This window comes from Megascapheus bottae, chromosome 28 (assembly GCF_031878675.1).
Source record: "Megascapheus bottae isolate mThoBot1 chromosome 28, mThoBot2.hap1, whole genome shotgun sequence".
Classification (NCBI taxonomy): domain Eukaryota; kingdom Metazoa; phylum Chordata; class Mammalia; order Rodentia; family Geomyidae; genus Megascapheus; species Megascapheus bottae.
The window spans coordinates 13,313,208-13,384,203 of NC_143536.1; the positions used below are offsets into that span (position 1 = coordinate 13,313,208).

The following is a 70,996-nucleotide window of genomic DNA, read 5'->3' on the forward strand; positions in this document are numbered from 1 at the left end:
CAGCTCTAATTCTGGCTTTTTGCTGGTTAATTGGAGGTAAAAGTCCCACAGACTTTTCTTCCAAGACTGTCTTTGAGCTGAAATCCCTCAGATATCAGCCTCCTGAGTAGCTAGGATTACAGGTGTGAGCCACCAGCACCTAGCTTCTGTGACATTTTTATTCTCAGGAGAAGAACAGTAAGATCTCTCTGTGTCAGGCCAATTTCAGGGTGTCAGCAATGGTGTTTCTCTTTCTCTAATCTGGTTCTCAAATCCATGTTTGTGTGGTTGGAAATAACCTCCATGATACTTCTGTCCACAGCTGACTGATTAGATGTAGAACACCTATGAATTTGTTTTATCTACTAGAAGCAGTTCCTACTCAAACGCATTCCCTAATAGCCCCTGGGTTAGTGGTAGGTCCTTATAAAATGTTTACTGAGTGAATTATACAGTGAAAGACTAAGGATTGCCTGGGTATAATTCTAGGGGTATATGATTTGATATATTTTGTACCAAGAGTAAATACATAAACCATAAGCAAAATGCTACTTCACTTTGAGCCAAGACACAATTTGGAAATCACATATCACATTTTATTCTCCTATCTCTTTAGTCTTCTTGTTTTTATTTTTCTAGGTGATACTATGTTTGAACTCAGGGCCTCAGGCTTGAGCCATACCCCTAGCCCTTTTGGCTTTAGATATTTTTCAGAAAGCTTCTCTCACTTTTCGGTGGGGCAGGGGCTAGCCTTAGACTGTTCCAGGCTTTGCTCTGGAACTAGAAAAGTTCCTCAACTTTTTATGACCTGTAAAGCTATTTTGTGTGTTAACCTAATGCTTTTTCATGAGATTTTTGTGCATGTGTGTGTGTGTGTATGTGTGTGTGTGTGTGTGTGTGTGTGTGAGAGAGAGAGAGAGAGAGAGAGAGAGAGAGAGAGAGAGAGAGAGAGAATGTATGTACCAGTATTGAGACTCAAAGCCTATGCTATTCCTTAGTTTTTTTCACTCAAAGCTGGTACTCCACCACTTGAGCTATACCTCCACTTCCGGCTATGTGCTGGCTAACTGGAGGTATGAATCTCATGGATTTTCCTTCTCTGGGCTGGCTTCAAACCATGATCATCAGATCTCAGCCTCCTGAATAGTTAGGATTTCAGTCATGAGCCACTGGACCCTGGCTCTTATGACATTTAAGTGATGCACTTTCAGGAATGTGTCACTGAGCCACACTCTTAGTTTGACAGAAGAAATGTATGTTTTCTGAGTATCTCATTGGGAGGCACATAATCTCTCCCTGACCGGTTGACCTTGACTTTGTGATTCATTTGTTCTACTGGGATACAAATGAGCTATCATTCCATCAGTTTCCCTTTGTAACTGATGAGTAATTTGTAGAAGATATTTCGTTGTAAATATCTTGGTTCTCACCTCTTTTTTTTTGGGTGTGTTGTAGGGAGCTGGGGACTTGAATCCAGGACATTGTAGTTGTGAGGCAAGTGCTTTGCCACTAAGCTTCATCCCAGCGCAACATCCTACCCCTTTAGTTGACCATTCATTTGTGATTTTTTTTCTCATTCTATCATGTTTATTCATTGGTATTCTAGTGAAAGGAAGAGTCTGCCTTCTTCCTATTGTTCATCTATGTCACATAGACTGAATGAAGGTGTTTCCTCTCCCTTTTCCTTCCTTCTCCGCCCCATCTCTCTTTCTCTCTTTTCTTCTTTCCTTCCTGATGGCCATGAGGTGATGTGTTCTGTTTCACCATGTTTTCCCTGCCAAAGTGGGCTAACATTCAGAATCCAGAACCAAGAAGCAGAACCAACAAGTGAGAATGCTTCTGGCTAGTCTGTCATTGAGAAGTTGCAGGAAGAAAGTCGACTGTTGAAACAGGAGGTGATTCGCATGGAAAACCTCCATGCTAAGTGGCAGTACTACAATGCCAGCTGAGACAAGTACATGGTGGTGTGTGTGTGGGGGGGGGGTTCTCATGTGTTACTAAGGGGACTGCAGGTCTCTTATGAGCCTGAGCTGGTGAGGTAGAAAATCTCCAGGCACAACACACAGAGGAGGAAAGGAAACAATTGAGCAAAAGAGAAGCAAGAACTGGCAGCTATGACAATGGCTAGAGACACTGCCCTGTAGCGGGTATACATAGTGAGGTAACAGATTCTTGCTTGCCAAGATGACCTCATGTCAGAAAAGATTACATTAGTAATAATCTCAAAGGGTTCAGGAACTGGAGGAAAAACATACCTCTTTCCTGTGCTGGAGTCATTGAGGGAGGAAACCTGCCAAGTACTTACAGAGGTATTGGAGGTTGTAGGACTTGGTGGCTGGAGGCTTGAACCTCAGAAACCTGCAGAATAATGGGTACCCCAGTACAGCCCAGAGAGATTAGGGTGACCATCAGTGGTTTTATTGTCAGTGTGTACTTCAGTGACTAGCAAAATGGATTTCCTCAGGAGTGTGCCAGTGAGCTGGCTGCCATACCCTTTGTCATCTCTGCCCAGAGTACCCATTATGGGGAACACTGTCCCCAACCTAGTGGGTTAAGCTCTACTGGAATCTAGGGTCCCCAGAATGCAGTAGGAGTTCTCTGATGCAATTCACTCTGGTCCTCTTTTGGTCATGGATAAGACCGGGTAAGAGGGAACTGCTGGTGAAACTGAGGGCATTCTGCTGCTTCTCAGGAAGAAATAACTGCCCATGGGAGCCACATGGCCATGTCCCAGTATGTTCTACACAATGATGGGTCCTCTCTCTATGCTCCACCTGCACATCAGCATCTCAGCTACACAGCACACCAGGGGCCTGCCCAACCTACAGCAGGGTCATGTGTCTGCATTGAACACCATTGTACTGTAATAACCTTTATCGTGTAACCGGAAGTTAAAGCACTTTCCAAAAAAATGGTAATGAGCTCCATGCTTTGTGCTTGCCAGTTGGGGGCTCTACCATATGAGCCACACTTCTAGTTCAGGCTTTTTGCTGGTTAATTGGAGATAAGAATCTCTGAGATCTGTCTACTTGGGCTGACTTCAAACTGCCATTGTAGCTTCCTGAGTAGCTAGGGTTGCAGGAGTGAGCCGCCAGCACCCAGATCATTTAATTATCTTTTACAGGAAGTTGATCTGAAGTAGCAGCCCATCCTCCAGGGTGGGCATTTGGGATTAGTTGGTGATTTTGTGTGTGTGTGTGTGTGTGTGTGTGTGTGTGTGTGTGTGTGCATACACAGGTCCTAGGGCTTGAATTCAGGGCCTGGCTAGCACTTGAACCACAGTGCTACTTCCAGCTTTTGGGGGGTTAACTGGAAAACTAATGTTACAGACTTTCCTGCTGGGACCAGCTTCCAATCTTGATCTTCAAATCTCATTCTTCTGAGTAGTTAGGATACAGGTGTGAGACACAAGCACCTGGTTCCCATCCTTCTTCTTAGCATCCTGATGCAGAAAGATGTTCAGTTTATCCAGTATATCCCAAACCAGCCTTTTCTTTCACGATCTGAAATATAGCTACTGGGTCTAAGCAATGTCATCTTGTCTCCACAGCCATCTGAATGTCTCAACAGAGACATTTCACCCAATTCTGAAACCCTAGGGCGTGAACTAGGTCATTCTCTGAATTGCAGATGTGTCATGTAGGGTAGCTCCAGGGAAGTCTTGTTCCGGGGAATTTTTGGCTTAAGCTCCCTGCCCCCATTTGTTCCCTTTAGCTTTGCTTTGCTTATGTATGACACTTGTGTGAGGTTTGTTCCCCTTACGAATCAACTGGGTTTGTTTTTTTTGTTGTTTTTTTTTTTTTTTAGCCTTTATAAGCTTTATGCTAACAACATTCGGGGCTGCAGGTTCTTTGGGACATGAATCCGCCTGCAGTCGCCAGCTTTAAAATGAAGACTCCCCATTCGACCTCTTAAAATGTGGGCTTCTCTGTTTGGCGATCCAATTCCTTTTTGGGTGTGTGTGTGGGGGGGGATCATAGGGCTTGAACTCTGGGCCTGGGCGCTGTCCCTGAGCTCTTCAGCTCAAGACTACCATCCTTCCCTTGAGCCAAGCCCACTTGCCGATTTCTAGAGTCTCAGGTCCTTCTGGGCCCCGGCAGGCTTTGAACCTTGATCCTCAGATCTGAGTAGCCAGGATGACAGGCGTGAGCCAAAGCGCCGGGCTTCCAATTCGCTCGAAGCAAATGGTTCATCCCAGGCCCATTTGCTACCAGTCCCTGGGTAGCTGTGCTTCCGGTCCGCAGGCGGAACGTTAGAACTCCATTCCTCAGCCGGGCCCACAGGGTGCAGGACCAACCTCTTCCGGTTATGGCCGGAAGTCCCGCCGATCGGGGGCGTGGCCGCGTCAGGTGATCGGAGTCTGCGTAGGAGGGGTCGGAGGTACAATCTTCCTGACTGACGCGGCGGCCTGCCTGTAGTCGGCGGACCGTCGGAGCGGCACGGGCGGTCTTGGCAGGTCTGTGAGGGGCCGGGGTTGCGGCCGGTGGCTGTAAGAGGCCTGGCGGGACAGTGTGTGTGGTGGGGGTGAGGGGGCGGCAGACCCTGTTCCACCTTCCCGGGGTTAACGGGCCGTCACACCTGAGTTCCGGCGGCTGGGAAACCCTACCCAGCCCAAGTCTGGAAGAAAGGTCGGGCTGACGTTGTGTATTTCGGGACCGCGTCGAGATGGGAGAAACTGAGGCCTTGAGAAAGAGAAGGGAGGAGGTTCTGCGAGCTCCCTTTCTAGGTATAGCGTTCACTCCCCGGGGCGGGGTCCGCCTTTTTCAGGGTCGTGCTGGAAACGCCTTGGGGTCCTGTGTGGGGAGACAGAGGGGCGGGAGGGTGGGAAGCCGATGCTGAGGTGACCTGGGTTCCACTTCGGTCCCTCCCTCCCGGTAGCTAAATCCTGCGCCCTGGACCAAATCGCTTACCAGTGCCGAGGCTGGATTCTCCTTATATAAAGTGGGGCTACGTGTCTCACAATACGTACTGGTTCTCAAACCTGTCGAGAACCTGTGGCTTCGAAATTGCCTAGGACGCCGGCTTCGGTCCTGGACGACGACGACTACTTCTTTTTCTTACAATCTGACCACTTGCCGAGAGTCTGGGTTTGGAACCTAGGAAACGTTCTGTATAAGCCCTTTGCGATCGGGACCTGTCTCTGCTGCTTTTCAAAGCCTACTTTTCTTACGGTGACAGCTAGACAGCCTTTCTTCACGTGGAGGTAGTTCAGGAACTTGGAAGGAATTGGAGTGTTTCGTTTAGGAAAGACACTGGACGGGAAATAACTGTCTTTAAAAACTGGTTGGTGTTGTGGGGGGGGGAGAGAATGTGATAGCCCCAAAGTCTTCCACTTTTGTCTTTAAGAATACAAGAGGCAGAGCTAGAACTCATCATTTGAGTTACAGGAAGACAGGGTTGTACTTAATGTAAGAAGTTTTTAATGGAAGAACTATCATAGGTGACTAGTAGTGAGCGGCCTCACTGCCTCCTGTGGAGGAAAGCCTCCGATTCTTGTAGTTATGTTGAATCTGCACATTGGTGCTCAATCTGCCCTCAAAGTAAATGTGACATTTCTTTGTCCTGCTTTCTTTTTCTTGACATCTCCATCCCCCTAGCCTACATCTTCCTGTAAGTAAGGTCAGCTCTTGATCTTATGTAATATCTCTTCCTGGTTGTCCTGTGTGCCATCTTTCTCTTCAAGGACTTTGGAATGACCCAACATCTGATAGACGTGTCTGAAATGTTCATTGTATGAATAACTAGACAGGAACCATTTCACTAGTTAGTAGCTTGTTTTCCAAGAAAAACTTGGAAATGCCTCGGAAGACTTTGTGTACCAGAAAAAGCTGGTGAATTCTTTCACAAACAGAATGGAGGGCCCTTTGAAGTTGTTCCATCCAGTCTTCTCCTTGGAACGGAAATCCCTCTTCAATCCTTTCAGGAGCAGGTTGCATGTAACTGAGAGGTTTTTTGCAGTTCATAACCTAGCCTTCTTTCTACCTAGCACCTAAAAGCAAAAAAAAAAAAAAAAAAAAATTCCAGTCTTGGGTCTTGAGCTCAGGGCCTGGATACTGTCCCTGATATTTTTTTGCTCAAAGCTAGTGCTCTACCACTTGAGCCACAGCACCACTTCGCTTCTGGCTTTTTCTGTATGTGTGGTACTGAGGAATCAAACCCAGGGCTTTGTGCATGCTAGTCAAGCACTCTACCACTCCCAGCCCAAGAGCACTCATTTTATGAACTTGATCTGTATTTTAACTTGCAGATGATGCTTATAGAATTTTTTCTAGGTTTTGTTTGTTTGGTAACAGTCCTGGTGCTTGAATTCAGAGCCTAGGCACTGTGCCTGATCTTTTTTGTGCAAGGATAGCACTTTACCACTTGAGCCACAGCCCAACTTCCAGCTTTTTGTGGTTAACTGGAGATAAGAGTAGTCTCCTGGACTTTTTCTGATTGGGCTGGCTTCAAACTGTGATCTTCATAGTTCACCCTCCTGAGTAGCTAGGATTACAGGCACCAGCCACCGGTGCCCAACTTCTAGTTTTCCAATCAAATGTTAAATTTCCTTGTTTTGTATTTTATGAAACTCCTAGTAAATTGTTTTTCAGTATCTGTTAGAATGCTTCAGAATGCTTGTGTTGTCTTGTGGAACATTGATTCTATATTATGACCCAGTTCAGCTGACTTCCCTAAACAAAAGGTTGAGATCAAGCCAAAATTTCTTGCCTGTGTTTTGCAATTAGTTTGTTTGTGTTTCTCAAGATTAAAAAAAAAAGTTGTGAATATTTAGTTTCACATGTTATGCTGAACAAAATGCTCTTAATTTGTTGGAGTCTAAAACTTGTCAATCTAAGAGTTTCTTTTTAAAGAAATAACTTGAATTGGTGTTTAATATGTATGTTCTTCAGGCCATTGGCCTGAAAAGAGACCTGTGACAAAAGGATCTGATGGTAAAAAATGAGTTTGGAAACAGCTACATACTGTTATTCTTTCCTGGAGCACCTAAGTCTGTAATACCACATTAAAGGCATTGAGAGGTCCTGAAATAAGTCTTACTTACCTAATAGATATGAAGTGCTCTCTTGCTATTGTTTTTCTCATGCCAATCCCTATTAACTGAAAATACTGTCTTTTTCATGTGCTTAATTGGCATTTAGATATCTTATCTGGAGAAGTAAGATCTTTTCAGATCCTTTGTAATTAGGCTGTCTGTCCTCATGTACAGTTTTGAACAGAAATGTTCAGAGAGCTTGCAAATTCCCCTGAAGTCCCTGGAAGTGAGAATAAACTGAATGGCAGGATGGGGTAATACCAGCAACTTTCTGACTGCATGTTGTTGGATTTGGACATGCTGAAGCACAGAGTAAGTTGTCCATTTGAGACCGCTGACCACGCAAGGTTTGGCGCTGTCCCAACCACTGCTGACCATGCAGAGCTGGGGAGCCTGGCCAAGCCAGGCTAGTACCTAGAAACAAGAGCAGCAGCCCAGATGTGATGGAGTCCTTTGGTTGGGGAGCTCTTCTGGCGTTTAGGGGCAGACAGCAGAGGAGCTAGGACTGGTGACCATTTTGGGTAGCTGTTCATAGCTACAGGACTAGTGGTGTACCAGGCTGTCTCTTTTTTACCTTCTCCCCTCTCTCCTTCCTTTTGTTTGTTTTTTCATTGAGAGATATTGTATACACACAAGGCCCTGCACATCATGCTATTCAAGTACTCTAACTTGAGCTAAGCCTTCAGTCACTTGGGTCTCTTGTTTTTTTTATTTTTTGCCCATAGCTTTTGGCTGTATCCATCTCATCTTGAACATGTACTTGCAAACAACTCAGTTCCCAGTAATTTAAATTCTAAAAGTAATATATGCCTATTTTAGATAGTTTGGAATATAGAAAAGCCTCCATCTCCCCAGTCATTCCTCAGTCCATCATCTAAAGCGAGCCTTTGTTGCCAGGCACAGCTGGCTCACATCTGTAAGCCTCCATCTCTCCAGTCATTCCTCAGTCCATCATCTAAAGCGAGCCTTTGTTGCCAGGCACAGCTGGCTCACATCTGTAATTCTAGCTACTCAGGAGGCTGAGAGATGAGGATTGAGGTTTGAAACCAGAGCAGGTTGACAAATCCTTGAGATTCTTATCCCAAATAACTTGCACATAGTCAGAAGTGGAAGTTTGGCTCACATGGTAGGGTGCTAGATGTAAGCAAGAGGAAGAGGCCCAGAAGTTCAAGCCTCAATGCCAGCACACATGTACACAAAAAGCCTTTGTTCCAGTTGCTCTATTACTCAGTGGTTGCTTACCACTGGGTAATTTTTTTTTATTGTCGGGGTAATGTACAGAGGGGTTGCAGTTACATTTGTCAGGTAGTAGGAGCATTACTTCTCACATATTGCTATCCCTTCTACCACTAGGTAATTTTTTAATGGTTGAAATCCTGTACACAGTTCTGTCTTGCCTTTTCCTGTCAAGGCATTGAACCATTCCTTTAGCCCTTTCTACTTCATTTTTTTAGATAGGGTCTCTTGCTTTTTGCCTGGATCACTAGTCCTCCAACCTACATTTGTATCTCGTGGATTATAGATACATACCACCACATCTGACTTACTCTTGTTGAAATTGGCCTTCAACCACAATTCTTTCTCTACTTCCCGAGTAGGTGTGATTACAGTTGTGAAGAACCTTATTAATTTTTAAAAATTTTTTTAGAGTTCAGATAGGGTTTCACCCAGTATGTTCCCCAGGCTAGCCTTGTACTTCTGGGCTCAATCAATGCTCCTAAACCAGCTCCCAGAAGGTTCATTCTCCTGAGAAGCTGGAAGGCATGCATGTGCAGCTGCCATCACCAGGATGCCTCTTAACATTTTGTTGTGGATGTCTCCATGTTCTTGCCAATTTATCCCTAAAAATTGATTTTCTTCTAAACCATTTCCATATTCAGTAAGCCAATAAGCTTTATTGGCTTCTAATATATAATGTGTATAACAGCCACTAAGCATGTTCTCTAGAGTGAAGTAAAAGGTAATTTTTATGTTTTAAAATAACAGATTAAAAAAGAAAGCTCTTTATTTTGATGCAATATATACAAAAATTGCCCTTTTACTCATTTTTAAAATATACAATTCAATGACATTAGGACAGAAACAATGTTCAGTAATGGTCATCACTATTTCCAAAATATTTTCGTAACCCCAAATTGAACTCTGAACTTGTTTGAGCAATAACATTCCATCCATCTTTCCCTCCCCTATACCTCTGGTAACCTTCAGTCCCTTCTCTTTCTGAATCTGCCTTTCTAGATATTTCCTACAATGCAATAGGTGACTTTTCGTAGAACTATAAGCAGTTTCCCTCAATTTTTTGTGTTAAAGGACAAAACATAAAATCCCTCTTTTTTGGTGCCAATATTGGGGCTTGAACACAGGTCCTGAGCACTTTTCCTGAGCTCTCTTGCTCAAGACTTCAAGACTACCACTCTACCACTTGAACCACAGCTCCACTTCTGGCTTTCTTGTGCATAATTGGAAGTAAAAGTCTCATGGACTTTTTTCCGTGGGCTGGCTTTGAGCCATGATCCTCAGACCTTAGCCTCCTGAGTAGCTGTGATTACAGGCATGAGGTGCCAGTGCCAGATTCATAAAATCTATTTTTTAAGTGTACAGTTCATTGGTGTTAAGTACTTTCATCTGTTGTGTAACTATCACCACATCTATCTCCAGAACTTGTTGCATTTTGCCACAACTTAAACTTTTCAAAAAGTACTGACTTAAATTATGTGGTATTTCCAGGTGCAAAGAACATCTACTGAGGAAGATTTCGTCTTTGTAGTTTCCAAACCTTTACTAGATTGATCCATATTGAGTGGCTCAGTTTAAAATACTCTTGAGTATCAGATTCGGCAACTTGTACTCATATAGATGCCTAGCCCTGTGCTGAGTAAGGCACCTGGAAGCTGGGACTGGGCATGAGGAAACATGAACAGAGTGCTGGAGGGTGGCTTATTAAGTATGTTGGCTGGGATTGGAAAGCTTTGCCTCTGACTGTGCCTGTGCAAGTGACCTAACTACTCTGGGCCTTAATTTCTCATCTCAAGGGATGCAAATAAAAATACAGTATTTTTGCTGCAAGGAAGGCTGGAGAGACTAAATGAGAAAACAAGAACAAAAAACTGAGGGGCCTGGGAGTTTGGCCTAGTGGTAGAGTGCTTGCCTAGCATGCATGAAGACCTGGATTTGATTCCTCAGTACCACATACATAGAAAAAGCCAGAAGTGGTACTGTGGCTTAAGTGGTAGAGGAAAGCCCAAGGGCAGTGCTCAGGCCCTGAGTTTGTGCCCCAGGATGGACAAAAAAAAAAAAAAAAAAAAAAATCAAAAACAAAAACTTAATAGACTGTTAGCTGATGTTGTTGATAGTATTAAGAACTAAAACAGGGGAAGTCTGACCAGAGTGGATCAAACTCTTCCATTCTAGATTTCCTCTCAACAAATAAGTATACACAGTTAGGATGTCTGGTCTAATCTTTCTTCCAGAAAGGATGCACATTCAAAGAAGTAATTTGTGAATTCCGCAGGGACCTTACTGTGGAGGGGAGAAGGGGCTGATGTTTCTTGAGCACATTACTCTGAACCAGGCATGGTGCTAGCCCCTCACTGCATTCTGTCTTTACTACAGCTATCTTGTGAGGAAGGTAATGGCCCTATTTTCATAGATAAGTAAAACAAAGGCTGAGAGAGGAAATAACTTTTCTGAAGTCATGGAATAAGTGGCAGGACTGCGATTTGAACTCAGAGCTACCTGAGTTGTACCATGCTAGTCATTATACCATACAAGTCTTGTGGTTTGGAGGTGGGGTTTTTTTGTTTGTTTGTTTGTTTGTTTTGGGCAGTACTGGAGTTTGAACTTGTTCTGGTGCTTGCTAGGCAGAGACTCTACCACTTGATCCCTCTTTTACTTTAGTTATTTTTCACATAGGGTCTCACATTTTTGTGCAGAGATGGAGCCTCAGACTAAAAGTTTTCTATCTATAGTCTTTGACAGGAGGACACCCAACTAATTGATTAAGATGGGGTCTTGCTGACCCAGCTGGACTCAAACCATGATCCTTCTAGTTGTTAAGGTTACAGGTATGAGCCACTGTACTATACCTGAATGTTATTCTTTTTTTTTTTTTTTTCCCATGTCTCCCCATTCACAATACAGACCGGGCACAGGGCCGGGGCTGAGGTGTATATGGGGTAGGTTTATTCTGCCTCCTCTTTCTATACAGTCAGTGTAAGAACACAGCCTGTGGTAAGCACCCGGAGGCCCTGCATGCTATTCTTAAAGACAAAAGTTCATGAAAAAGTTAGAGAGCAAGAGTCAAAAATACAAAGCAAGGAAAAGATAACCTCTATAATAATTGATGTTGGGAAGACTTGAGTATCCATATACAGAAAACTAAAACTAAAAGCGAATCCCAGTTTGGCACCATGCACTAGAATCAACTCAAAAGTGAATCAAAGATCTCAACATCAGACCTGAAACTTTGAAATTACTGCAAGAGGGAGTAGGAGAAACACTAGAACTCACAGATTTAGGCAGAAACTTTTTGAAAAGTTTCAAATGGGATTACATTAAAATTTAAAGTTTCTGCACAGCTAAGGACACAGCAGTAAACTAGAAAGACAGCCAACAGACAACAACAAGATATTTACCAGATATATATCTGACAAAAGCCTAATATATAAAATATACAAGGAGCTCAAGAAATCAACACCCAGGAGGAAAACAAGATGATTGGGAGGGGGTGAGGGGAAGGAAATGGGGACAAAAAACGTAAGAAGGGGTATCAGTGTGTGAGAAGTAATGCACCTACTATCAGGCAAATGTAACTGTAACCCCCTCTATACATTACCTCGATAATAAAAACTTTTAAATAATTAAAAGAAATCAACACCCAAAAAAACAGTCACTAAATGAGCAAAGGAGCTAAGGAGAGAGATTTCTCAGAAGAAAAGATAAGAATGGCAAACACAAAGGAAATGCTCGTGATCCCTGGCCATAAAGGAAATGCAAATCAAAACAACTCTGAGATTCCACCTCACCCCAGTTAGGTTGACCAGCATCGTGAATTTGAATGTGGGGGAAAAAAACCCTATTGTACTGTTGATGGGAATGTAAACTAGTATAACCACTCTGGACAGTAGTCTGGAGGTTCCTCAAAAACTAAACATAGATCTTCCATACCACTCCTGGACATCACAAAACATCACAAGTCAGGAAACCAGAGAAAAAGACCAGACTACCCCCAACCCACTATCCCCCATGAAAGAAGCCAATCATCTCTTGGTCATACATTTGAAGGTCAGAGCTCTAAGGGCTAACCTAAGGACTTGAACAGTGTCCAGACAATTTTAAAAAATTGGAGGGGGTAGGGTGGGGTGAGCTCAGAATGTGGCTAGTGGTAGAGTGCTTGCCTAGCATGCAGGAAGCCTTGGGTTTGATTTCTTGGTACCATATACATAGTAAAAGCCAGTCCTGGGGCTTGAACTCAAGCCCTGGCAACTGTCCCTGAGATTTTTTTCCCCATCAAGGCTAGTGCTCTACCACTTTGAATCACAGCTTACTTTTAGCTTTTTTCACACTTAATTGAGGATGAGAATCTCACAGACTTTCGTGCCCATGTTGGGTTCAAATTGTGATCTTCAGATCTCAGCATCATGAGTAGCTAGGATTACAGGTGTAAGCCACCGGCTAATAGCTCTGACTCTCAGATTTATTTTTATTTTTATTGCCAGTTGTGGGGCTTGAACTCTGTGGCCTGGGCATTTTCCCTGAGCTCTTCAGCTCAAGGCTACCACCCTTCCCCTTGAGCCACAGTGCCACTTCTGGTTTCCTGGTGGTTAATTGGGATAAGAGTCTCAACAGACTTTAGTGCCAGGCTGGTTTTGAACTATGATCCTCAGACCTCAGCCTCCTGAGTAGCTAGGATTACAGGCATGAGCCACCAGGCCTGGCTGTGACTCTCGGATTTTAAAGTTGGTTTCTGTGTGTCCCAAGTTCCAATTGGCCTACTCATTTCTTCTCACCCCAGCCTCCAGTGAGTGATGTAGACGTTCATAGAATGTGGGCTCATCACTGCCTACATGTGGTCCGGAGGCACTCTAGACCAGCTCAGATAGGCTCAGGTTGACATAAGAACAAATATGTGCCCACCAGGACAAGAATTTTGTTGGGATTATGTCAGCTAGTTAGCATCCAGATTTTTAATCTCTATTTGTTTTTGGTTTGTTTTTTTTTTCAATCTAGGAGCTTGAACTCTACGCACTGTCCCTATGCTTTTGTACTCAGGCTGGCACTCTACCACTTGAGCCACAGCTCATATGGTTTAATTGGAGATAAGTCTCACAGACTTTACTGCCTGGGCTGGCTTTAAAACACCAGCCTCTGATCTTAGTTTCCTAAGTAGCTAGGATTACAGGTGTGAGCCACTGGTGCCTGGCTCAAATTTGTAATCTGGGTAATGAAGAATAGCACTTCTGGGCACTTCTGTGCATTCTGGTCCAGGAATTCTTTTAAAAACAAACAGAATTCCTGAATTCCTACAGTGTTCTAGAACCTAGGAACGGAACCCCAGAATTCTTCAAAGAGATCTCTTCATGAGGACAAGTTCCTCTGTGGCTCCTTGCAAGGATATTCAGCTCTGTGTTTTCTAGCTTGTCCAGTTCCTGAGAGATTTACCAAAAGTAATGACAGTAAGGATACTGGCTTGGTCACTTTTAGGCTCTGCACTCCTAACCAAAAATCAAGTATTGCAATTCTGCCTTAGTTTCAGCACCATGTTTGTCAGTCTAGACATCTCAAATTGAGAAGTGTTTTTCAGAACTAGATGTGTACTCGTTTCTTAAATGATCAGCAGTATCCCAGATGGGCCAGATGCTGACTGATCTGAGACCTCAGCAAACTTGTTCCCTGCTCCAGTTTGTCTCATTTCTTTGCAGCCACTGGGGGTTGTGGCTGAGGGTTGTGTATTCTGAAGGGCAGGGCTGAAGTTTGCAGTGCCTCTCAGACTTTGTTATATTGGTATTACTCTTTAACTTGTGGTACTGTTTCATACTACAGCTGGGTTTTTGAAACTACATTCATTTTGCTGTATACTCATTTGCTGTGTACTCATTTAAAAGAGCATAAGTTACAGCACTGCACAATGAATTTGAGGGAAAATGAAGCCTAGCTATTCAATTTAGTAAAGCTGCATATTAATGGGGTAATCTGTAAAAGTATAAAGTGCGCTGATGTTGTGTTGGGAAGTCTGTTTGGCACTGTGTGGCAATCTGGCCTTAGGTAAGTCCTCTAATCTCACTGACCTGATGGCCTTATTTGTAAAATGGAGTATCAGAAGCCATGAATGGGCTTTGAAAACTAGAACATAGATCAGGTCAAAGTGCAAAACGGCCATGCACAGTGGCACATGCCTATAGTACCAGCATTCGGGAAACTGAGGTAGGAGGGATCACTTGAGCCCAGAAGTTGGACAACATAGTGACACCTTGTCTCAAAAAAAAAAGACAGGGGGCTGGGAGTTTGGCCTAGTGGTAGAGTGCTTGCCTAGCATGCATGAAGACCCGAGTTTGATTCTTCAGTACCACATACATAGAAAAAGCCGGAAGTGGTGCTGTGGCTGAAGTGGTAGAGCTCTAGCCTTGAGAAAATCCAAGGACAGTGCTCAGGCCCTGAGCTCAAGCCCCAAGACTGGCAAAAAAAAAAAAAAAAAAGACAGGTACACACAATTCACCATAGTGAAGTTGCTATATAGTCAAGTCAAAGTCTTTCAGGACAGGATGGCAGCCTAGATATATTCAGGGCCTGTTTCCCTTTTGCTCTATCCATTTTTTTTGCCAGTCCTGGGGCTTGAACTCAGGGCCTAAGCACTGTCCTTTGGGCTTTCTCAAGGCTAGAGCTCTACCGCTTGAGCCATAGCACCACTTCTAGCTTTTTTCTATGTATGTGCTACCGAGGAATCAAACCCGGATCTTCATGGATGCTAAGCAAGCACTCTACCACTATGCCAAACTCTTGGCCCCTCTATACAATTCTTAAGCCGACTAGCACCCTTTATTCTCTAGCCACTAGCCTAGTCCATTGGGCCTATAAAGGCTATAGCCACATTCTTTTGTTCTGTAGGCACTCAGTAGTAGTAGGTGCTCTCACATTCCCTGGGGAAGCTACTCATCTCTTCCATGCCATCCTGGTGTAGCAAGGTCCTGCTCAGGATCAGGGAGGAGGTAAGAAGAGTCCGTGTGTGTGTGTGTGTGTGTGTGTGTGTGTGTGTGTGTGTGTGTGTAACTCACAGTCATTGGCTATGTGCAGAGAGGTTGTGAGTGGTTGGTTTAGCCAGAACCCAGAAACGCATGCCTGCACCCACCCCCACAGCAGATGTTGCAGTGCCTACTTCTGAGGCCTTCCAGCCTGGGGAAGGAACCATAGGGTCAGGTCAATCTTGATTTGAGACCTATAAACCAATCCCAGTATCCTGCTGCAAATGCCAAGCCAACCTGTTACTATCTCCTGGCTGTTCTTGCCCACCACATCCTATCAACCTCATTTTTCCATTATTCCTGGGTATGGGAGTACGGGAGGTACAGAATCTCGCAGGCTGTCCGGGTAGGGTGGTGGACCATTCTATGTGGTGACAGCCCCTTTCCACTTTGGTATGTCATCCTGGTTCTCAGTATCCCTAATAGGGCTCACCTTTAGAGGAGCCAAGAAATTTAAGCCGTAGCCAGTCAATAGCAGAGAGGACCTGAACTCAGAAAACTGGAACAATGGCAAAGGGTTTTGTTGGGTTTTGTTTTGTTTTTGTTTTTTGTCAGTTGTGGGGCTTGAACTCTGGGCCTGGGTGCTGTCCCTGAAATCTTCAGCTTAAGGCTAGCACTGCCACTGAACCACAGCACCATTTCTGGTTTTCTGGTGGTTAATCAGAAATAAGAGTCTCACAGACTTTTGTGCCCAGGCTGGCTTTGAGCCTCAGTCCTCAGATCTTAGCCTCCTGAGTAGCTAGAATTACAGGTGTGAGCCAGTGGTGCCTGGCTGGAAAGTTTTTTGTTGTTGTTTTTTAAACTATATGATTACTGTTTGATTTAAAAAGTATTTATGAAAGTATCAGCTTCGTAAACTTAAACAACTTAGAAACCATGTCATTAAGATACTTTCATAAACATACATGCAGATATATGTATTTATAAAATATTTATAGCTGGGCTGTGGTGGCTCACACTTGTAATCCTATCTACTCAGGAGGCTGAGATCTGAGGTTCTCAGTTTGAAGCCAGCCCAGGCAGAAAAGTCTGTGAGACTCTTATCTCCAATTAATGACACACACACCTAGTAACATGGTCCAGGTGTAGAGTGGTAGAGTGCCTAGAGTGCCTAGACAATGCCCGGGCCCTGAGTTCAAGCCCTAGGACTGGCAAAAATAAAAATTAAAAAAGTAACTTGTTTGTTATGAAACATTAAAGCAGTATAAGAATATAAAAATTTAGAGCTCCCTGGTCCTCACAATATCAAAAATAACTATTATCAATCGTTTGTTTATGAATTCTAGACATTAGTGTGCGTGCGCGCGCACATACACACACAACACACATATACACTTTATGTGCTTTGTATTTACCCAAATAAGTTAACAAACTTCTTGCAACTTGACCTTTTAAAAGAATACATTTTATCCTGGAAAACATACAGGAACATAGACTAGTGCATAAATAGTGGATGCAACTATCCAGCTCCAACAGCCAACTTCCTTGTTCTTTTTTTATTTTTTGTCAGTCCTGGGGCTTGAACTCAGGGCCTGAGCACTGTCCTTGGGCTTTCTCAAGGCTAGAGCTCTACCACTTGAGCCACAGCAGTACTTCCAGCTTTTTCTGTATATGTGGTACTGAGGAGTCAACAAACCCGGGCCTCCATACATGCTAGGTAAGCACTCTACCGCTAAGCCCTTCCTTATTCTTATGTTTTGTCTTTGCACTTTCATTTTTCCTCTCCAGAATATTTAAAAGCAAATCTCAAATGTGGACTACACCTTCATACTTCTATATATGTCTTGAACAGAGATTTTTTTTAAGTTAAATAATACCATATTTATACTCAACAGAATTAACAAGAACTCTGTCAAGGGGAAAAGTAGAAAACAACCAGAACAGCATTGGTTTGAAACACTTAAGATGGATAGGGAGGTAACTGCTAATTAGATCTATCACTTCTATCACTGAATCTTTGAACAAGGCTGGACCTACTGCCAGATGGAGGTTGACCTTTCAGATATTGACTTCTACTGACAGTTTTTTGTTTTTGTTTTTTGCCAGTCCTGGGCTTCAGCTCAGGGCCTGAGCACTGTCCTTGGACTTTCTCAAGGATAGAGCTCTACCACTTGAGCCTCAGCACCACTTCTGGCTTTTTTCTATGTATGTGGTACCGAGGAATCGAACCCGGGTCTTCATGCATGCTAGGCAAGCATTTTAACCACTAGGCCAAACTCCCGGCCCCCTACTGACAGTTTTGTACACAGGGCTCTTTTCACGAAATTAGCCAGAGATGTTATAAGACAGCTAAATCTCTGCCAGCGCCAGTCACAATTCCTGACTAATGGTAATGATATAAGTTTCAATCCCTGTGCAGTTTAAAGCTATAAATTCAGTGCCAATTGTAAAACCTTGGGGGTACTTTTTCAAGACTACTTGAATCTGTCTTTTCCTAGATTATAATCCTAATTAGCCTTAAATAAATGTACTTTTCTCTATTGTCAATGAGATCAGTTGCCAGTTCCTTAAATATCAGCAATATAGAAGCTAAACCCAGTTTTTGTCACTTGTTTTATTCAGTTCCTAGCCGATTTGTCTGCATCTGCATCTAGTAAAATCTCCATACTATAATAATTGGTATGCCTCATTATTTCAATCTGTAACTTTGAGTTTCACCCATGTTATTTTCTTTTTGGTGAACACTAATTCATTTTTGTGGCTTATTTAAAAGTCTTATGTGGGGCCTGGAGTTTGACCTAGTGATAAGAGTGCTTGCCTAGTATGCACAAAGTGCTCAAGCCCTGACTGGCCAAAAAAAAAAAAGTTTTATGTGTGTGGCAGCTGGCAGGTAGAGAGAAAAGAGCTCTATAGGCATCCGAGAATGCTCAGTCTTTCTACATGCATGTCAGTGCTGAATTCACATTTGCTTTTACTATAGCCAAGCACAATTGTTTGCTTGGAAAAAAGAAACAGACCTGGAGAAAACAAAGGTGCTTTTGCCAGTATTCTTCTATTGCCTTTGACAGGCTTTGAGATTTCTAAGGGGAATCATTATAAATGGGATCAGATAATTCATTTATGGTGTGTGCAAATAGAATTTAAAGATACAACCAACACTGAAAGCAAGTTTTTTTTTCCTCAGGGCCAGCATTTGAAGGACAAAGAGTAAAATATTCTTTCTTTTTTCTTTTTTTAGGGGGGTGGTCTTGGGGCTTGAACTCTGCCTGGGAGCTGTCCCTGAGCTCATCAGCTCTAGGCTACTGCCCTACTCTTGAGCCAAGCCCCACTTCCCCTTTTCTAGTGGTTAATTGAAGGTAAGAGTCTCAGATTCTTTTGTGCGGGGGAATGGCTTTGAACCTTGATCCTCAGATCTCAGCCTCCTGAGTAGCTAGGATTACAGATATGAGCTATCGTCCCTAGCTAGTAAAACATTCTTCAAGAGCAAATCATCAAGAAAGATTTTCTTTGTACTCTTTAATGTCCTTGCAGAAAATATTAGGTGTATTGGTTAAGTTTATATTTCATAGATACATGGATATAACCTTCAGTTTATGGTCGGGGAAATCCATCAAGAGTGTAATCGAAGCTCTGGCTAAAATTCTATATTATCTGAGTGACTATACAAAGGTCCACCTTACTTCTGGCAGCAGAAGATATAGGGTATTTCTATATCTTATATAGAGTGATAGACAAACTACAAATTACCAAATATAGTCTCATAATTCTAAAAATGAGCTGTGCGATGTCTTATTGGCACTCTACCACAGAGTGAGCTTAATTAGCAATATCAATTAAAATTTTTTAGTTTCTTAAATTTTAAGTCAGGAAAGTAATGTTCAACAAATACAATCATAACAACTTCATCTTAACATAATTATCTTTGTGATTCTTTTAAGGAAACTAACAGATTTAAGTTGTAGGTAATAAAATAGAATTAATAATTAAACATTAATTATACATGATCATTTTATGTATGTAGCAACCTTAATTGGCAGAATGTCGACTAGTTCCTTGCATTTTTTTTCTTTACTTAGTCTAGTTCAATTATTAAAGTTGCTACTTTGTAAGCCTAGTTCAAAAGGACAAATAGTGCATATTTTCTCCTATTTACATGATTCTATAAATGGACACAAGTGTAAAATACACATGAACATAATGTGGAGAGAATCCCAGAACATACACAATGACAAAAGAAGAGGGTGAATATGATGAAGTACTTTAATAAATATTATAGTGAAACCCTCTGAACACTTTAAAGAAAAATTGTAGGAGAGAGATTTGACCAAATTACACTATGTAATTTAGTATGTGTGTTTATAGACACATAACGAAGAAACTTTTGTGTAATTAACATATGTTCATAAAAATAAAATTTGTATTTTGTGTCAAAAAAAAGTCTCAGCTGGGCATGGTGGCTCATACCTGTAATCCTAGCTACTCAGGAGGCTGAGATCTGAGGATCAGGGTTCAAAGCCAGCCCAGGCATTAAAGGACCTGAGACTTTTATCTCCAATTAATCTCTAGAATATGGGAAGTGGGGCTTGGCTCAAGGGTTGGGCAATAGCCTTGAGCTGAAGAGCTCAGAGACAGCACCCAGGCTAATTTCAAGCCCCATGACCCGCCCCACACACAAAGTTCCTTTGGCCAGGAGTGTAGCCTAGAGTGCTTGCCTAAGATGCACAAAGCCCTGGATTCGATTCCTCAGTACCACATACACAGAAAAAGCCAGAAATGGTGCTGTGGCTCAAGTGCCAGATCACTAGCCTCAAGCAAAAAAGTATCTAAGGACAGTGCCCAGACCCTGAGTCCAAGTCCCATAATTGGCAAAAAAAAAAAAAAGGGGGGGGGGCAGGTGTTTGTCCTAGTGGTAGAATGCTTGCCTAGCATGCACAAAGACCCGGGTTCAATTCCTAGGTACCACATACATAGAAAAAGCCAGAAGTGGTGCTGTGGCTCAAGTGGTAGAGCTCTAGCCTTGAGAAAGTCCAAGGACAGTGCTCAGGTCCTGAGTTCAGTCCCTAGGACTGGCAAAAAATAGTCTTGTGTTTTAGCCAGGCATGGTAGTGTGTGCCTAATAAACCCAGCACTCAGAAGGCAGAGCCAAGGGAATTGTGAGTTGCAGGGACCCCTGGCTCCAGAGCAGATCTGTCTCCATAATGAATAAGTCTGTTTTCCAGCAGAGATGCTTCATTGGTAATGCTGTGTACATTGTATTGCATCACTATAGGATCTGTTGTTAAGATTGATAGATGGCATCTTTCCTCATCTGTTTACCTGGTTGGGGAGTGTTTTGTTTGGGTTTTGTTTGAGATATACAAGACTATGTGTATGCCAGGCCAGCCTCAAACTTTATATCCTCCTGCTTCAGCCTCCAGAATGTTGATTTGGCAGGTATGTGTCCTGTACTTGGCAAGTTTCTTCGTTTTTCTTTTAAAGGATAGGAAAGTTTATTAGGAAAAGAATACACTTTCAATAGACTGAAAGTAGGTCATCTTTAGAATGAAAATAACCTAGTTCTAGATCTGAAAAGTTGGGGACAGGGAAGCACTTAAGCTAGAAATACAGCTCAGAGGTAGAGTGCTTACCATCCTGTATGAGGCCCTGGGTTTGATCATCAGGGGATCCACAAAGGGGAAGAAAGAAAGAAAAAAACTTCATTCAAATACTTAGGTATATAATGACTAGAAAAGCAGACTCTGTCGTTAGAGGACAAGAGCAGATATATATGGAGGAAAAAGTTTGGTCAGAGAGAAGGTGGTGGAGCTGAGTGAGAGCGGCAATCCACTCATGATGCCAGAAGCCAGCCCTTCTGGGACTGCACACAAAATGATGTAACTAAGTGAAAAAGTGATAGAGAGCGGCCTCCTCTCTCTGCTCAAATCACTAAGCTGCTGTTGTAGTGAGAGACACTCCTAGCATCAAGCTCCAAAGCTGCCCTGTGAAAATTCAGTAGAAGACCTCTTGGACTGAGGAAAACTGGTCCTCATCTCTTTGTACTTGGGAAGCTGAAATCAGAGTGATCTACAGGTGTTCTGGTGGTGAGTCCTCGATTTGTGAAGGAGCTGTCTGCTTTGGGGGCAGTGAGTGAGATCACCTGGAACAGTACAATCTAAGCTAGAACATAAGGGGCACCTAGGAAACTATGTTGTTCGGGGCCTCGTTTTGCGGATAAGAAGAATGGGCAGGGAAGGGGAAGTTAATTCCTCCCAGCAATCTGGAGGCTGGGCAAGGACAGCATCCAAGCCTTCTGTTCTCTGTGGTAGCCAGACATAGTAGCCATTTCCTTCCTTTGCAGTCTCTGAGGTGATGAGGATGACTGTCAGAGTTCTGACAGGTACTTAATGTATTTCTAGGTATCCCTCTATTGACCTCATCCTCCTGGTTCTTCCCTGGCTGGATTCAACAGTGCTGTGTTTCGCTGCCATTTGGTGGCTAGCTTGCTCTGTGGTGGTAAAGTGGGTGTTGTTGTTTGTTGTTTTCAGTTTTGGTGCCAGCCCTGGGACTTGAACTCAGGTCGCTGTCTCTGAGTTTTTTGCTCAAGGCTAGTGCTCTTCCACTTGAGCCAGAACTCCATTTCTAGTTTTATTGGCAACTAATTAGAGATAGCTTTAAGCCATTATCCTCAGCTCTCAGCCTCCTGAATAACTAGGATTACATACAGGCAGGAGCCAATAGTGTATTGCCATAGTCAAATGGGTGAAATACAAATGAGGCCTGGTCTGAGTTCCCTGTGAGTCAGCTAGCCAATATAACTCAGGCTGCACTGCCAGGAGAGATTGGATCTAACCAGGATTGCCAGACCATAGCATGAGTGCACAGATGACTTCAGATAGTATGACAACAAACAACTCTTCCTTCATTCCATATGTATTTTTATCTTTCACTTATAGTGAATAATACTGATTTTCCCTTTAGAGCAAAAACATAAGCTTCGTCTTTAAATGTGTTGAGGATAAGATGTTGACATATTTAGGCAAAATGGCAGAAGGAGGCATGTGAAAGATTTCAGTGAGGAAAGCCATCATCTGATTCCACCTAGCTTCCTTTCACAGTTCCAGGAATTGCTTTATATTCTGCCATTTACCAGTCACCGTCTTGAGCAGATAGATTTCCTTTCTAACTAACACAGAGGCTGTCCAAAGTGAGAGGACAGCCTGAAAGTTTATCTTAGTTGAGCATATATTTTATTTTGGGGTTCGTTATTACCCAAGAATATGAAGACAAGACGTCTTCCATTGGAACCTTCTGGAGACTGCTCATGGGTACTATTCCTATAGCTGTTGTTCTTGCAGCTCCCTGGGAAGTCTGTTCAAGGGTTCAGAAGCTTCTGGAACTGGGAGAAGATGCGGGTATTGGCATAGAATCTAGGGGAAGTATGCTGCAGAAATGAGCGATTGAGGGCTTTCTGCCTTTCAGGATTTTTCTGGAAGAATCTTCACTGAGCGCTTCACTGACAGCCAAGGATGGCAAGCAAGGGGCCCTCGGCCTCTGCATCCCCTGAGAACTCGAGTGCAGGGGGACCCAGTGGGAGCAGCAATGGCACTGGTGAAAGTGGAGGACAGGACAGCACCTTCGAGTGCAACATATGCCTGGACACTGCCAAGGACGCTGTCATCAGCCTGTGTGGCCACCTCTTCTGGTCAGTATTCCTGCAGCTATCCTGGAAGACACATGGGCAGCTTTGTGTCTACCTTGTTTCAAGGCCAGAGATCTGGGTTCCCATCCCCGTAACACTGAACAAGTCCTGTCTCTAACCTGAGCCTCTTCCGTCTCTCCAGTAAGAGTCTTAACTATTAGTGAGCATTTACTACCTCCCCCTTGCTGTGTTGAGTCTAGAGGCAGTGTAGCCTAATGATTATGAGACTGGACTATGGAGTCAGACTGTCCCTGCCACTTCCCTACTGGATGACTTTAGACAGGGTGCTTACATAATACACTGTCCCACTTGTAGGGTTGCTTCCTATATGTAATACCCCAAAACATATAAAAAGCTTGAAAGGGCACATGGCATACAGCAGATACTGTGTGTTAGCTACAACCACAATTGTCACTATAGTTTATGAATATGTGTATATATCAAATGAAGTGGCAGGGACTGCGTCCTCACCAACTCCATGGTTACAGCCAGCCCTGGCTGGCTCTTGAGAACCTATGTAGAAGTTAAGTTTGTTTCTTTTCTATTGAGATTTTGAACTGAATCTTGAAGAGTAGGGAATCTTTAAAATAGAAGAGAGGGAGTAGCAGGTAAGGTGAAGGGTAGGTTTGTCTGAGGACTAGTCTTGGGCACTCTTGGGCTCACCTGAGCCCTGAGGTTACTATATGCCCCTTCACTGCATCCTGAATGAGAGGTGGGTGTGTAAAGACACAAGAATACTTGTGGAGGGTTGGCCCAGGTTATTAAACCCTAACTTAACTAAAAGGACATAGAGGTAATTTTCATTTTAAGAAGAAAATGATCCAGAGTTGATAACAATGTGAAGATAAATTTATTAGTATATTAAGAGAATAGGGCAGAGATTTTTGTTCCTGGGGAGCTTTCCCCCTAATAGTTGCTGTTATATGAAGAAATTACTGTGATCAACCCTATCCTAGAGCCTGGGGCTTCTTCAGGGCATCATAAAGCTAGGTCTTGAAATGAGTGACAAGGTTAAGAATTAGAAGACTAGGTACCATTGGAAAGAACACAGATTGTAAAATGAAACACATACTTCCAGTCTGAGTGATGTCTTTTAGCAATTCTGTTTTCTCATCTATGGAGTAGAAATCATTGTACTTCCTGGTAACCATTCAGTGACATTAGCAGATGAAAATCTTTCTAGTCATCACCTAGCATACTAGTTGCCTAATAAATCAGAAGAATCCCCACCATTGTTCAGTTCCTGAACTTTCCTCTGAGAGTCATTCATCTCTACTTCTCCCCCCTCAGCCTTTAAGGAAAACTGCCAGTGGAGGTCTGTCATAACATGGGGTACCTCCCACTGCCTTCCAGTGACATTCTGGGTCCATGTGGGAGTCAGATATGAGGTATCTGTTGTATCTAGAAAGATTGTATATCTGGGCTATGAAGCTAACCTGGCTAAGAAATTTGGAAAGGAACTATCCCTGAGTTCAAGATTTCCACAGTAAGAGTAGACTGATGGTGTGTGAAAGAAAACAAAACACTTCTGCATTATCTATTGTCCTGGTAGATAGAAACAGTAAATACTTGTTGAATGAATGAACGTAAAGAAGTACTAAAAAAGTATATACAACTCTGGAGTTGTATACTTTAAGTTCTGTGTCACTTTCTTGTATGCACTGCTAGGTTTTTGAAAGAGCAGTTAACTGGAATTGCAGAGACTTGGTTTTTCACCCAGTGCAAGCAGATGATTGTTTCTGAGCCTGAGTTTCATTCTTCAAAAATTAAAAACATTGAGCAACAACAAAACAGGATAATAAAAGAAAACATGTGGCAGAAGCTCAGTACGCTGAAAGTAGTCCTTTCTGCCAAGAAGTCCCCTGTCCTTGCCCCCTTCCTTTCCATTACTTAAAGAACAGAACTGAGCTTTCGAGCTGTTCCTGCTAGGATTGCTCCCAAGGTTGAGGACAGCCTGAACATTTTGTGAAACTGGGTCTGCCTACCTGGGAGTCCACACATCTCTTTGAACTCAAGGAACCCATCTGCTTCAGGCATATGACAGGCTGAGTGTGTGTGCATGCATGTGTCTACTGCATGACAAAGCTCCTGTGAATCCTCATGCCAAGAGTACTTAACTTTTATATTGGATTCTCAAAGGCTACTTATTGATAAGTGGAGTGTGAGTGGTTTGGCCCTGGGAATCTGCGCATGTAGCAGGATGCCAGGAGTGAAAACAAGACTTATAGCTGAACTATCTTGTTTTTCTTGTGATTTTAGCTCAGTAGTTCTGCAGCTCCTCATTGGAACCACAATATTCCAATTTTCCCATTCTAATGCCCCTCCCCCTACTTATTCCTCAAGTGTTCCTGCTAATAAAAACATTTTTTTTTCCTTTCTCTTCCTTGATCTCTCCTTGCCCGGGGGACTCACAGTTGGCCATGTTTACATCAGGTAAGATGCATTTCATTTTACTCTGTCTTTCATCAGCTGTAGTTGCACAAGACAGCCCTAGTCTCAAGAGACTTCGGTCAGAAGCTGCAATCTCCCTGTACCTGGACTCATTTGTGTACTAATTCTTTTTAAAGACCTGCTCAGTGACAGGCACTTGATGTAATAAGAGGGTCACTCTGGTACCTGAGTTGGTCCTGACTCTGCTACTGGTAGACATCTTGGCTTTCTTCAACCACTACTCTCTCTGTCATAATTCCTTATTTGTAAATTGGTCTGGATTTGTTAATATGTTAACTCCTACATATTTGTAAGATTCTGTAACTATAGACAGCATCTCCTCTCATATCAGTGTTCTCCCCACATATTCAGAAAGATCTTCAACGTGTTAAGAAGAAAGGAACTTTTTTTTTGTATCAATAGACTTTATATAAGCAAAAAAACACTCCACTTTCCCAGTTTTGGCTTATTATGAAAACCAGTTGGCAGGATCCAGACTAGCATTCACAGCTGGGTATGAATAATCACTGCCAGCAGCCAGGGTTGTTGGCAGTAGAGTGCTATCCTTATAGCAATGTAGGGAAAGGACAAGTTATAGAATTGCAGGAGCCTCAGAGTATGGATGGGGGAGAGAAGGGGAGCTATGAATGAGCATTCTGACCTGGAGTGAGAAAGGAGCCAAATGTTTTCCATGAGGTCAAGAAGGATACTTAATATTTTGAAGCCACTATCAGATAAAGAAGGCCACTGCTCTGTATCCCCAAAGTCTTAGGTCCACCTTTATATAAACCTTGAATCTTTGGATACAGTTTATGTTCTAAAATAAATATTGAGGGTCTGAGGGTACAGCTTAGTGGTACCAGTATTTAGAATGTGCAAGACCCTGGGTTTGATTGCTTACACCAAAAATAAATCAAAATTGAGAAAATACACATGTGAAATTATCCATTGTTTATGAAGGCATTATATAAAGGTATAGCATAGTTTTAATCATCTTGTGTTTGTTTTTAAGGAAGTTAAGTAAATTTGGTTGGTTGGTTGGTTTTATTTATAGCCCTAGGGATTGAACTCAGAGTGTTGTGCTTGCTAGACAGGTGCTGTACCCTTTGAGCCACTCTGCCAGGCCCTTTGGCATTCATGTTGTGTGTTTGTGTATATGTACATGCACATTCATTCATATGAATGCATGCATACATGTATGTACCAGTACCATAGCTTAAACTGAAGACTTCAGTTCTTGCTCAGCTGTACTCTACCACTTGATCGAGGCCTCTCGTCTGGTTTTTTTGCTGGTTGGTTTAGAGATAGAGTCTCACAGGCTTTTCTGCTCAGGCTGGCTTTGAACCATATTTTTCCAACTTTTAGCCTCCTGAGTAGTTAGGATTATAGGTGTGAGCCACCTGTAATGCTGCAATACCCCACTGCATCTGTTTTCAGGTTAGATCTCCCTTTATGCCTATATTTGCCTAGACTTCAATCCTCCTTTTACTTCCCCTGAGATAACAGCACATGGTACTACAGCCAGCTATTGGTTGAGGTGGGCTCTTAAGAATTTTTATGCCTAATGGGTGCGGGCGCAGGCAGGGGCATGGTAGCTCACACCTGTAATCCTAGCTATTCAGGACACTAAGATCTGAGGATCAAGGTTCAAAGCCAGCCCAGGCACAAAAGGACCTGAGACTCTTATCGTTCCAAATAAACTCTAGAAAAAGGGAAGTGGGACTTGGCTCAAGGGTAGGGCAGTAGCCTTGAGCTGAAGAGCTCAGGGACAATGCCCAGGCCTAGTTCAATCCCCATCACGTGCGCGCTCACCACACACACACACACACACACACACACACACACCACAAGAATTTTTATGCCTGTGGCTGGGAGTTTGACCTAGTGGTAGAGTGCTTGCCTAGCATATACAAAGACCCGGGTTCAATTCCTCAGTACCATATATATAGAGGAAAAAAAAAAAAAGCTGGACGTGGTGCTATAGCTCAAGTGGTAGTGCTCTAGCCTTTCTCAAAGACAGTGCTCAGGCCCTGAGCTCAAGCCCAGGACTGGGAAATTTAAAAAAAAAAAAAAAAAAAGAATTTTTATGCCTGTGATCCCGCAATCTTTTATCTTCCAAGTAGCTAATGACAGGCTTAAAACACTGTACCTAGTTTAATCAAAATGTTTCCAATATAACTACAAAACCCTACGCAGAATTCTTTCTGGTGGTTTGGGGGTGGGGAGGGGAGGGGAGGGGGTAGAGAAGAGTTTAGTTTAAAAAAAAAATCAAAACAAATGGGACCGGGAGTGTAGCTTAGTGGTAGAGTTCTTGCCTAGCATGTATGAAGCCCCAGTTTCGATTCCTTGGTACCACATACACAGAAACAGCCAAAGTGGTGCTGTGGCTCAAGTGCTAGAGTGGTAGCCATGAGCTCATGAGTGCTAGAGTGGTAGCCTTGAGCCATGGGCTCAAGGACAGTGCCCAGGCCCTGAGTTCAAGCCCTCGGATTAGGGGGGAGAAAATTAAAGAGAGCTCCTGCAAAACAATCAGACTTAGTTAATGTGAATAATGTCCTTTACCACATAGTAAATAATCATAAAATTATCAGCTTTTGTTTAGGTCCTGATAGGGGAACTACACTATTGTTGAGGACATGTTGTTAAAAGAGAAAAATCACAGAAAGAAAAACTTGATTTACATAAGGATAATACAATTGCTCCTTTGGGGAAAAAATTTCCAAGTTTGTTAAACTCCTACTGGCAGTCTGATCTGAGGTTTGAAAGCCCCAGGCTTGTAGCTCCATCTTGCTATGTGGTTAGTAGCCCCTTGAGAGAAAGCATTAAGGAGCTTGTTTAATTATGTGTTACCTAAAGACAGTTTTGATTTCACCACTAGTAAATATTTATTGAGTGCTAGAGGCAAGAGTCAGTTTCCTGCTCGTGAATTCTTAGGCATCTTTTCCTATTCCCCTACTTGTTGCCTCTGACTGAGGATTCTGGGGTAGCCATGGGCCTTCCTTGAATTTTTCTTTCTTGTTTTCAGTGGTTGGAGACCAGACCTAACAGGCAAGTCTGTCCAGTTTGCAAAGCTGGCATCAGCCGAGACAAAGTCATTCCTCTCTATGGCAGGGGTAGCACTGGGCAGCAGGACCCCAGGTAAGATCCTGAAGCACATTGCACACTCACTTCTGCTCTTGCTTGGTACTTAATGATTGCCCACTCACTTTGGAGACAGTGTGATCCCAATGACAGCTAGCCAGGAAGGATGATGGGGGGTAGGAGGGATGGGAAAGGAGCCAAGTTGCTTCTTGTTGGACTGTCATAATAGTACCTACTATACAAGATGATCTACTAGCAGGCAGGCAGTGTGCTGGGCTGCAGAATGCTCAAGACCACGTCACCATTGCATGTGCCAAGTGCTGTGAGAGAGGACTGGTGTATTAGCAGAGTCTCCAGGGAGTGGGCTCACCAATAGTGATGTAGAAAATGTGGCGTGATAGGGAGCCAAAACTCTGGATGGCTCTTTGGGGTGTGGGATTTTAGAATTGGAGTTGTAGGTGAGCCTGGCCTCCTCCAAGCAAAAGTACTAAGGTCCTTAATGCTCTGGTACCCCCCAACCTCTCCAGAAGCATCTTTTCCCTTCTCCCACCCGACTCCAGCATGCCCTATACACCACCTGTACTGAACTTGTTTTTAAGGGCTTGCCCTTTCCTGTTTGCCAGCCTTTGTTCTATGCTCTGCCTTCCGCAATCATGCTCAGACAACCACTGCATCCCCACCCTTCCTTCTCTAACTTCTGCCTGTCTTTTATGGGAGCCCTAAAGTCACAGCTTTGATAGTCTTTTCTTGCTCTCACCCAGGTTCCCCCCTGATTATGCTAAACCTTTCCAACTACTGGCTGATGGGTAACAAGCTCTCAGCTGAGCATTAATGAAATGTGTGATGGGAGTGCTTGAGGTACTGGCCCAGAAGTAATGGGAAGTAAGGCTGAGGTAGATGAGAGACACCCTAAATCTCCATCATTTCAGCTAACTACCTTCTGCTTCCCTTGGAACTTCGGATTTCCTGGTGTCTGTGAGCAGGGAAGGAAGATGGGAAGGCAACTCCATCTCTCAGTCTGGGTCCGGATCTCAGTTGCAGGAATTAGGCTATGATATAGAGCTGATGAATATCTTGTAATAAGATCCCCCCACCCCAGTTCCTTTATATGATGTTGGGAAAAACAATTGCATATAAAACGACGAATTCGTTTTGGGTTTAATTTTGGTTTAATTAATAAGTATATGTATGACAAGAAAGCGCTTCACCCCTCCCAGGCAGCAGCTCCAAACATTCTGTGGTAGACTTATTTCATACCATTTCCTTTCAGGGAGAAGACCCCACCTCGTCCCCAAGGCCAAAGGCCAGAGCCAGAGAATAGAGGGGTAAGCAACATTCTAGAAGCTTCTAGAAATAAGCCTTCTAGAAGTTTCCCTTTTAACACATGACCATAAGGAAATATATAAAATATAAAAAGAAAAAAATTAGAAGAAATTACTTACAGCCATACCATCCAGAGATAACCACAGGAAACATTCTGACATTCCTTCCTCCCCCGACCCCATCTCTTCTCTCTCTTTTCTCATTCTCTTACCAAGAGTAATATTTAGCTCATGACTTAAGCCTTTATTTTTGTGTGTGTGTGTGTTGGTCCTGAGGCTTGAACTGGGCACTGTCTGAGTTTTTTGTTTTTTTTTTTCCTCAAGACCAGTGTTCTATCACTTGAGTCACAGCTCTACTTCCATTTTTTTATGAGTCTCACAGTCTTTCCTGCTAAGCCTAGCTTTGAACCATGATTATCAGACTTCTGCCTTCTGATTAGTCAGGAGTACAGGCATGAGCCACCAATGCCTGGCTTCCTGTGTTTGTGTATATGTGCCAGTACTGGGACTTGAACTCAAGGCCTGAGTACTGTCCCTTAGCCTTTCTGCTCAAGCCACAGCTCCACTTTAGCTTTTTGGTGGCTAACTGGGGATAAGAGTCTCACAGACTTTACCATCTAGATTGGCTTTGAATACTGATCTTTACTCAGACTTCAGCTTCCCAAGTAACTAGGATTATAAGCATGAGCTACAGATGCCTGGCATATATATATTTTTTCCAATCCTGGGGCTTGAACTCAGGGCTTGAGCACTAAGCACTGTCCTTGGACACTTTTTGCTCAAGGCTAGCACTCTGCCACTTAAGCTACAGCACCACTTCTGGCTTTTTCTTTGTATATGGTTCTGGGAAATTGAACCCAGTATTTGTGCATGCTAGGAAAGCATGCTACCACTAGGCCATGCTCCTGGCCCCCTATTTCTATAATTTTTAAAAAATAATATGTGGCTCCTATTTTGTAACTTTTTTTTTTTTTTTTTGTCCATCTTGGGGCTTGAACTCTGGACCTGGGCATTATCCTTGAGCTCTTCAACTCAAGGCTAGCGCTGTACCACTTGAGCCACTTCTGGTTTTCTGGTGCTTATTTGGAAATAAGAATCTCACAGACTTTCCTGACCTGGCTGGCTTTGAACCACAATCCTCAGATCTCAGTCTCCTGAGTAGCTAGAATTACAGGCATGAGCCAGGGGTGCCCAGCCCTGTTTTGTAACTTTTAAGATTTTTCTTCTATTCTACAAATAGGAAGTCCCTTCTGCGTGCTACTCATTATTTCAGACAGAGGTGATTTATCAGCGATACTCTCTGCCCTGATAGAGGTCAGGGCACTTACAGTAAAGACATTCAGCAATACAGCTTAAGATGTTACTGCAGATATATTGCCAAACATATTTTATTTAATGGTTAGTGTTCAGCTGTGTGGACGTAACATAATTTATGTAACTAAGCCATCAAAGGATATTTAGCAGCTGATTTGTCCCCCGACCTTTGGTGGTATGGTGGTTTGGGCCTCTCATTTGCTAAGCAAGCTCTTTACCGTAGAGCCATACCTTCAGCCTTTTTTCTTAATTGAACAAAGACACTTCTTTCCTTAGAATAAGATTTTAGAGTCAAGGGTTTGGATACAAATTGAGAGTCTTTTTGTCTGTTTGAATGATTATTATATGAGCAGATCTATATTTTAAGAGCTTTATGTGTATGATCTCATTTAAGACATACCATTCAAAAGAGGAAACTGAGGTGCAGATAAAATGAAACACCTTATGCAAGGCCAAAGATCTGGGTGATAAGGGAATCCCTGCTCTTGATTACCAGATAGAAGCCATTAAACCCTCTCAGGCTGTGGTTACATTGGCAATTAACAGAAACCAGAAGCTCAAAGAAGCCAGAGGTTCTGGCCTTGATCCCCACACCATAGTTCCAGCATTCATATCTGTAGCTGTTTGTAATATCTTTTGCATATTCTGCCTCAGGAAAATAAACGCAGTAAGTAAGGACTTTATAGGATCATATAGATACTGCTAGAAGGGATGCATGGTCAGTCCTCAGGACTGCGCAAATGCAGCTGTAGTTCCTGATGAAATAATTGCACCTTCCATAGTAAGGTAGCCTTAGTCCCAGGAGCCCTGAGACTCAGCCATACTGGGTCTGAACAGGAGGCATTTCTGCACCAAGGAGATGGAAACCAGTTGGTATTCTTCCCAATAGGTTTGTTCTCTTAGTAAATCACGTTAGGTTTTCTAGGTAGTGCTGCTCAGCAAGAAACGTTAAGGTCACTTAGTATGGGACCAGTATGCCTGAGAAAGATCTATAAATGTCAGTTTTACAATTTGTCCTATTTTTTCAAAATCTCGCCAATAGTACTGGGCAGGAGAAAAAAAACTTAGAAAGACATGTACAGTGATTGAAGAGCAGAGTTGTTTGTTTGTGTCTTTTTCTTCATTAAGTGACCTAGTTTTGGGTATAAATTCTACCCTTTAATCAAATTCTTTCATTTCTCCAAACATGAGTATGGCATCAATAAAGTGCACATGATGCTAATATAAGAATTAAACATGGGTCAGGCATGGTTATATACACCTATAAACCGAGCTTGGGAGACTGAGGCAGGCAGATGGTGAATTTGAGGTCAGTCTGGGTTACATGGTGAAACACAGTCTTAAAAAAAAGAAAGGAGGGTTGGAAATGTGGCTTAGTGGTAGAGTGCTAGCCTTTAGCAAAAGTTCAGGGACAGTGTCCAGGCCCTGAGTTCAAGCCCCAGGATCTGCTATAAAAAAGGAAGGAATGAAGGAAGGCTGGGCACAGTGGCTCACACCTGTAATCCTAGCTACTCAAGAGGCTGAGATCTCAGGATTAAGGTTCAAAGCCAGACCGGGCACAAAAAGATCTGAGACTGTTTATCTCCAGTTAACCTCTAGAAAATGGGAAGTGGGGCTTGGCTCAAGGATAGAGCGGTAGCCTCGAGCTGAAGGACTCTGGGACAATGCCCAGGCCCAGGGGTAGGCCAGTAGCCTTGAGCTAAAGAGGTCAGGGACAGCACCTAGGCTGAGGTTAAGCCTCATGACCCACAAAAAAAAAAAAAAAGAAGGAAAGAAGGAGGGAGAAAGAGGAGGATGATGATGATGATGATGATGATGATGATGATGATGATGATGATGCCAGGTGCTAATGGCTTATGCCTATAATCCTAGCTACTCAGGAGACTGAGATCTGAGGATTGCAATTCAAGGCCAGCCCAGGCAGTAAAGCTCATGTGAGACTCTTATCTCCAATAAACTACTCAGGAAAAAAAAAAAGCCAGAAAGGACTGGGAGCATGGCCTAGTGGTAGAGTGCATACCTAGCATGCACAAAGCTTGGGGTTCAATTCCTCAGTACGTACATACATAGAAAAAGCCGGGAATGGTGCTGTGACTCATGTGGTAAGGTGCTAGCCTTGAGAAGGCCCAAGGACGGTGCCCAGGCCCTGAATTCAAGCCCTAGGACTGGAGGGAAAAAAAAAGGAAGGAAGGAAAAGGAAAAAGCCAGAAGACCACTTTACCACTTTGAGTCACAGCCCCACTTCTAGTTTTCTGCTAGTTAATTGGAGATAAGTGTGTCATGGACTTTCCTGCCTGGGCTAGCTGTGAACTAAGATCCTCATAGCTCAGCCTCCTGAGTATCTAGGATTACAAGTATAAGCCACCAGTGCCTGGCCTTCAAATAAAAATTTAAAGACAATACTTACCCATATACCCATGTTTGTCACAATAATGCTGAAACAATTTGTCTGGTATAACTTCTACTATTGGGCCAGGAGTTTGGCCTAGTGGTAGAGTGCTTGCCTAGGATGCACAAAGACTGGGATTCAATTCTTCAGTACCACATACATGGAAAAAGCTGGAATGGTGCTGTGGCTCAAGTGGTAGAGTTCTAGCTTTGAGAAAGCCCAAGGACAGTGCTCAGGCTCTGAGTTTAAGCCCCAGGACTGGCAAAGGAAAAAAAAAAATAAAAGACTTCTACTATTAGCCACTGACAGTTCTTTTGATATTTTTTTGTAATTGGAGATGATCCCTAGTTGTGTGTTATAAAGCATGCCTACAAAATAACCACAAGCCCTAGGAATCCTAACTACTTTCCTCAACAGAGCTTTTGATCAGGACTTGTCCTTTCAGGCTCTTTTCTAGCTCCTTAGCTTAAAGTTAAGCTAGAAGGGCAGAGGGGCCACCTTCATAACTCTGCATTGGGATCTAGATGGGTGGAAACAGGTGGCAGAGGCATGGGTGCCACATGTATTATGATGTGTGAGATGTCTCTTCTTCAACAGGTGTGGGAGAAACGTGTTTAATTTTCTTCTCTGAACTGCATTTCTTCCACACAGGGGTTTCAAGGATTTGGCTTTGGAGATGGTGGCTTCCAGATGTCTTTTGGAATTGGGGCGTTTCCTTTTGGGATATTTGCCACAGCATTTAACATAAATGATGGGCGGCCTCCTCCAGGTAAGCCTTACTTCCTTGGGAAACCAAGAAGACACTTTAGTTAGTAATTCTCCTTGAAATCTCCTTGGAATTTGGTAATATCCAAGTAACAGGTGATTCTTACTCCAGCCTTTTCAAAATGCCTTGAATTCCTTCCAGACTACTGGTCTTCATGCCAAAGATATTGAGCTCTTCTCAAGTGTCATGTGTCCATAGAATGCTCTCCATTCCAAACTCAGGCAATCAGCACAGCTTCCCTGTGAATATGGGTGCGTGTAGCTGTGTCTCACAGGTCAGAGTTCAGAAATACTTTATCAAGATATCAGTATATCCCACGTCCACAAAGTGAAAAAATATCACTGATACTAGTCCTCTATATGTACTCCCCACTTTGTCCATCTGGGGGCCATGAGGGACAGGGTGACCCACTAGAGTCACAGCTTCCCTCAGGACACAGCACGTGGCTCACCTCAAGCCTCAGCCCTTTGGAACTGTGCTTATGTCTGCCCTCACTGCTGTTTCTCTCTCCAGACACCTGCCCATCCCATCTGCATTCAGAGTAGACCAGGGCCATGTGGTGAACACCCTGGATTTTTATATGCTGATTCCCCTGTAACATCTTTGTTATGGAGGCCACACCTTGGAATACAGTGTTGGGGGACAGAAGTAACCAGTGTATGGATCTGATCAGGAATTTATAGCCTTGAGATGAAATTCTACTCAAGTTATCTGCCTTATTGTGGTCCTTGGCACATAGTAGGTGACCAATAAGTCTTTATTGACTGCCTGCCTGCATACGTTTATCATAGCACTCAACTAGGCCGTGTAATACAGCACCAGGAGATAACAAAAGCATGCTCATGCCTTAGGACATGGAACATTCTCCTCTGTTCGTGTGTTGTTTTCTCAAGAGACCCCAAAGGGCTCTGGAGGAAGGTCAGATCCCAGGAGAGCCAGCCAGAGCCCTCCTGGTAATTTGCTTCCTTCTAATGTAATCCAAGGCTTAGCCTGGATTCCCAATGAGTTCCCTAGCCAGGCTGGACTCTGACTCTCCTTTTCCTCTACCACAGTCACATTTTCCTCATCATGTTCAGTACAATTCACCCAGCCTGAATGATGATTCCCTTGCCCTTTTTCCTCCAAAGTTGGGACAGACATCTCAGAATGGAAGCTTTTCTCAGAATAAAGAGGAGTGGAGACATAGGTCCTTACTCCAGTTCTATATCAGTGTTGCTGTGGAGGTCTGAGTTTTAGTTCTGTCCAGGAAAAGGAAGGCATAGGGTGTGCCTGGGCATGTGTGGAATGGCAGGAGGACACCGCTGCACGTCTGCCACTGTCCAGGAGCCTCCCATCTGAGCAGGACACGCTCTGTGCTGCAGCCACTGCTTGCCCAAAATGGGAAGAATAATAACTACCAAGTCACCTGCAGAGCAACGCAGAGATGATGCCACAGACAGTAGCTTTTGTTTACTCCTCGTACCTCTAGGACTTTCCTACTAGTTAACTAGCAGGTTTAGTTGCATTTGCAGGCCAACCTCTTTTGATTTAATGGGAGACCTTGTCCTCATTATTCTATTGCTTCACATATTTTTCCTTTGCCTCCTTTCATTTGAGAGTTGGAAGTGGTTTTCATGTACAGGAGTTTGTTGTAAGGAAACAGATTGCAGCTCTCTACTTGTAGCCTTCTGATAGCCTTTCTTCTCCCTCCTGTCTCTCTAGCTGTCCCTGGGACACCCCAGTATGTGGATGAGCAGTTCCTGTCACGCCTCTTCCTGTTCGTGGCCCTGGTAATCATGTTCTGGCTCCTGATTGCCTAATGCTGGACTCCTGTCTACATCCATGGCAGGGCATCTGGACTGGTGATGTGCCACACCTTCTCCTGGCTAATCTTGACCCTGAACTCTGCGGGGTCAGTAACCCTTCAAGGAGTCTTGCTTCTCTTAGACACATGGAACTCAAGATCAGTTGGCAAGGATTCCCCACTGCGTGTCTCCATGCATTAACACCCTTTTGTCACCTCAGGCCTTGGACTTGAGTCCCTCTCATGGGTGGCACCATGAAATACTGTTCTAGCCTATTCAGCAGGGCCTGACTCTTGACAGGGAAGAGATGGGAGGAAAGAAACTGTGAGGGTTTCTCTCACTGGAGTTTTATATTACAAAAACAAAGGGATGAACCAAATGGTATTTATGGAAACTTTTTTCATCTCTTTAAATATCCCTTGGAAAGTGACCTCCCCTCCCCAAGCCGGCCAGGCCAGCTTGTGCAGAGAAGATCTGCCTCCAGATCCCCAGTGCTGCTCCCTTTCCTCAGCCCAGACACAGAAACTGCTCATCCAGGAAGATGATAATTCAGCGACAGAAGCTGAGGTCACTTCACCAATCCATCAGAGATGCAAAGATGTGTTACTAGCTGTGGACCTTGCTCAGTGTCTGTGGCTCCAGAAAACAGCTTAAAAGACCTCTTGGTTTCTTTGCACAGCTTGTCCCTTAGGAGCCATGTTTCACTTGCAGGTGTCCCTCTAATCACCTGTCCCCTCTCTTCCAGAGGGTAAACAGCCAGATTATGCCAAAGCTGAGACTGACAGCTGTGCATTAGGGAAGACCTTGAGGTCCAGCCTTCGGTGGGGTTCAGGGCTCTAGCGCAGGAGCCACCAAACACATAGCAGAGGGTCTGAGTACATCCTGTCTCAGAACGTGCCCAGAGAAAGCTGGAGGCTTTGTCAGGTTCACCCTGATGATAGAGAGGACCGCCAGTGTCAGAAACCAAGTTGTTCTTTATAAAGATGCAGGGAGGGGCCCGGAGTTTGGCCTAGTGGTAGGGTGCTTGCCTAGCATGCACGAAGACCCAGGTTCGATTCCTCGGTATCACATACATAGAAAAAAAGCCAGAAGTGGTTCTGTGGCTCAAGTGGTAGAGCCTTGAAAAAGCCCAAGGAAAGTACTCAGGCCCTGAGTTCAAGCCCAGGACTGGCCAAAAAATAAATAAAAAAGAGACGGGGAGTAGGAAGACCACCAGCCTGTGACCCTGCTTTGGGTAGGGCTTGATAGAGTGTCCTAAAGCCAGGGAAGCGCCTGTGACTCTCAGCAGCAGCCCTCAATGCTCTGTAAGGACACATGGCAGAGCAGGGCTCTTCAGGACATGGATACAATGTGGTTTTCCTTCCTATGGAATCCAGATGAAAAGATTCTACCTAAACCCTTTATTTTTTTTTTTTCACAAGCTTTTTCCTCTGAGTCTATGGTTGTAAATCAAACAGGTAGAACAATTCACTGGCCAGACTTATCAGAGAAATCCCAGCTTCCTTGATACGTCGCTGGTGATGGGAGAAGAACTTCTTGCTCATTTCTCTAGCCCACACCACCCCTAGATTGCCCCTGCAGTGCCCCACAAATGGGAGAAAGCCTTCCCTCATGATTTTTAATTTTTTGGTTCACCCCCAACCCCCAAATTTGACTCAAGACCTTAATGACCCAAGAGGCTGCCATCCCCTCTGCACGGCCATGTCCCCCTCCAATGCGCCTGCCAATGTTCAGTGTTGAAACAGACAAAATACAAAGTATTGAGTAGGTGATTCATTCATGAGTCCACTTAGTAGGAAAAAGCTTTATAGTGTGCCTGCTGGATTGTAAACATTCTTGGGCACTGCCTGTTACTACCTGGAAGTCACCAAAGTTTCAGGGGCCCCTGAATGTCTCCGCTGTAGATCCCTCTGCAGTGACCCCAACCAGTAGAGGGAGAACTTCAGCCAGTTGAGCTCAACAGACATGGATGTGTAGAAAAGACTTGTGGGTAGGAGGACAGATGGTTTGAATTATGAAGAAATAGAGTGAGCCCAGGAGCACTCCACCAGCAAAGGCATTCAGAAACACACTGGGAGCAAAGTTAGGTTGGCTATGTGCCCTTTGATTGTAAACCTCGTAGGTCCCCACTCTTGGCCTTGTGCTAGGAGCCGGGTCAGCTGGGAGTGCTGGCTCAGCCCTAACAGGCACCCCCCTCACCCCCACAGTTTCATCACCCAGCCCTCTGCCAAAGCAGCTTTCTTCTTTCCTTCTATGTGTATTGTCTATGTTCTCACCCACCCTCTCTGTGGACAAGGACCAAGTCCCGACCACAATCAGAAAATGCAATATGTATAGCAGCACACTTGACCAGTCACTGATTTTTCACGGTTGTGAAAGTGATTTGATTTAGAATTAAACAGTTTTACACTACTTTGAATTTGGACTCCTGTCTGTGTCATGGCGGGAGGTGGGAATGGATGTGGAGTGGGTACATCAGTCTGACTCTGGAAAGCAGCTGTGTCAGCCTTGGAAATGTTTATGGTAACTGAGGATGAAAGTCTCCAAACAGCCGTGGATAATTAGAGATGAAGTGTTGAGGCCTGGCTTCCTATGCAGTCCTGCCCAAGGAGCAGCCTGTGCAACAGGCAGCCCAGGTCCCAACAAACTCATGAAATTCCTAGGCTTGCCAGCAACAAGCTTCTGTCTGCCATGGCCTTTAGGGAATCAGAATTCCTCAGTGTCAGACTTCCTATGTTGAGTGACAGATGGACCCTCAGCCAGTTCCCCTCTCCTTAAACAGAGGCTGTGCCCTCACCAAGGTCCTTCAGAAGCCATGTAGCACGAGATGGAAAATCTTGAGGTTATACAATTACAAGTCTGCCTCAGCCACAGGCTCCAATACACCAGAGCCACAGATCTCCCAGCTAAAAGGAGCTCAATTCTTCCTTGTAGACTTTGACCTAACAGCTCACAAATTGAACATTGCCAAATGCAGCGGGGAGTGCCAAGGTGAGGGAACTTAAGATACGAGCCCAATAACAAATGAGCAGAATTTCTGTTTGCAGTGGAAAACAAAACAGTAGAAAAAAAATACACATAACCAGCATACTATTTACATACTGTAAAAATTAAGTTATTCTCTAATCTCATATCCAGTCATTGTTCAAATTTCCCCAGTGATCTCATGATTCATTTACATAGTTTTGGTTTGGGTTTTTTTCGACCAGGTGCAGTAGTACACACTTGTATTCTCAGCTTCTTGGAAGACTGGAGAGGAAGTTCAAGATTTGTCTGGGCAACACCACAAAGCCTTGTCCAAAAAGAGGCAAAAAAAAAAAAAGCCAGGCACTGGTGGCTCACACCTGTAATCCACACTGTTCAGGAAGCTGAGATCTCAGGATAGCAGTTCAAAGCCAGTCCAGGCAGGAAAATGTGAGACTATCATCAATGAACCATCATTAACCAAAATGGTCATGCGACTTGAACTCTGGGCCTGTTCACTGTCCCTGAACTCCAGCTCAAGGCTAGTAGTACTGTATCACTTTGTGCCACAGTACCAACCCACAGTTTTCTGGTGGTTAATTTGAGATGAAAGCGTGGACTTTCATGCTCCAGCTGACTTTGAACTGTGATCCTCACTAGCTAGGTGTACAGATGGAGCACTAGCTTTCTAAGTAAAAAAAAAGCTCAAGGACAATTCCCAATGCCTGAGTTCAAGCCTCACAACCACCAACAAAAATTTTTAAATACTTGAAATTGAGATCCAGATTAGTTGTTAATAAGTTTTTATGGTTTGTCTTTAAGTTTTTTGTTTAGTTGATTGGTTTGGTTGTTTTTCTTGTGATAGAGTCAAGTTATATAACCCAGGCCTCCAATTTGAGATTTTCCTGCCTGTCTTCCAAGTCCTTGGACGTCTTTACTTAAGTTTATCTGTGTGTATGTGTGTCTGTTCTAATGGTCCTGGGGCTTGAACTCAGGGCCTGGGTGCTTTTCCCTGAGCTGCTTCCGCCCAAGGCTAGCACTCTACTACTTAAAACACACTTCCACTTCTGGCTCCTTGGTGGTTAACTGGAGGCACAGAATCTCACAGACTTCCCTACCCAGGCTGGCTTCTAACCATGACCCTCTGATCTCAGCCTCCTGAACAGCTAGGATTACAAGTGTGAGCCACCAGCATCCAGCTCATCTCATAGTTCATCTTTTCAAGAGCACATCAGCTCCATGCTAATGGCTCACCCTTGTAATTCTAGCTACACAGCTAAGATTTGAGGGTTCAAAGCTAGCCCAGGCTGAAAAGATCCCTGTGCGACTCTTATCTCCAATAAACTACTCAAAAAAGCTGCAAGTTGGTGCCAGGAGTATGGCCTAGTGGTAGAGTGCTTGCCCAGCATGTATGAAGCCCCAGGTTCAATTCCTAGGTACCACATACATGGAAAAAGCCAAAAGTGGTGCTCCCATTCAAGTGATAGCATTCTAGCCTTGAGAAAGCTCAAAGGATGGGCCGGGAGTTTGGCCTAGTGGTTAAAGTGCTTGCCTAGCACTTTAGCATGAAGACCCGGGTTTCTATTCCTCGGTACCACATACACATAAAAAAGCCAGAAGTGGTAGAGCCTCAAGTGGTAGAGCTCTAGCCTTGAGAAAGTCCAAGGACAGTGCTCAGACCCTGACCTCAAGCCCAGGACTGGCAAAAAAAAAAAAAAAAAAGAAAGCTCAAAGGATGGTGCAGATTATTTATCTAGTTTTATTTCCCACTGTCCCAGTATTGCTGTCTATATATCATCATATTATTTTATAAATTCTTATATTATTTTATAAATTCTTCTATTTTATAAACTTTTATCTTCCATTTACAGTAAACAGAAGATAATGTTAGATCCGGAGGCTTAACCTGATTCAACCTTGGGGGTGGGGGAGTAGTATTGTGTCTTAAGTAATAACATGTACTTGTTCCATCCTACCAGGAAGTAGATAATTTCTTACGGTTCCGCTTTATGATGTTATTACCTGTAAATGATGTTTGTCTATACCACATATCTGTCCAATAGAACTTTGTAGTGATACAGATAATTCTGTATTGGCACTGTTGAACATATTAACCCCTCGCCACATGTAATGATCCAGCACATGGACTGTGACTAGTGAACCAAAGAGTTGACCATTTCCCATCTGTTTCCATAGTTCCATTTCATCTTTTTTTTTCTTTTTGTCAGTTGAGGGGCTTGAACTCAGGGCCTGGGCACTGTCTTTGAGCTCTTTTTGCTCAAGGCTAGCACTCTACCACTTTGAGCTACAGTGCTACTTCCAATTTTTTGAGTGGTTAATTGGAGATAAAGAATCTTACCAGAACTTTTCTGCCCTGGCTGGCTTTGAACTGCAATCCTCAGATCTCAGCCTCCTCAGTAGCCAGGATTACAGACATGAGCTGCTGGCTTCTGGCTTCATCTTTATTCTTTTTTCCATATTAAATGACCACATGAAATTGTCATAGCAGACAGTATAGATTTAGATTAAATTCATAGGGAGATTGTAAAATGATGTCATTGAAAAAATATTTCTAGAGTTTTGTGACAAAGGTGTGTTTGTGGCCAAAATGGGATAGTAACATTACAGAGGTTATAGGAAGCTAACAGGGGACCAGGTGGCTGTAGAAATGGTGGGAGGACGCGAGGACAGAATGTGCTTAGGAAAAAGCAAAGACCTAGGGTGGAATAGTAGGAAACCAGACTGCAGGATAAAACTTACTCCTTTTTTTTCTTTTTGGCTGATCCTGGACGTTGAACTCAGGGCCTGGGCACTGGGCCTTGGGCTTTCTCAAGGCTAGAGCTCTACCATTTGAGCCACAGCACCACTTCCATCTTTTTCTATGTGTGTGGTACCGAGGAAAATAGAACCTGGTTTTTGAGCATGAGAGGCAAGCACTCTACCACTAGGCCAAACTCCTAGACCAAAACAGCACTCTACCACCTGAGTCACAGCAGCGCTTTCAGCTTTTTCTGTGTGTGTGGCACTGAGGAATAGAAGCCCCAGCTTCATGCCTAATGCATGCTAGGTAAGCACTCTACTACTCAGCCTCACTGCAGGCTCCTGAAGGTTATTTTTTTTTTAGCCAAGAACTAACAGAACTATTTTTGGAAGATTAATTCAATCCATCTTAAGAGAGATGACTTTGGAGGGGAGAGACCAGCAAGCAGAGATTGGCTCAATATGAAAACAAAATGGCTCTGATAGCATCAGGCTAGGGATAAGTAGAAAAATACCCCTGAGGTGCTTTTTCCTTTTTTCTTCTTCTGATTAGCCTGCTTTGTTTTAAAACAGTCTCTTGCTCTGTCGGTACAGCCTGGCCCCCAAAGTTCAGAACTCAAGCAGTCCTACTGCTTCAGACTCCTAAATAGCTGGGACTACAGGCATACACCACCAAGCACTGCTTGAGTTAGTTCAAGGCCCAGGTCTTCAGAATGCTAGACTCAGAGACTTCTTTGTGAATCAGACTTGAGATTCTGACCTTGGCCATGGATCAAGCTATAGTCAGCTAAATAAAATAGACAAGTGCCTTGAGTCCTAGCAATCCAGTAGATCTCTTCCATTTCTAGCCCTTTCTTTCCTTCTAGAAGTTTCCCTTGAGTGTACAGCAATTTTAGAGTGTTCCTTGGATCCACAATGGCATAATATCTCTTGACTATATCATTTCTTCTACAGATGACTATTTCCTTTACATTTCAACTTGCATTTCGGTTAGTTACCTGGACTCTGGGGAGAAGTTTGGGGAGGAAGCTTTACCCACTCTGGGCTAGTGGTGATCAGGAAGCTAGAGGAAGGGAGGGAGAGGCAGCAATCTGGCTGTAGAACCCAGGAACAGAGAAAACATCCATGGATCTTGACCCTAAGGCTACCAAGGTGAATAAAAATCCCTGTCCCCTGTTGGCTAGTTATGAGGTGGCAAGCTACAAGAGCTTCATGGATTCCTGTCCCTTTAATTCAACACCCATCCCATGTTTACCATAAATCAAGAGATATCCTGAGGAACCATAAAGCCAAGTTCCCAGGAGTTAAAAGAAGTTAGGGTCAAGCCCTCCTTCTCAACACATACTGGATAGCAGGAGCCACCTGCCACACCCTGAGGAGAAAAGTCTCACCGGTGTCTGCTTTGACATAGCTGATCCGGGCAGGAAGGAAGAGAACTGGGCTGGCCTTTGCTTACCCAAGTGCTGAGAACAAAGGCAGCTGTGCTGAACTTGGTCTGAGATGGGAGCATGGGGGTGGGGCAGGTTCCATTTCTGTGGGTTCCATCCCTACCCTTTCCTGATTGATCATTCAGATACTTTTCTCATGACCCAAATCTAATCTAGAAGAAATAACAGTTGCCAAAGACCCAGCATGAGAAAATCACATGGGAGGATTACATGAAGCACCCAATCCCTGTCCGAATTTCTTCCAGTAAGAAGTAACTATGGTTCCCTGGCAACCTAGAGGCTATTATTTACTTCCAGGTGTATTTCTTCTGGCTTATGTGGAGGGTTGTTTTTTTTTTTTTGTTTGCCAGGCCTGGGGATTGAACTCAGAGCCTGAACACTGTCTTTGGACTTTCTAAAGGCTGGAGCTCTACCACTTGAGCCACAGCACTATTTCCATTTTTTTCTTTGTATGTGGAACCAAGGAATCGAACCTGGGTCTTTGTGCATGCTAGGCAAGCACTCTACCAGTAGACCAACTCCCAGCCCTTATGTGGAAGTTTTTGACTGTCACCAACATTTGTTAAATGGGAAAGTTCACATCAACACCTTGGATTTTTGGCAGTAGTATACTAGAATTGATACATAGTTGACCCTCAGTATCCACAATTTTATTATCTATGAATTCAACACAACTTAGGATCAAAACTATTTATGAAAGAAAAATAAAAGCACCTCTACTAAGCATGTATAAACCTTTATTTCCATTACTCCCTAAATAGGGCAGTATAACGATTTACAATTATTCTATAGCATTTGCATTGTTTTAGGGGATGGGTGCCCACTCATTGTTTCTGAGGCTTAAACTCAGAGCCTGGGTACTGTCCCTTAGCTTTTTGGCTTAAGGGTGGGACTCTGCCACTTGAGCCACAGTTCCACTTTGACTTTTTGCTAGTTGATTGGAGATAAGCATCTCATGTACTTCACTGCACAGACTAACTTTGAACTATGAACCTCAGATCTCAACTTCCCAAGTAGCTAGGATTATAGGTGTGAATCATCAATGTCTGTCTGTATTAGGTTTTGTTTTTTCTTTTTGTGCCAGTCCTGGGGCTTGAACTCAGGGCCTGGGCACTGTTCCTGAGCTTCTTTTGCTCAAAGCAAGCACTTGAGCCACAGCACCACTCCTGGCATTTTCTGTTTATGTGATAACTGAGGAATGGAACCCAGGGCTTCATGCATGCTAGGCAAGCACTCTACCGCTAAGCCCCACTCTCAGCCCTAAACTAGGTTTTATGAGTAACCTAGAGGTGGTTTAAACAAGGATTGTATATGGATTTCATGCAAAGAATGTGCCACTTTGTATTAGGAACAGAACATCCCTGGGATCTTATTCATATTTACTCATACTCTTGGTCCAGACACTCTTTGCAGTAAGCTTTTCACTGGAAGTCTGGTGATCAGGGTTCCCATCCAAGATCTGCATCTAATAAAACGGAGTCATTTGAAGTCGTTGAACTTGACCCGATTTCCCCACATGTAAAACGGAGCATTACAGGTGCACTAGAGGAGTCGTCTGTCCACATGTGTTTTACATGGAGAAACACGTCGCCTGCGCTAGGGGGCGCCAGAGAACACAGCGGATACCAAGCCCAGGAAGACAGAGGCGGGGCCTGTCAGGGCGGGGGCGTGGCTTACTTTCGGGGGCGGGGCGGGGCGTCGGCAGGAAGGTACCCCGGTGCCAGGTGCCGTTTGGTCCTCCCAGGGCGCCGTAGGCGGCGCATCCCGCTGGCGCCCGCGGCTAAGACTTCTCGGGTACCTCAGGCTGTGGCGGGAGCTGAGCCGGGGAGGGGTGAGCTCCTGCGGCTCCCCCTCTTCCTTCACCCCATTTCCGAGCCCTGGAGCCATGGCCGCGCTGGCGGGTAAGGAAAAGGCGGCTCCATCCTGTCCCGCCGTTATCTCTCCGGAGCTCCTGAGGGGACTCGGCAGCCCCGTGGAGTTTTCCAGCTGGTTGGATCCCCCCCGGGTCCTCAGAGGCAGTACTGGGAGGAAAGTGGGGGGGGGGATCGGAACACCGCTGTCCCCCGGGAATCTGGAGGTCTGGGCGGGGTGGGGTGGGGAGAGCCCGGGGATTGGGAGCGGAGCGTCCGGAAGACTGAGGGCTCCGGGGCGGGCGGGCGGGCGGCTTCCCACGAGGTGAGCTCCCCAAGCCGGCGGCGCCGCCCGGAGTCCTTCTCTTTAAGTTAAAACCCTTGGCGACAAAGTTTCCCGGAGATTCTTTCAGGGTCATGGAGCGTAGGTACAGGGTTTTCTTGGGGTTTGGGGATCATGAGGGCAACGTTGTTTTTTTTGTTTTTTTTTTTTTTATCAGGTTCTGGGGGTTGGGGTGTGTGTGTGGTGGTGGGGGAAACAAAACGTTGTGACAGCCCCAAGCCCCAACTTCTCACGGGGTATCTGTCTTGAGGCCTGGGATCTCTGTCTTGCTTGGATCCTGTAGCTCTTTGCTGGAAATAAGAGAGTAGGGCTTCCCTTGGGGTTTGGAACCTGGACTGCCGGGGGGAGGGGGGGTGAGGGGGTTAGGGAGAGAGATTAGACCCTTCTTCTTGTCATTCAAAGAACTCAGCTTCGAGTGGGAAAAGACCCTGACGTTTCAAGTCCATCTTTGATCTCTTGATCACCGGCGAGATGTGGGCCAGTCACTTCCTGGAAGGAAGAGTTGTTTTAAGAGTAAAAGGTGCCTCCAGAGTTGGGTCAAGAGGTGCCTAGTTGGGCTTGTAAGACTCCATACCCCCACCCCCTGTCACCTCACACATGGCTTCTCCCCCCTCCCCGCCCCAGCAATTCTGTGTCTTTCCAGCCACCTATGTGGGGGGCCCAGCATCGGAATCCACCAAGATCAGTTTCTAAAAGCTTTCTAGAGGTGCCAGGAGAGAATTGGGAGGAGGGTGTCTGGATATCAGCCTCCTCTTCCTGGCTTTCGGCCAGTGGACAGTCACTTCCTCTAGCCTGAATACAAGGACCAGGGAGCCAGTGGGGTCATTTCCTCACCCTGGGAGCATGGGATTTTCCTCTCCACTGCTGTTGATAATAGGCTTCTCAGAAAATTGTGAAAGATTTCAGAATGCAGTAGTTTCTGTGTTGCTGTGAATCCATCCCAATGCCTCCTGCATGCTACACAAGTGCACTACTACTAAGCTACACCCTTAACAGTCCTTCAATGCAATAAGCCCCTACTTCTGCCCCAGATTGGGCCCAAACTTGGTATCTGATGCTTTTGCCTATGACTGGTGCTCTACCCATGCCTCTTACCCTAGTACTCTTTTTATTTATTTGGTTTTTTTCTAGTCTTGGGACTTTAACTCAGGGCCTGGACATTGTCCTTGAGCTTTCTCGAGGTTCACTTGAGCCATAGCACCATTTCCAGCGTTTTCTGTGTATGTGGTACTGAAAAATTGAACCCAGGCCTTCATGCATGCTAGGCAAGCCCTCTACCACTAGGCCAAACTCCCAGCCCCCCAGTACTTTTTAAAAATCTGAGTTCTTCTGAAAAAACAAGAGGCTGTCTGGAGGCTTTTGAATGTAACTTACACATAACATTTGTTGTATACTTTTCTGTGACTAAGGTAACAACTGAGATAAGTACTCTACTAGTTGAGATAAACCATTGAGTGCACCAGGTCTCAGGAGTGTGGATGGGGAATAATTTCCATGTTACAGGGGTTCTTTCCAAACACTGGTGGCTCCTATCTTGTGATCCTATCTCCTCTGGAGGCAGAAATCTAAAGGATTTCAGTTCAAAGCCAGCTGGAGTAGGAAAGTCTGAGACTCTTCAATAATCTACTCAGAAAAGGCCAGAAGTGGCATTGTGGCTCAAGCGGTTGAGCATTTGCCTTGATCAAAACAAGAGCCCAGGGACAGTGTTCAAGCCCTGAGCCTGCACACATACACAGACACACACACAAACAGGCCCCCTACCTACACACAAAAGGGAGATCTCTTTAATTTTGGCAGTTTACAAGTTTATGTTGACTCCTGAGGATAAGTAAAAGTTTGTGTGACAAAGAACAGTACAAGAACAGTCCAGGCAGCAGCAACTGCATAAAAAGACCCGATGGGACTGCGGCTCACACCTGTAATCCTAGCTATTCAGGAGGCTAAGAGCTGAAGACTGCAGTACAAAACCAGCTGGGGAAGGAAAGTCCATGAGACTTTTATCTCCCATTAACCAGCAATAAGCCAAAGTGAAGCTGTGGCTCAAGTGATATAGCACTAGTCTTGAGCAAAAAATAAATAAATAAATTAATTAATTAATTAAAAAGAGCAGGGGTTGGGAATTTAGCTCAGTGGAAGATCACTTATCTGGAAAGTGCAAGGCCCTGAGTTCGGTCCTTAGCTCTCAGGAAAAGAAAAAAAAAAGGCAGAACAAGAGTGCAAGACTGAGTGGAAACCATGGGACTGACACAAAACAAAGAGATCTGAGGTAGGAAGGCGCATGGTGCCCTTAAGGAGCTGGAGAAGTTCTAAATAATTTTTTGTTTGTTTTTGTTTTGTAGCACAGGAGCTCAAACTGAAGAGCTAGCTGTGAACTCCCAGGTTCATGCAGTCCATCTGCCTCAATCTCTCAACTAGCAGAAACTATAGGTGTGAGTCACTGCATTTGTTTACAAATGGCTTTTTTGATGCTTTTCCATACATGGAAGAAAAAAAAAACCTACATATTGGAGAGTAGAAAGTGTGATGGAATGCGGAAGGATTGTCAGGAAAGTCTTCCTTAACAATACTTTGTTCTCAGTCTCCAGTTCCTCAGGATTGAGAAAGAATTTTAAAACATTTAGCATTGTATCACTTTGAATCATATATATACTTAATACCAATTGTGAGTAGTACAGTCTTGGCAAGTGTCCCCAATTTATTTTTAAACACAGGCATTATAATACATGGAATTTAAATTTGTATTGAAAATCCATGAATTTGTCATATTTCCACCAGTGTTTATTTCCTTCCCTCTAATTCTTTCCTCATAAATTAAATGACATGGTAAAATGTAGCAATATCTATAATATTTAATGCACCTTAAATATTCTTTGATAACCTTAAATGACCCTTAAGTAACTCCAGTAGATTTTATTTTGTTTTATTTTATTTTCCAATCCTGGACTTGAACTCAGGGCCTAGGCATTATCCTTAAGTTTTCCCAAGGATAGTGTTCTACCACTTGAGCCACAGCACCACTTTCCGGCTTTTTCTGTGTATGTGGTATTAAGGAATCAAACCCAGGGCTTCATGCATACTAGGCAAGGACTCTACCACTAGGCTATACTCCCAGCCCTAGATTCTATTTTTGATTCACTTTCATTGCTAAAAAAATAAATAAATTTGTTAAGAGTAAATTAGACTTTGCCAAAGAACCACAGGGACATCCAGATACTAAAAGCTAAGAAGATTTATTGCCAGAAGAAGGACCAGCAAGACTCAGTCTCATACCTGGGAAGTTTAGATCTTCTGCTTTATATGGTTATAGCTGCCCCAAAGGAGTGCTATCTCAAGGTAAAGGGGGGCATGGAGATGTGGAGGCTTATTATTTACTATATTTACTTCCTCTATTAACCATGCCTAGTATTGCTTAGGGAAAGAGCATGCTAAGTTATGAGAGAGGAGGCTATTGAGATATACATTATATTATATATATATGTGTGTGTGTATGTATGTATATATATTTTATTGTTATTATTTTATTTTATTTTGCTTGTCCTGGGGCTTGAACTTGGGCGCCTGAGCTTTTTTTTTCTTTTTCCTCAAGGATTTTACTCTGCTACTTGAGTTACAGCTCTACTTCCAGCTTTTCAGTAGTTTGTTGGAGATAGGAGTCTCATGGACTTTTCCGCCTGGGTTGCCTTTGAATCACAATCCTCAGATCTTAGTCTTCTTAGTAACTAGAATTACAGGATTGAGCCACCAGTGCCTGACTTCAGTATATATATAATGGCTTTTATGCAGAGCTAGGGATCAAACCACCATGCTATGCAAGCCCTATCTGAGATCTTTAGCCCCCCAAAAATAATAATAAATAAATACTTTTTAGTTCTGAAAAAACTAAGGCTTAGACCCAGCTTGTTCAAAATTCCATAGCCAAATGGGATCAGGGTTCACATTTTCCAACTTGAAGTTAGTGCTTCATCAGGGCTGTATCACAAACAGAAGAACAGGTTGGTTGCCTGGCTAGTGGAGCAGGAAGCAGGACTTAAGCTTTTACTTGTTATTCTGTTCAAGTTATGTTCCAAGACACCTCAAATTCCTCTTGTGTAACCAGAGAATCAACAACAAAGAAAGCAAATATTTACTGAGTGACTGTCCTCTCCAGGACTAGGCTGGGTCAGGTTTTACTTCTTCAAATGTTCATAGACATGGGAGCCAGGAGAGATTTTTGAGATAATGCATTGCCTCCTTGTTTTACATCTGAAAAGTGTGAGACTGGGAGGAAAATGGACTTGTTCAGGGGTAAAGCCAAGACTAATGTCAGACTTCCCAGTGCTTTTTCCAGTATTTCTGGCTCTTTAAAACATTTACTAAGGCATATAGTAAATCCTTTCATAAATATTGGTGGAAATAAATAATATGTGGGATTTGCACCTTTGAGAAATTCATTGTCTAGTTAAGATAATTAAGAAACAAACTATGGGCTTGGAGCATGGCCTAGTGGTAGAGTGCTTGCCTAGCATGCATGAAGCTGCAGGTCAATTCCTTGGTACCACATACACACAAAAATCCAGGAGTAGTGCTGTGGTTCAAGTGATAGAATGCTAGCCTTGAGAAAGCCCAAGGACAGTGCCCAGGCCAAGAAAAGAAACAAACTAGCCAGGCACTGGTGGCTCACTCCAGTAATCCTAACTACTTAGGAATCTGAGATCGAAGGGCCACAGTTTCAAGCCAGTCCAGACAGGAAGATCCATGAGACTCTTATCTCCAGTTAACCACCAGAAAAACCCGAAGTATGCCGCGGCTCTAAGCTATCTTTGTGCAAAAGAGAACAGGCAAAGCACCCAGGCTCTAAGTTTAAGCCCCATGACCAACTACAAACAACAACCGCAACAAAAAAAAAGTTTGCTATTTGCCCACGATTCATGCCTGTAAAGTTCTGAATAACCAGGAGGCTGAGATCTGAGGATTGGGGTTCAAAGTAGGCCTAGGTAGGAAAGTCCTGAGATTCTTTATCTCCAGTTAACCAGTTAAAGAACAGTACCCTGACCCTCAGCTCAAGCCCCAGTACCAGGACACACACACAAATCTGTTATGAGGCCTACATGTAATATTATTATAGAATATCACAACTGAGGATAGATTGTCACAACTGAGGAAGAATTCCAGTCATACATTTATTTCACAAATATATATAGAATACCTACTATGTAAAAGGATTGAGATTTAGAGGAGTCGGGAATAGAGAATAAGGCTGAGAGGGTAGGCAAAATCAGGCTAACAATTGTGGAAAACTGCAGCCTGCAGTAGACTGGTTTAGAGCCATCAGATCACAACATGGGCACAGGGTACCAATCTGGAGATGGTTACAGTGATCCTGGGAGTGATCTGTCATGGCAGTGGTGATGTCAGTACTGCCCAGTAGGAGATATCACAGGACACGGTGAATTGGGCCTGGGTATGGGATGGAGGGACTAGGATAGGATTTAAGAGATCTACAAGTTTCAAAGCCCACCAAAACCACATAGTGTTCAAGGGGGCATAATAGGCTTTCCATACTCTTGGTGGATTTTTCTTTTTTTCTTAGTACTGGAGTTTGAACTCAGGGCCTGGATGCTGTTCCTGAGCTTTTTTGCTCAAGGCTAGTGCTCTGCTACTTTGAGCTACAGCTCCACTTCTGATTTGGGGGTGGTTAATTAGAGGTAAGAGTCTTATGGACTTTTTCCTGCCCAGGCTGGCTTTGAACTGTGATCCTCAGATCTCAGTCTTGTGAGTAGGTAGGATTACAGGTGTGAGCCAGCATTACTTTAGCATTGAAGTGAGAAGACCTGACGCAAGCATACATACACACATCAACTTTTTTTTTACCTTTTACCTTTCACTGTACATGCTAGAAATTCAAGACTCCTTTGCCTATTACTTTACATCCATTAGTAGCTAGAACATAAAACCATTGCCTGTTCCCATTAAAGTATTCACCCTGGGATTCTGTTTTGTGAGGTCTTTCTACAGGCAATTTGTCAAGGATAGAAGTCATAAACACAGTTATCAACCTAGGCTTTGAAGTCCTTATCTCGTGGAATCTTTGCATTCAACTAATTAATACCTCAGTAGTGCTAAGGTACTTCTATCTGGCACAAGGCCCTTGCCTTGTCCTTACGTAAAGTAGTTTTTGTCTGACAACCTGTTAAGAACTACTGTGTAAGTCTATGGATTAAGATTCTTTGCAGGTCTTCCCCAGATTTAAAAAAAAAAAAAAAAAAAAAAGCCTGCTTATTCACAGTGAAATAAGCTTCTGGTAAGAAATAGGAGCCTGAAAGCCAAGAACCTTCTGTCTCATTCTCTTCCTACAGTGGATCTTATTACAGTAAAGCCCCCAGAGCTGGCCCTGTCCCCAGCACCTGGCCTACCCTTTTCTGACTTATTTTTCTACATATCCTGTCAACTTATTTTTCTACATATCCTGTCCCTCACAACCCAGGAGTATGCACCAAGGATCCTGGTAATTTCTGGCCTAGGCTTTGCCTTACCCATAGTAAAGATTTGCTAAGTTTGTTTTGAAACTATTCCCTTCAGATTAAAAAAAAAAAAAATTGTTCTAGCCTGGGCTTGAACTCATGGCCTAGGTACTTTCCCTGGGCTTTTTTGCTCAATGCTAGTGCTCTACCACTTGAACCACAGCTCCACTTTCACCAGTATCCAACTTTCCTACTGATTTTAGCTTATGCAGCTCAATCTTTTACCAGCCAACCCCCTAGATATACATACAGGAAAGAAGAGTAGTTACGGCCGGGAGTTTGGCCTAGTGGTTAAAGTGCTTGCCCGGCATGCACGAAGACCCGGGTTCGATTCCTCGGTACCACATACATAGCAAAAAGCCAGAAGTGGTGCTGAGGCTCAAGTGGTAGAGCTCTAGCCTTGAGAAAGTCCAAGGACAGTGCTCAGGTCCTGAGCTCAAGCCCAGGACTGGCAAAAAAAAAAAAAAGAAGAGTAGTTATCTACAAACACCTCCAACACAGTAGGAGGTATTTTTACATAGATTATATTGTTTCTTTAAGTCCGCTGAGAAAGATAGATAGTATTATGCTTTTTTGGGGGGGTGGGGTGGAGAGGAGGTGCAAGTTCTGGGGTTTGAACTCAGGGCCTAGGTGCTGTCCCTGAGCTTTTTCTGCTTTAGGGTAGTACTCTACTATTTGAGCCACAGCTCTATTTCTGGCGTTTTAGAGATAAGAGTCTCATGGACTTTCCTATCTAGGCTGGCTTTGAATCATGAGCCTCACTTCAAGCTCTTGAGTAGCTGGGATTACAGACATGAACTACCAGTACCATTACAAGACAAACTCAAAAAGGGTAAATAACCTGACTTATGTAATTGTAACCTCTCAGTACATCATCTTTATATAACTTAAAAAAAAAATAAAATGATGAATAAATTTCCCAAGGATGTGGAGTTAGTAACAGAGCCAGGTTTCAAATCTGCTCTTAACCAATTCTTTTGTTTCACCCTCACAGTATTTTCCTAATAAGCCAAAGAAGGGTAGAAGGAAACAATAGCAAGAATGAAACTATCCTTGGGCGCCAATGGCTCACACCTGTAATCCTGGCTACTCAGAAGGCTGAGATCAGAGGACCACAGTTCAAAGCCAGCCCAGGCAGGGAGTCTGTGAGACTCTTGTCTCCAGTTAACCACCAGAAAACTAGAAGTGGTGCTGTGGCTCAAAGTAATAGGTCACTAGCCCTAAGTGAAAAAGCTCAGGGGCAGCACCCAGCCCCTGAGTTCGAGCTCCACGACTGACAAACAGAAAAAGCAAAAGAATGAAACTTTCCAAGATGCCTGTCCGTGCCTTCACCTAAAAAGTAAGAGGCGCATGATTTGGTATTATAGACTCTGAAGGAAACATTTGATCCTTTCTGTTATTAAAGAAGAATCTAAGGTCCAGAGAAGTTCAGAAGCTCCTTAAAAAAAGGTCATCTGATCTTTTGTCCTGAAACACCACTCCCTTTAGTAATATTTGGTGAGTTAGTGAAAAAGAAAACCTTTTGGGATATAGAGAAAAATATGTAGAAGAACGTGAATCATTACTATTAGCCTTGCCAATAATCACCTCATTAAACTGTCATCTTTTTTTTTTAGTTGCTACCCTGCCTGTCTTCTGGATTTGTCCCAGAACAAGTGAGATTTATACCTCTGAGCTGCCAGTTCCCAGGGGGGTCCATCAGTTGCCATTCTTGTTGTTTCATGCTGCACCAAGTTGGCTGGGGTTTGTTCCGGGTTCCCTTTGTCTTGGTGGAACATGAGATTCTTCAAAGATTTTTCTCCAAGGAAAGGATAGGATGTGTGCATGTAGATTCAGGCTGGGGCGTAGGATCTCATGAGCTCTCAGTGCTTGGAAGTTTCTCATCACTTTGAAGTCTAAAAGCAACTCATGTGCAGCAACCTAGCTCAGACCTAGTTTGAGATGGGTGTTAAGCACTGGCTTTGAGCTGGGGTGCCAGGCCAAACCCTTACAACTGAATGGCTGTGTGGTTTTGAGTAGGTTTGAACTTGTCTGAAGTGGCATAGGGTAATAAAAACAACTGGCCTGATCGTCTTGGAGCATGGGTTTGAGTTCCCCTGAAGACTAACTTTCATCAGCTTTGTGGTGATTCGGCAGATATTTTTCTCAAAGTCAAAATGAAATGTTTGCATTAGACTAGGTTATTTTAAGCCCAGAATAGTGATATCTATATCTGTATGTTATGTATATATGTATGTATGTATGTATGTATATATGTATGTATGTATCTATCTATTTATCTACTTGTGACCCTATTTGTGAAGCTCAGACAGCGGATTGAGAGGTCAAAGCCAACACACACACACACACACACACACACACAGACACATAAAATGAGACAAGAAGGGAGGGAGGGAAGAAAGAAGGAAGTGAGAGAGAGAAAGAGCAAGCAAGCAGTCAGGCAAGCACTGGTACTCTAGCCATACGAACAATTTTGTCATCATACTGTATTCCTAGTACTGTACTGTACATCCTAGTGTTGATTTCAAGATTGTTCTAGGTTCAGTCATATTGTTGATTATTAACTTGGGAGAGAAAAAGCATATATAAAGTAAATATAGCAAGATTAAAAAAAAATCCTGACAGGAGCTTTGTAATGAGACATTTGTAATAGTTTATTCTTATCTTGGTTCTTTTTCTTTTCTATTCCTTTTTTTTTTTTTTTGCCAGTCCTGGGGCTTGAACTCAGGGCCTGGGCACTATCCTTGAGCTTTCTCAAGGCTGGTGCTCTGCCACTTGAGCCACAGTACTGCTTCTGGCTTTTTCTTTATATGTGGTATCAAGGAATGGAACCCAGGGCTTCATGCTTGCTAGGCAAACACTCTACCACTAGGCCACACTCCTAGTCCCCCCTTTATTTTTTTTCTTTTGATACAGGGTCTTACTATATAACCCAAGCTAGCCTTAAATTCAAATTCCTCATATATCAGCCTCCTCAGATACTGGATTACAGGCATGCACCCACTATTCCTAGCTCTCACCTTGTTTGTGTTGCAAATTTAAACTACACAACAAACCCAATAATAACTGAAGGAAAGGTTTTGTTGTTATTGTTGTTTTTTTGTCAGTTGTGATGCTTGAATTCAGGGCCTGGGTGCTGCCCCTGAGGTCTTTTCCTGAAGGATAGCACTGTACCATTTTGAGCCACAGTGCCACTATGAGTTTTCTTGTGGGTTGGAGATAAGAGTCTCACAGACTTTAGGCTGGCTTTGAACAGTGATCCTCAGATCTCAGCTCTTGAGTAGTTAGGATTATAGGTGTGAGCCACCAGCGCCTGGCTTGAAGGTAGTTTTTGGTTTCTTGTGTTGTAATCTTTACTTTCTTGAACTCAGCCTAGGCACTGTCCCTGAGCCCTTCAGCTCAAGGCTACCACCCTACCACCCCTTGAGCCATAGCCCCACTTCCAGTTTTCTAGCGATTAATTGGAAATAAGAGTCTCACTTTCTTTAGTGCCCGGGCTGACTTTGAACTGCAATCCTCAAGGCTAGTGCTTTACCCTTTGAGCCACAATACCACTTCCTTATTTCTAATTTCTTTCTTCTTTTTTTTTTTCCCTGCCAGTCCTGGGCTTGAGCACTGTTCTTGGACTTTTTTAAGGCTAGAGCTTGACCACCTGAGCCTCAGCACCACTTCCAGCTTTTTTTTTTTTTTCTATGTATGTGGTACCAAGGAATCGAATCTGGGTCTTTGTGCATCCTAGGCAAGCACTCTTCTACTAAGCCAAACTCCCGGTCCCCCTAGTTTCTAATTTCTTAAATGTCTAGTGAGTTACTTATTGTTAGAGGTCACTGTGGACCTTTACTTAATCAGGCTACCTTTCTGGTCTCTGGCAAGTAGCACCCACTGTTGATAAGTTAGCAAATAGGAGAGGCATGGGAGAGTGAGTAGCCAGGTACAATGAGATATTTTCTTAGAGAAAGAACTTCCTAGGCAGCCTGGACTTCACAGCAATCTTCAACATCCCATTTCTGTGTGTGTGTGTGTGTGTGTGTGTGTGTGTGTGCATGTGTGCATGTGTGCGCGCGGGCAACAGGTTCTCACGATATATCTGATGCTGTCCTTAAAATCAAAATCTCCTGTCTCAGCTGAAGTACAGATTCACTAGTATATTCTCTACACTTCCTGGAATTAAGGTTGTAAGAGATTCAAGAACATTGACCTGTTAGGATTATGAGGGAGCTGAAGAGGCCCAGGAGCTAAGTACAGCAGAACACGCTTGTCTTCCCAGCTACAAGGGAGGCTGCGGCAGGAGGATCATTTTCCACCCCAGGACTGGGGCTTGAACTCAGGGCCTGAGCACTTTCCTTGGACTTTCTCAAGGCTAGAGCTCTACCACTTGAGTCACACCATCACTTCTGGCTTTTTCTATGTATATGGCACCAAGGAATCGAGCCCGGGTCTTCCTGCATGCTAGGCAAACACTCCACCACTAGGTCAAACTCCTGGTCCCTGTCTATATTATTAGTAGTGGTAAGGTGTTATACAGAGGGCTTGCCATTTATTGACTGAATTTTTGATGTTTCTCAAGACTGGAGAAAACAGGCTCTCGGAGGGTGTTGCAATAGCAGGTTTTCTCAGCCAGCCTCACAGTGGAAAGTCCTGATCCTTTTGAATTCTGGAAATGGCCAGAAGTAATTCAGAGCCAAGATGTTATGCTGTGGAGAAAAAGTGGGTGGTCAGGTTAACCACTATTCTTCTTGGGTTAAAAAGTAAAGAAACAAGAAACAAGGTGTTGGCTCTTAAAATAATGGGATTTGTTAGGGCTGGGGCAGGACAGCTCATAAACTAACACTGAAAGTCTTTCTGTGTAAGGAAGTCAACAATGCAGGTATTCCAGAATTTGGAAGATTCACATCTGTGTTGATTAAAACTTCTCACAGGGGTTGGGGGTATAGTTCTGGGGTAGAATGCTTGCCTAACGTGCATGAAGCCTAGATTTGATCACCAGCAACATACACACACTCACACGCTCACACCCCCTGTGATTCATTGTCTTATTCAGTGTCTAACCAGACCTGGGCTTGATTTGAATGAAACTCATCTGTACCTTGGAGTTTGTAGAGTAGCTCTGTGGTAGAATGCTTGCCTAACATGCATGAAGCCCTAGATTTGAGCACCAACAACCGCCCCCCCCCACTCATGATTTATTATTTTCTTCAGTGTCTAACCTGACCTGGGCTTGATTTGAATGAAACTCATATGTACCTTGGAGTCTGTAGAATGATGTAATGCTTTCCAACCATTATCATTCCACCATCCCAAAAGCAGAAAGGTGGGCTGGGATGTAGCTCAGTGGCATAGTGCTTGCCTGGCAAGTGTAATGTCCTGGGTTCGATCCCCAGTACTGAAGAAGAAAAGACAAAAAAAAAAAAAAAAAAGTACAGTTTTAAAAAAATAAACCAAAGGCCAAAAGATCCCTTTTGAGAGTAAGAATTTTGTGTCAGGGGTGGGGGGGTGGTCATGGGGCTTGAACTCAGCCTGAGTGCTGTCCCTGAGGTTTTCAGTTCAAGGCTACCATCCTACCCTTGAGCCAAGCTCCACTTCTCATTTTCTAGAGGTTAGTTGGAGGTAAGAGTCTCAGGTCCTTTTGTGCCCAGACTGGCTTTGAATCTTCAGATCTCAGCCTCTGGAGTAACTAGGATTACAGATATGAGTCATCACACCTGGCTCTATTTTTATTTATTTGTTTGTTTGTTTGTTTAGCCAGTCCTGGGCTTGAGCTCAGGGCCTGAGCAATGTCCTTGGACTTTCTCTAGGCTAGAGCTCTACCACTTGAGCCTCAGGACCACTTCTGGCTTTTTTCTATGTATTCGGTACCAAGGAATCGAACCAGGTCTTCGTGCATGCTAGGCAAGCACTTACTAGGCCAAACTCTTGGAGCTATTCTTATTTTTTAATTGTGTTTTTGGTGCCAGTTCCAGGGTTTGAACTCAGAGAGCCTGGTTGCTGTTCCTGAGTTCTTTTGTTCAAGGCTAACACTCTTATCACTGGACTTTTCTGCTTAAGCTGGCTTGAACAATGATCTGTAGATCTCAGCCTCCTGAGTAGCTAAGATTATAGGTGTGAACCACCAGTGGCTAGCAAGAGAATTTTAGATCCAGGAAGAATGATTGATGGGCTATATAAGTTTGTTTTTTGGTATTTTTGCAAGTCTTGGGGCATGAGCTCAGAGCCTGGGCACTGTCCCTGAGTTTCTTTTGCTCAGGGTTAGCATTCTACCACTTGAGCCACAGCACTACATCCAGTTTTTGCTATTTATGTGGCACTGAGGAATCAATCCCAGGGCTTCATGCATGCTAGGCAAGCACTCTACCACTCAACCACATTCCCAAGTCCTAGAAGTTTTATCTCTAGGGAAGTAATAGAGTCCCACATATTTTAAATTCTGTTGGCTCCTTTAATTCTCCTCTGGGATCTGAAAGCAACTGTCTGTGCACTGGCAGTCTCAGATGGTACAGAGCAATCTTGAAGTGCCTGGAGCCATGCTTTGTCTATTCATGGCTCCTGTGCCTGTGAAACAGTGTTCAGTGACTGTCACAGTGCCTGTAGCAATCTGGAGTTACCCAGAGAGAACAAAGCTGCATACACAATACACAAGGGTGTCTTGTAACCATCTTTCTAGGGCTGAGTCAGGTACCACAGCTTGATTTCAGCTGTCTTCTTTATTTCAAGAAGTAGGCATTGGAGTGACACCAAAGATGTTGTGTTTTTGTTTTGTTTTCTGGTGAAGGGACCTGTGCCAATCTTAATACTTTTTGTCCATACTGATCTCAGCTTGCACAGCCCCAGAGCATCCTTTCTCAGTCTTTGATAAACCTTCCCCATCTTTCAAGGTTCAGCTCAAGTGTTCCCATGCTCTAGGGAGGGATGAACAGTAGTCCCATGGGGGAATGGAAAGAGCTGAGGTTTTCATTAGGCAAACTCAGTGTGAATGTTCCATCAGCCACTTAATCTGTGTCACACACACCCCAGCTCCCAAACCTCAGTTCTTCACTCCATTAAATGAGTATGGGATTGTGGTCACAATTAAATGGATTGTTTGTAAAAGTAACCAGTAGAGTTCTTGGCATGTAGGAATCACTCATTAAATGTTTGCTTCCCGCCCCCTGCTTTTATACCCATAACCTGCCTTCCACTGAACTAAATATTAAATATTGTAAGGTAGTTTTACCTCTGAAATAATATCCAAGTTAAAAAAAATTACAATATGGGCCAGGCACTGGTGGCTCACATTTGTAATCTGAGCTACTCAGGAGGCTGAGATCTGAGGATCATGGGTTGAAGCCAGCCTGGGTAAGCAAGTCCATGAGCGTCTTGCTTCCAATTAAACAGGAAGCTGGAAGTAGAACTGTGACTCAAAGTGGTCCTAGAGCTTGAACTCAAGGCCTGGGCACTGCCTCTAAGCTTCTTTTGTTCAAGGCTAGTGCTCTACCACATAAGCCACAGCACCACTTCTGGCTCTTTCTGTTTTTGTGGTACTGAGGAATGGAACCCAGGGCTTCGTGCAACTAGACAAGCACTCTACCACTAAGCCATAGTCCCAGCCCTGGCCTAACTCAAGAGGAGATTGTGTTGACTCAAACTTATTCATTATGGTCAAAATCCCCCTTCTCTTTGCCCTCTGCTTTCTCAGGCCTCTAACTCCTCTTGGTGTTGTGTGCAGGTGAAGAGACCTGGAGGTGTCGGGGCTGTGGTGACCACGTTGCGCCTAGTCAGAGGTGGTACAGGACAGTCAACGAAGCCTGGCATAGCTCCTGCTTTCGGTAAGTCAGACTGTCTTTCTCTCTCATAGTGTACCATGGGCTTAAAACAATCTTCAGATTCTGAAAAATATAGAAACAAGCTTCTGACTTGAATATCAGTTGTTGTTGTTGTTGTTTGGGGGGGAGCACAATGAGAGAAATGTACCAAGGAAGAAGCAAAAGCCTGGTTCAAGTAGAAGAATCACAAATAAGCCAAGTACAGCAGGGTCATGGGGAGCCCTTTCCAGGATTCCCTTTTGCCTTTCCTTAATACAGATGAGGAAACTGTGGCCCAGAAAGAGTGATTTCAATGTCTCCACTACTGCTTAAACTAATGCTCAAGAGTTGTTTTTAATGCAGTGGGCAGTACTGGATAACTCCCTAAGTACCTTTTGCTTTTCTTTTGGGGCCAGTCCTGGAGCTTGAACTCAGGGCCTGGATGCTATCCCTGAGCTTTTGTGCTCAAGGCTAGTGCTCTACCATTTGAATCACAACTCCAACTATTTTCTTTGGTAGTTAATTGGATATTAGAGTATCACAGACTTTCGTGCCTGGGCTGGTTCAATCTGCAATCCTTAGATCTTAGCCTCCTGAGTAGTTGGGATTCCAGGTATGAGCTACCAGCTCTGTCTTCTTCTTTTTTTTTTTTTTTTTTGTGCCAGTACCAAGGCTTGAACTCTTGAACTCAGGACCTCTTCTTTGCTTTTTCACTTAGAGATGATGCTGTACTACTTATGCCATGCCTTCAATCCAGCTTTTTTGCTAGTTCTTTTGGAGATGGGAATGTCTTATAGTCTTTCTGCCTGGGTTGACTTCAAACTGAGATCCTTTAGATCTCAGTCTTCTGAGTAATTTGGATTATAGGTATGAACCTCCAGCACTCAGCTAGAATCCTATTTTTAAAATTAACTTTTTTAAAAAAATATTTACTTATTATTATTATTATTATTATTATTATTATTATTATTATTATTATTATTGCCAGTCCTGCAGCATGAAACTCAGGGCCTGAGCACTGCCTTGGGCTTTCCTCAAGGCTCGCGCTCTACCACTTGAGCCATAGCACCACTTCTGGCTTTTTCTGTGTATGTTAGTACTAAGGAATCCATCCTAGGTCTTCATGCATGCTAGCCAAGCACTCTACCACTAGGCTAAACTCCCAACCCTAAAATTAACTTTAGCTCAGATTATTGTGTAGAGGTAGTTCAGTTTCTTGAAATTACACAGACTTAAAAATCAAAATTGATTCAATATCCTTATCTGGGCCAGTAACAGTCTGTTGCATAGACTTATTGAGATTGAATTGAATGATATATGCAAGGTACCCTGTTAGGCACCCACAGAAAGAGTCTTCCCTTCCCTGGAAGACCCATTCCGTTCCAATGAATCCGAGTCCTCAAAGGCAGGTGCTTGTTTTTGTCTTCTCTAGAGCATAAAAGATTGCCCAGCCTACAGTCATTCCACATTGACAGAATGCTTCACATTCTGCCTACTGGGGAAGCTTTGTGGGCATGTCTGCCTCCGGGGTCTGAATGGATGAGGCGGCAGTGCTGTCCTGAGAATTAGAGAGACTGTAAACAGGCCCCTAGTGCTGTAGATTCCAGCTCCCACACATAACTTTTGTCGCAATGCATCTCCTGTGCTGATATCAAATAACTGAGGTGACCTTTTAGTACTTGGCCTCCCCTTGGGAGCCAGTGGGGTTGGGGAAGAAGGAGGAGCCTGGAAAATGGGACCTCTAGAAGTGCTGGTGACTGGGAATGTGGCTTAGTAGTAAAGTGCTTGCCTAGCATTCATGAAGCCCTGAGTTCAATTCCTCATCACATACACAGAAAAAGCCAGAAGTGGTGCGATGGCTCAAATGATAGAGTGCTAACCTTGAGTAAAAGAAACTCAGGGACAGTGCCCAGACCCTGAGTTCAAGCCCCAGGACTGGCAATTCAATCAATTAATCAATCAATAAGCTGTAGAAGAACCAGCATTTCTCTGCCCTCTTAACTCTAACTGAGAGCTGTCATTTTCTCTGATTTGCCTTAGTTCCCCCTCCTTTCACTCCTGAGGAAGTCACTTGTCCATTTTCTATGTATGTATGACAGAAACAGAAAGAGTACTAAGGGACTTTCTGGAAAAAGCCTCTGGTTTGCCCTTACTTTCATTTTAGAGTGGAGGATGACAAAGCAATAGAACTGACTTCCAGGAATGGGCCTTGCCTTGCCTTCTTATTCACATGGTCCAGTTTGCTACTGCCACTTGCCTCTTGGTACAGTTCCTTTCTGTCCAAAATGAGCAGGACAGAGTAAGATAAACTAATCCTTAAAATTTCTGGATTCTCTAGGAGGTAAAGAATTTCAAAACTAAAGAATTTCAAAACTAGTTGGGTAAGGTGGCTCACACCTATAATCCTAACTTCTCAGGAGGCTGAGATCTGAGGATCAAGGTTTAAAGCCAGCCCAAGACTCTTATCTCCAATTAATCACTAAAAAATGGGAAGTGGGGCTGTGGCTTAAGGGGTAGGGCAGTGGCCTTGAGCTGAAGGGCTCTGGGCCAGCGCCCAGTCCCAGACTTCAAGCCCCATGACTGACCAAAAAAAAAAAAAAAAAAGAATTTTGAAACTAGAAGGAACTGCCATTTGTATAAAATAACTCATTCACATTACACATAAGAGGATTGCGTGGGCCACTCAGGCTGTGGGTGACAAAGTTGGCCTTAACACAGGTTCTAGGTCATTTATAGGTTGAGTCAGATATTAGCCTGTTATAGAAGTGTGTGTGTGTGTGTGTGTATGTGTGTGTGTGTGTGTGTGTGTGTGTGTGTGTGTGTGTGTGAGAGAGAGAGAGAGAAAGAGAGAGAGAGAGAGAGAGAGATGCATGTACATTAAAGAAAAGTGTTAGGCATTATCCAAATGTTGGTGGTTGATAACGGTAATCATAGGTATTCAGGAAGCTAATATCTGAGGATCACAGATTGAAGTCAGGCCAGGTAGGAGAAAGTCTGTTGACATTCTTATTCCTAATTAACCAGCAAAAACCTAGCTTAACTGAAAAATCTCAAGTGTAAAAATAGCACAGGCCCCAAGTTCAAGCCCTAGTACCTGCGTGTGAGCGCATACATGCACACTTATGTGCACACACACACACAAGGTAAGGCATTAATCTAGGGCACACCCTTATAATCCCAAAGGTTAGAAGGATCATGAATTCAAGACCAACCTGTACAAGAGAAAAAAAAAAAAAGGAAAGAAGTTGTGTTAGCATGGTGAATAAGTGGTAAATGAGGGTATCTGTTTTTAAATCCTGACCTTATTACCTGAACTTATATGACACCTCATCTATAAAATTAAGATAAGAGGAATATCACTCACCTTTGGGGACAAAAACATGAGAAGGAGTATCAATGTGAGAGAAGTAACATACCTATCACCCGACAAATGTAACTGTAACCCTCTATACATTATCCTAACAATTAAAAAAAAAAACCAAAAGAGTATCGCTCATCTTACATGCTCTTTAGGAATGAGTAAATGTGATGCCTTAAGTAAAGTACTTAGCAGATGACTGGCCACTTAAAAAAAAATCCTTGATAATAATCATCAGCTGTCACTTTATATTGTGTCATATGTGTCTGTATACAACTACTTGTATACATTTATTTGTCTTATTACACCGTCATTGGTCACTTGTTATTAATGGCAATTAGAATTACTTTGGCACAGTTAGACCAAAGATGGTGCCTGAGAGGAAAGTATAGTACTTAGGTTCTTCTCCTGGTTCCAGCTTCATGTTGAGAACAGAGACCAGAATCCAGCTCTTTAGGGTATCCTCCAACTCCTGAACTTTCCCATGGTAAATTCAGATTAGATGATGACATGGCTCCCTCCAGTGGAGCTTGCTAATTTGCCCTGGGGAGAATGGCTTCCTTTTGGAGCCAACTGGACTTCTGCCCAAATGGAAGAAGATCTTCAGGGCTGGGAAAGAACTGTGTTTGTTCAATGCCAGAGGTAACCTGGGTTCTGGGACATCATCAGCCTGAGTGATCTTTTAAGATCTCTTCCACTCCAGCTGCCTGTGATGCTAATGAATTTAGACGTGTGTGGGTGGGTGTGGGCCTGCTGGAAGCCAGACTTTCCCTTCTGAGCTGTTTGCAGAGACATTCAGACTTTCATGGCTCCCTTCCAGCCTTCTCTTACCCAGCTGGACTACAGTTGCTGTGAAGGAAATGACTTTTCTTCTCCCTTTCCTCTGACACCTTTGTTTTTTTAGTGGCAGGGTGGGGCTGGATTTGGAATGGAGACCTTGCTGGGATTTGGCCCAGTGCTTCCCCCCCATTACCCCCCCCCCACCATTCCCTTCTTCTTCCCTTCCCCCACTCGGCAGTCACATCCTGGATCCTGCCTCTGATAGCATTCCACCAGATTCTCAGGTGCCCAAGACAATAGGAAACCTTCTTACGGCTTTAAGGCTGGGACTTGGGACTGTGTACAGTGGAAGCCAGCAGACAAACCTCTTGAAAGTAGCCCTGTTTATAATTATGCTGCTGCAGTGGGGCCTTTTGCCAGGCTCCTTCTGAACTGCTTACATGGTTAGCCATGTCCCTCCTCCTTCCTCTCCTCTGTCTTCCCACCAGGCCTGTTTAAACTCTGAGTACCTCTGGCCTTCCTTCAAACAATGCCATTGATTTTAGATCTGCAGTCATGTTCTCTGAAGTTCTCAGAACCAAGTTCCCAGTGTCCCCTGGGGAGTGCAGGAGAGCAGTCAGAGCTCATGACATCTGAAGCTGAGGCTGAAATGTGGACCTGGAGTTTGAATGTAGTGCATAACTGTAGCTGAGGTTGAAATGTAGAGCTTTCCTGACTGCTTGACTGTTTTGGTTGTTGCTGGGGTTATGGTGTTAGGGATGGAAGCTAGGGGCAAGTTCTCTACCACTGAGGCAGTGTCCCTGAGCTTCCTTTGCCCAAGGCTGGCACTCTACCTTTTGAGCCACAGGGCCACTCCCAGCCTTTCCTGAGTAGTTTATTGGAAATACAAGTCTCATGACATATGTAACTGTAATCCCTCTACATCACCCTGACAATAAAATTGAATAATTTTTTTTTTTAAAAAGGCAGGCTATCTTCAGGCTTACTATGTAGACCACCAGGCTGGTGTCAGACTTCTGCTTGTGCTTCCTGAGTGCTAGGATTACAGGTGTGTGCCACCATACCCGGCTCAAGTGTCTGATTTTTAAAGTCGGAAAGATGAGTACTACATTTACTGGGTTGTCTTAAGGATTAAACGAGATAAGCCACCAAAAAAAAATGCTAAGGACATGGTATGTCATGTCCTTATTTACTATTACTAGAATTCTGATTCTGTCACTGAAAGGAAGGCAAAATGAATGTGGCTTTAGAAAAGTGTCACAGAAAGTCCCTGCTGTCAGCCAACCATTATGCCACACTGTCTGCAGCTACATCTGCCATTTCTTCATCTGTTTTCACAAATGGATCAGAAATAGTCTGTCACCTGGTGAAATAACCAGTCTTCTGAGGGCACTACCCCTTTACAGACCACAGACATTACCAATTACGTCTTGCGAGAGAAAACTACTGGTCCTGAGAAAGGAGGTCTGAAAGTTCTCAGGAGCCTTAAGTGTGATTACTTTTCCTTGGCTAGTGCTGATAGGAGTGAGATCTGGCAATGAGACCAGCCTAGGGTCATAAAGACATAGAGGGCCAACTTTTCCCTCCTCCTAGGATCTTTCCTCCCTAGGCCAAATACCTGTGATGAGGATATGCCTGTATGTATGTCTTTAAACAAAACTGACTAGCTACTCAGGAAGCTGGGATTTGTGGACTGCAGTCCAAAGTCTGTCTGGGAAGGAAAATCCGTGAGACTGATACATGTTGGGGAACAGTGATGGGAATCACTGTCACTGTTAGCTTTCTCTGGGTCTCTAGCGGTAGGTGATACAACACTGCCATCTGCTGTTGAGCTACGGACACTGCTGCCACATTTATTGGCTCAAGCTTTTGATTTAGGCTATGACGGTCTCCGGAAACTGTTTGCTTGTTTGTCCAGTTTATCTCAAAGGAAACAACTAGCCAGGAGCTGCCTGGAGCCTGCTTGATGGAGGAAGGAAGGAAAGGCACCTGGGCCTCCCTCTGCCCCCACAAGAATCTCCTGCTGAAACATAGTGTGGGACTCCTTGGTTGTAGCAGCAGCTTGTGACCTTCAAAGTGCCTTAATTCTGCTCTTGTCTTTGGAAGTGAGGACCAGGCCCCCAGAGAAACCCTGCAGTTATTGTCTTAAGGAAATACAGAGGTGGAGAGAGCTGGATCATTGACATTAAGCATTACATTAAGAACTTTACTTACCTAACTAAGCCCTCAAAATTGTCCTGAACTTTATACAAAGTAGGAAGGTCTAGAAGGTAAAGTAACTTATCTAAGGTGTGAACCACCACGCCTGGCTGACACTGACTTTTGTTCCCAATGTCTTTTAACTTCCTTCCACTGGACTCCCATGAAAGAACAGTAAACAGTCAAAATACCTGATTTTTTTTTGTCTGAGCAAGGCAAGTTATACATGTTGCAAGCTCTTGAACCCCCTGAATCTTATCTCTGCCTCTGTCTCTGTGTCTGTCTCTCTCTCTCCCCCCCCTCTTCTTTCCTTCCCCTCCCCCCTTTCTCCTCTCTCTCTCCTCAGCTGGTACACTACCACTTGAGCCACGTCTCCACTTTCAGCTTTCTGCTGGTTCATTGGAAATGAAAGGTATGAGCCATTACTGGCCAGCTCACTTTCCAATCTTGAATGTCAGATAGATCTTCATAATCCTAAATCCAAATGTTCCACAGCTGGGCGCCAGTGGCTCATGCCTGTAATCCTAGCTACTCAAGAAGCTGAGATCTGCAGATCCCTGTTCAAAGCCAGCCAGGGTAGAAAAGTTTGTGAGACTCTTATCTCCAATAAACTACTTAGAAAAAGCCAGAAGTAACACTGTGGCTTAAGTGGTAGATTGCTATCCTTGAGCACAAAGATGCTTAAGGACAGTGCCCAAGCCCTGAGTTCAAGCCCCAGAACTAACAAAAACAAATCAAACAAACAAACAAAACAAACCAAAAATGTTCTACAATCAGAGTACCAGCATGATGTCATAGGTGGAAAATACCCAATCTCACATGACAAGTCATAATTTTAAAAAGCAAAGATGGGGCCGGGAGTTTGGCCTAGTGGTTAAAGTGCTTGCCTAGCATGCATGAAGACCCGGGTTCGATTCCTCGGCACCACATACATACAAAAAAGCCGGAAGTGGTGCTGAGGCTCAAGTGGTAGAGCTCTAGCCTTGAGAAAGTCCAAGGACAGTGCTCAGGCCCTGAGCTCAAGCCCAGGACTGGCAAAAACAAAAACAAACAAAAAAAAAAAAAGCAAAGATGTCAGGTTAACAGTGGGATATACAGATACAGAGCTCAACAGATGCGCTGAAGCATGACATTCTGATTTCAGGGTCATCCACATATTAGTGGAAACCAGGAATGTACGTAGACAGCCTAAAAATATTGCTTGAAATTGTATGCACTGTCTTATACCTATAATCCTGGCTCAGGAGACTTGAGTCCAAGGATTACCATTTAAAGCTAGCCTGGACAAGAAAGCCTGTGAAAGCAAGGCACAGTGGCTCACGCCTGTAATCCTAGCTACTCAGGAGGCTGAGATCTGAGGATCAAGGTTCAAAGCCAGCCTGGGGACAAAACAACCAAAACTCTTATCTCTAATTGACCTCTAGAAAATGGTAAGTGGGGCTTGGCTCAAGGGTAGGGCTGTATCCTTGAGCTAAATCGTTCAGGGACCTTGCCCAGTCTGAGTTCAAGCGCCATGACCCACAAATAAAATAAAATAAAATAAAAATGGGAATGTGGCTTAGTGGTAGAGTATTTGCCTAGCATGCATGAAGCCCTGGGTTCAATTCCTCAGTTCTACATAAACAGTAAAAGCCAGAAGTGGTGCTGTGGATTAAGTGGTATACTGCTAACCTTGAGTAAAAGAAGCTAGCAGACGGGGCTGGGAGTTTGGCCTAGTGGTAGAGGCTTGCCTAGCATGCACGAAGACCCGGGTTCAATTCCTCAGTACCACATACATAGAAATAAAGCCGGAAATGGTGCTGAGGCTCAAGTGGTAGAGCTCTAACCTTGAGAAAGTCCAAGGACAGTGCTCAGGCCCTGAGCTCAAGTCCATGATTGGCAAAAAAAAAAAAAAAAAAAAAAAAGAAGCTAGCAGACAGTGCCCAGGCCCTGAGTTCAAGCACCATGGCTGGCCAAAAATAAATAAATAAAATGAATAAAGTTTTTTTTTAATTAAAATAAATAACATTTTAAAAAAGAAAGTCTGTGAGACTTTTATCTCCAATTAACCTCCCAAAAGCCAAAAGTGGAGTTGTGGCCTCAAGTAGTAGAGCACTATCTTTAAACAAAAAGCCCAGGGACAGTGCCCAGGTTCCAGAATGAGCACCAAAAAAGAGAGAGAGAGAGAGAGAGAGAGAGAGAGAGAGAGAGAGAGAGAGAGAGAGAGAGAGAGAGAGAGAGAGAGAGAGAGAAATATATGAAACTGTCTTTAAGCTCAGTGTGCAACTTGTATATGAAATAGAAATGAACTTTACATATAGACCTGAGAAAGATTTCTCATTGATCCAAACATTCTAAAACATTTCTAGTCCCAAGCATATTTTTGTGCTGGTCTTGGGGCTTGAACTCGGGGCCTGAACGCTGCCCCTTAGCTTTATCACTTAAGGCTAGCACTTGGTCACTTGAGCCACAGCTCTGCCTCCTCAAGCATATTGTTTAAATATTACTTAGCCAATAGTAGCAGAGAGGGGGAAAAAAAATGGGCTCAGGCTATGTTCCAGTTTCACTTACCAACCACCTGACTGGAATCAGCTGCTTAACTTTTCTCTGCCAGTTTCCTCATTTATAAAAAACAAATGGTTTCTACCTCTAATGACTGTGATGCAGATTAAATTTTATTCTATATTCAAAGTACTTATCACTTTGATAGAATGTAATCAATGTTGGCATTTGTTATTTGTGTCTGTCATTCTTGAAATGTTCTTTTCCGTTGGTCTACATGGCATTCCACAATCTCCTGTCTTCGACATTTCTGGTAATTCCAATTTGCTTCTCCTCCTCTCTCCAGCTCTGAGATTCTTCCAGGTACACTGTCTTATGCTTTGTTGTTTTTGTTGTTGTTGTTTTTGCAGGTTCTGGGGCTTAAACTCAGGGCCTGGGTGCCGTCTCTGAGCCTCTTTGTGCTCAAGGCCAGCACTCTACCATTTGAGCCACAGTGACACTTCTGGCTTTTTCTTAGTTTATTGGAGTAAGAATCTCACAGACCTGGGCCAGGAGCATAGCCTAGTGGTAGAGTGCTTGTCTACCATGCATAAAGCCCTGGATTTGATTCCTCAGTACCACATACACAGAAAAAGCCAGAAGTGGTGCTGTGGCTCAAGTAGCAGAGTGCTAGCCTTGAGCAAAAAGTGTCTAAGGACAGTGCCCAGGCCCTGAGTTCAAGCCCCAGGACTGGCAAAAAAAAAAAAAAAAAAACAACTCACAGACCTTTCTGCCTAGGATGGCTTTGTAAGTAGGATTATGGATGTGATTCACTGGTGGCTGGCAACAACAGTGAGTGATCTTTTAAAAACGATGACATTCACACACAGTTGTCTTTCCCTTTACATTTTCATGACTTTCCAGTATTACTGGATAAAAACCAAAATTCCTAACATGACCCCTAGTAAAGTTCTCATTGTCTGGCTTCTGTCCATGTAGCTGAGCCTCTTGCTTTCTGTACTGTACATCATTCTCACTGATCTTTGGTTTTTGGTCATTCATGGGCCTTGAACTCAGGGTCTAGACACTGTTCCCTGAGCCTTTTTTTTTTTGCCAGTCCTAGGCTTGAGCTCAAGGCCTGAGCACTGTCCTTGGACTTTCTCAAGGCTAGAGCTCTACCACTTGAGCCTCAGCACCACTTCTTGCTCTTTTCTATGTATGTGGTATGGAGGGATCAAACCTGGGTCTTCGTGCATGCTAGGCAAACACTCTACCACTAGGCCAAACTCCCGGCCCAAACATAAGGACCCGGCTATATTTCTTTTTGCCAGTCCCGGGCTTGAGCTCAGGGCTGAGCACTGTCCTTGAACTTTCTCAAGACTAGTATTCTACTACTTGAGCCTCAGCACCACTTCCAGCTTTTTTTCTATGTATATGGTACCGAGGAATCGAACCTGGGTCTTGTGCATGCCAGGCAAGCATTCTACCACTAAGCCAAACTCCAGGCCCCCCTGAGCTCTTTTGCTCAAGACTACCATTTTGAGCTACAGTGCTACTTTCTGGTTTTCTGATGGTTGATTAAAGTGTCATGACTTTCCTTCCTGGGCTGGCTTTGACTGTGATTGCAAGATCTCAGCCACCTGAGTAGTTAGGATCAGCCACTGGCACCTGACTTCACTGATTTTCTTTACGTGGCCCCAAATACATCCTCTTTCCTGCTGACAAGGGCTGTGCCATGCTAAATCCATAGTCTGGATTGCCACATCCCTCTCTTTTTGCCTAATTAACTCCTGTTCATCATTCGGATCTTTCCTGAATAACTCAGAGACACAGCTCCTCCTCACCCCTGAAAAATAGGTCAACTCCTCTGTCTAGCTCTCCAAGGCTTTTCCTTTGAAGTGTCCCTAGCAGTTTCAGTTACAGGTTTATTCATGTGATCATCTTCTTCATGACATCATGGAATGTCTTAATAGTCAACATCACTTGGTCGGGGACCACAGGGCTTTTTTTTGCCCCTCATTGTGTCACCACTGACACAGCATTGGCACAAGAGCAGAAATCATTGAATGAGTTGCCAGAACTGACCAAGAGATATGGTGTAAGCGTGGCCTTTCCTGTGCTTCCTTTTTCACACGTCCTTCCCTTTGCAGCTACTGTGGCTGCAGTTCCTGTAAGGGGCAGGAAGCTGTTGGTTCCAGACACAGGGTTGCTTTGGAAAATTGCTTGCAAGTGTCAAGGTGAGAAGATAAAGCTTTATCTTCTGTCTTCAGAGGAACCATCCCACAGTGAGAAGCTGACCCAGGAGTCATCATCTCCAGCAGCAGGTCTGGAGCTGTATTTCTTTTTCTTTCTTTTTTTTTTTGCCAGTCCTGGCCCTTGAACTCAGGACCTGAGCATTCTCCTTGGACGCTTTTTCCTCAAGGCTAGTGCTCTGCCACTTGAACCACAGCACCACTTCTGGCTTTTTCTGTGTATGTGGTTCAGGGAATCAAACCCAGGGCTTCTTGCATGCTAGACAAGCACACTATCAGTAGGCTACACTCCTAGCCCTGGAGCTATATTACTCAGTAGCTATATGCCAGACAGAAACAAGGCCTGGGTAC

At 43.8% G+C, this 70,996-nt stretch overlaps 2 protein-coding genes and 1 non-coding gene across 8 annotated transcripts in view; 2 read left to right on the forward strand and 1 right to left on the reverse strand.

Moving 5' to 3' along the window:
- Positions 1-4,336: 4,336 nt before the first annotated feature.
- Rnf185 (ring finger protein 185) lies at positions 4,337-38,372 on the forward strand. Of its 6 annotated transcripts, none has more exons than XM_090320487.1 (7): positions 4,337-4,435; positions 22,648-22,870; positions 25,282-25,300; positions 28,323-28,435; positions 29,649-29,703; positions 34,055-34,172; positions 35,871-38,372. In XM_090320487.1, the coding sequence occupies exons 2-7, from the start codon at positions 22,695-22,697 to the stop codon at positions 35,966-35,968; spliced, it is 579 nt and encodes a 192-aa protein (XP_090176613.1). In that variant the 5' UTR covers positions 4,337-4,435; positions 22,648-22,694; the 3' UTR covers positions 35,969-38,372. The 6 variants fall into 6 exon arrangements, with proteins under 6 accessions (XP_090176613.1, XP_090176616.1, XP_090176614.1 ...); XM_090320490.1 differs by lacking the exon at positions 4,337-4,435 and adding an exon at positions 4,567-4,607; XM_090320488.1 differs by lacking the exon at positions 4,337-4,435 and adding an exon at positions 4,614-4,705.
- LOC150045228 (small nucleolar RNA SNORA51) lies at positions 11,128-11,259 on the reverse strand. The gene has a single exon (XR_016533015.1). It is a non-coding gene; the product is annotated as a small nucleolar RNA SNORA51 (small nucleolar RNA).
- A 6,482-nt stretch (positions 38,373-44,854) lies between the features above and the next one.
- Limk2 (LIM domain kinase 2) overlaps positions 44,855-70,996 on the forward strand; it is a 70,051-nt gene continuing 43,909 nt past the window's right edge. Inside the window, exons 1-2 of the mRNA XM_090320500.1 lie at positions 44,855-45,026; positions 59,521-59,620. Coding sequence (XP_090176626.1) covers positions 45,011-45,026; positions 59,521-59,620 — 116 coding nt within the window. The 5' untranslated portion in view covers positions 44,855-45,010. The remainder of the gene's footprint in view (positions 45,027-59,520; positions 59,621-70,996) is intronic.

Excerpts from the sequence above, each read along its gene's own strand:
- Rnf185 (XM_090320487.1), top strand. The coding sequence starts at position 22,695 with ATGGCAAGCAAGGGGCCCTCGGCCTCTGCATCCCCTGAGAACTCGAGT. Across the intron at positions 28,436-29,648 it reads ACTGGGCAGCAGGACCCCAG|GGAGAAGACCCCACCTCGTC; the intron begins GTAAGATCCTGA and ends ATTTCCTTTCAG. Across the intron at positions 29,704-34,054 it reads CAGAGCCAGAGAATAGAGGG|GGGTTTCAAGGATTTGGCTT; the intron begins GTAAGCAACATT and ends TCTTCCACACAG.